Here is a 72,089-nt window from a genome sequence, read left to right as displayed (position 1 = left end):
CATATCCATATGTTTTCCTAATACTGAATATGTTACATAATAAATAATAATAATAAAGGCACCTATCACAAAATCTTATACTTTTTGCTTATCTTCCATACTTTCCATATCAACGAATATTCTTTTACAATATCATCTTTAGTGGTGGAATAGAGAAAGGTGCCATGGGTACAGAGGTATCATACAATATTTAAGCAACATCTACACTGAGCAAGCTGTTTTCAATAACCCAGAATTATACATAACTTGGCCGGGAGAGAGTGGAAGAAGGGAAGTGAGGAAAAACTGTTGTTGTTATATAAAATGAAAAAAATAATTAAAATTTAAATAAATAAATAGCATGGTCATAAACATCATCCTCTACATAATTGTCATTTTAGGATTAGTAGTTGCTTTATGGCAAATTACCAGACATAAAATACTGATTAAATGATGCACATGTTTTGAAAATGCCTTTGACGTGGAGAGGTGGGAATATTATCTGAGGAGATCCTCTTGGTAGGAGTGAGTGATATTTGAGATTTAGAAAAACTTGGGGGAAAATAATGACCAAAAAGATGTTACTGTTGTCTTGTTCTCTGCGGATAATGAGACAGCCAAAGGACTATTTGGTTTTGCGGTCAGGTGAGTCTGTCCATGATAGATGCACCACAAAGCTAAGGACTAACACATGCCCACTAGTGGCTGAAAGAACATAGGCATGCCAGGAATGTAGAGGGCACTTCAGTGCAATGGCAGTGTTCTGAGCCACCCAGGACATGAGGAATCCTTCCCTATGGGATCCCAACAGTAACTATCTTCCCAGTTCATCTTTCTTTCTCATTGATGAGTACAAGTTATTTAAGAGTCAAATACCACAAGCCTGGACAAACTCTCAAAAGCTGAGTAAACTCAATTGAACATATCTCTCTCTCTCTCTCTCTCTCTCTCTCTCTCTCTCTCTCTCTCTCTCTCTCTCTCTCACACACACACACACACACACACGTTACTCAGCATTTCAAAAAAGCCAGCGTGTGTGCCGCGTAAGAGAGCGTCAGTGACAAGTGAACACATAAAGAGCATTCTGATCTCGAGGACTGCATGTGAAGAGCTTACCCATGGGGAAAACCGGACAACCCCAAAACTCAAGTCTTCTGACATCCATAAGAGAATTGAGTCCACAGGACACACTCCTGTCCTGAGATCCGACAGAATCTCAACTTGTTGAAGCAGAGATCTCCATGGAAACTACTGCCGTGGAAACCATTGCCATGGTAGAGAAACCGCAACTAGGATGGGCACATTGCCGGAGACCCGGTGGCACAGGTTGGAGGCTGTCTGGAGACTCAGTAGGGGCAAAGGGCTTGTGAGTTGTACTTGCAGGAACACAACCTATTTCCATAATAAACATCAAGAGGAAATCTTGTGCTTTCAAGCCAGGGTACAGGAAAAGGAACCATTCTGGATGCATCCAAAGGTTCTGTTTTAGCAAGGGCTCCCTCAGAGGATACTACCAAAGCAGGGGTCAATGGACCTGTGTGAGGAGAACCCTCAGGTCATGATGTTCTGGAGTCCAAGTTGGAGAAAGAGATATGCAGCCCCAGCCTCCTCCAGCCTTCTGCTTTGAAAAAGAACCATCTAAACCAGATTTATAGCCATCCTGCCTCATTTGGAGGCTGGGGACTGAGAAGCATTTGTCAAGATCTCAGTCCAGAGGCCCAGTCTCTCTAAAAGGCAGTCTTATTCACAGAACTACCGATCCCTTCTTAATGCCACACTCCTAATTAAGACCTAAAGTGCCGATGTATGGCAGTGACGATAGCCCAGTACAGCATCTTCAGCTATAAAGAATAAAAAGCGTAAGGCGTGCCAAATGGTAAAGCGTGATTTGAAGAGACTGCAAGTATCAGAACCAGACAGGGCAGGGAGGGTGGACCTAGTAGACCAGGAATGTAAAACAACAAAAATTACTGTGCTAAGGACAATAATGGATAAAGCAGACAGCATACAGACATAGCTGCGCAATGCAGACAGGGAAATGGAAAACTCAGGGAAGAGCCAAGCACAAATTCCCAATTGAAAAAAGACAAAGAAAAAGAAATACTGTGACAGAAAGGGATAGTATTGCTAATGGACTTACTAGTCGACTGGGCAGAGCTGAGCAGCCTCTGAATTTGAGGACATCACTAGAAATTCCAATACTTAAAAGACAAAGAACACAAAGACTAAACAACTTAACAGGATATCTAAGGAATGTGGGAAGACTCTGAATGATGTAATACACACCTAATTGCGGTACTAAAGAAAAAGAGACTAGGGACCAAAAGTCATATTTGAAGCAACGATGACAGAGTTGCATCAGAGTTGCAAGATGATGCACCAAATATTACCAGATTTTACATCAAATACCATGACTTGGTACAGTGTCACTTGAAAATGGATTTGCTTATGGGAAATAAAGTATCAAGCTCTAGGACATAAATCTTGTAAACTTGGAGAACCCAACCCCCACCCAAACCTAACCAAGCTGCAAAGACAAGCGTATTCAGAGAATGAGGAGGAAAGCATCCACGCCTCACCTATAAGAACATAACAAAGGCAGGAGCCTATCAACACCTCCCTTCATGTACCCTAGAAGTGGAGGGAACAGTGGAGGGTTGTGAGTGAGAAGCAGCTCTAGCTGAGATTTCTGTATCATCCAAAATTATCTCTTAAGAAAGCAGCAAGAAATGAAGGCCTCATGAGCAAACAAACAATCAAAGACGTGTGCACCTGACTCAAGAAATATTCTATGAAGTTCTCTGGAAGCCAGGGACATAGTTCAGCTGGTGAAGTGTTGCCTTGTCTGCAAGAAGCCCTAGGTTCAGTCCCCACATCACCTGTGGGTATAGGTGCTGTATGACTGCATGAGCAGCATTTGGGAAGTGAAGGTAGGGGGGTCAGAAACTCAAGGTCATCTCCAGTAATGTCAACAAGCTGGAGGCTAGCCTGAGATCTCCCATACTGGGGGAGGTGTTGGGATAGAAGAAAAATAAATATGTTAGAAATGTATAGATATGGAAAGGAAGAGCATGAGCAAGGGTGAAGTGAGCACAAACCCAAAACTCATTTTCTATTTTACCCTTTACAAATTGATTTTACTATTTCTAATTGTTTTAACAGATAACTATTTGAAATTATAACAAATACATATTTGACTGTGTGTATGTCAAATATATATGCTTACGGCTACAGAACACATGCATAAGTGGAATGGACTAAAAATAATTGAAGGACAGAGGGAGGAATTAGTATCCCTTGGTTATTACAAGGTCATCAAATATCATGATGTGGTACAGTCTCATTTGAAAATGGACTTGCTTACTTAGAAATGTATTTTGTGCACTCCAGAGCACATATTTAAAGGGTATATGGATGGCATGCATAAAATGATATGCTAAGAAATGAGAGAAAATACATGTATGTAAAATGTTCAGTTAAACCAATACCGGGTGTGGTAGTGCACACTGGTAATTCCAGCTCTCAGGAGAAAGAGGGACCCAAGAGAAAGAGTATTGTGACGGCTTCTGCCTAGCATGATCTATGTGGCAAGTTCTAGGTCACTTTGAGGCTATGTTTCCAAAGGGGAGAAAAAAACAAAACCACTAACAATAAAAGCATTTTAAATCCACAATCAATGAAGTGAAAGTTAAAAGTAGGAACAAAATATGGGCAACCAGCCAAAAACAGTAATGAAGTTGGTAAATGCGGACTCAGGTTTGTCAACAGTGATTTGGGTTCTCAGTGTTCTGACCATACCCATTAAAATACTGGCAAGTGGAGGGGGAAGGAGCACACGCCGTGTAAGGAAATGGTGGTGGAGGGGGTAGAGGAAAAACCAGAGTGGAGTAAAATGGGGTGGGCTTGAGCAAAAACATGTTGTATGCATTCACGGGATTCTCAAATAAAACAAGACAACCTGTCACACTATATGTTGTCTACAAGAAACTCAGTTGCCATACTGAAAATATACGTAGATTATAGGAAATGAAAAGGAAACCACATGCCATGCTAGTTAACACTTTCAAAGGAAAGTGTGCACAGTTATATTCATTTCAGAATAATTGAAAGTGGGTGGGGGTGGGGTTATTCCCAACCTATGTAAGGATGCCACAAGGACGAAAGCTATAGGCTGATAGTTCTCAGAAGCAGAGGTGTAAAAATCCGCAAACTATTAGCAAAGCAAATGAGACGATGTGTGACGAGTTCTGCACCTTAGCAGAGTCTCAGAGAGGCTGTCTCAGCTGCCCAAGGTGGGGTCACTGTCCTCATCAGCAGCAGGCTAATCCTAGACTAAAGAGAAAAAGGATCACATGGTCATAAACACAAGAAATGTGTTTAATAAATTCACATCTTCAAGAAAATTGTCAGTAAACTGGGGGCTCAAGAGATGGCTCAGCAGTTAGGAGTACTGACCGCTCTTCCAGAAGACCCGAGTTTGATCCTAGCACCCACATGGTGGCTCATAACTATTGGTAACTCTAGTCCTACTGGATCCTACCCTCTCTTCTGGCTTCAATGGATACAAGGCACATAGGTGATAGACAGACATAACATGCAGGCAAAACACTCCTTCACATGATTGATATAACCTGCAAATAATTTTTAAAACAAAAATATTAAACACTGTTAATAACATCAGGAACTCCCTCATCTTGATAAACAGTATCAACCACAGATACATTGGAAAGGTAGTTATGGGAGTAACTTAAGGAGAGGAGTCAATGTATTAAAAATACATTGTAAGAAATCCTCAAAGAATAAAATGTTGTTAAAAAACACTACAGCAAACATCAAGTCAACAGTGAGAAACTAGAAGCTTCCCCACGCTGTCCACAAGCAAAGGCAAGAACTTTGCAGCTCCCTTTTCTTCTCGGCATTGTACTGGGGTTCTAGGGAATGCACTGGGACGAGCAAAGCAGTAGAGGTGACAGGGACCCGAAAAGAGAAACAGCAGTTCACAGATGACATAGATCCCACATGGAAAATTCAGGGCGTGGGGTACTGTAACTCAGTGGAGGTTTGTCTACATGCATAAGACTGCAGATTCCACCCCCAGGATAAGCTAATGAAACAAACTAAACAAACAAAAGAGAAGAAGGAGGAGTGAGGAGGAGATGCAAAGGAAGAGGGGAAGGGAAATGGGGGTGGAGTGGGAGGCAGGGAAGAGAAGGAAATGATAATTCCAGAAGGGGATTTTTCTGGAATGTTAATAACCCTAAAATATCCCCATTATTAATAATGAAATCCTATCAGTCCATCAAACATCTTCTAAAACTGGCGCTTCCTAATTGACACCAGCTAAATGAGCAAGGCAAGTCAACAACTGAGGTATTTCTTGGATGACCAGACAGAATTTGCTAAGTAACTTATTGTATTTAAGACTGCAGCTTGTGGTAGCTGAGACTGTGAGAAATGCCAAGGATAGGTTAGGTATTTGTGGTGGTTTGGATAAGAGTGGCCCCCATAGGCTCCTGTATTTGAATATTTAGTCACTAGGTAATGGAACTCTTTGGTAGGATTAGAAGGATTAGGAGGTGTATTTAACATGAGGGGCTGGCTTGTTGGGGTTTCTGACCTGCCGGGTACCCCACAGTTGCCAAGCCCCAAAGAAAGTCACATAGAGATCTCTATAAAGCTAATTGATCTATTAACTCAGGCTACTTATTAGCTCTTGTAGCTTATATTAACCCATTATTGTGATCTATGTTAGCCATGTGGCTCAGTACCTTTTTCAGTGGGGAAGATCACATCCTGCTGCTTCAGTGATCTGGGCAGGAGTGGGAGGAATCAACTTCCTCCTTCCCAGAATTCTCCTGTTCTCATTGCATCATTTCTACTTCCTGTCTGGTTTTCCCACCTATACTTCCTGCCTGGCCAATCAGCATTTATTTAAAACATGATTGACAGAATACAGACAATTCTCCCGCCCCAGGCGTGACTTTGTTGGAATAGGTGTGTACTTGTCAGAGGAAGTGTGTCTGTCACTGGGGGTTGGCTTTGAGATTTCAAAAAAAAAAAAACAAAAAAAACAAAAAAAAAAGCCATGCCTGGCCCAGGTTCCCCAATCAGGGTGTAACTCTGTTACTGCTTCAGCTCCACGCTTCCCGCCATGATGATAGCGGACTACATCTCTAGACTGTAAACAAGCCCGGATGAAATGGTTTCTTTAATAAGAGCTGCGTTGGTCATGGTCTCTTCACAGCATAGCAGCTAAGTATCATTAGCAATACCCTCAAGTGCAGCTTATCAGCTAAGGGAACAGTCACCGAGGCCGAAATAAACAACAGGCAGACTCAGTCCTAACGTTGGAGAAGCAGGGCTCCCATCCTGGGCACTCGATATCTGGGTCCTCGTGTTTAAGCCTTCGCAGCAACAGTGTAACCACAGCAGAAAGAGCTCAGCAACCTGCAACACTGGTCTGTCACACTGAGTAATGGTGTTTGTTTCAATGACCGTAAAGTGGTCCCGGTGCAAGATGTTACCGTGAATGGTGGGTTCTGGAAATGCCAACCTAGAAGAGCAGTTGTACGTAAGGCTTTGATGACGCCTGTGTGCACAAAAGAATGCCCATGCTCCTACCCTGAAGGACCTAAGCCCGCAAGCATGTTCAGCTCCTATAACTTCTGTTCACAAGACTCCCACTGTAAGTACTCAAATTACTTAGAAAAATGCAGAAACTCACAATATGATGAGCTGACTCATTTGAGTTGTTCTGAACACAAAGGAAAAGAGCATACAGTTGTTTTCTATGCTTTGTATTTTACATATAAACATGTGGCCAATTTTGAGTTTCTTTTTACCCTTCATTTCTCCTTTCCTGTATCCCAGCTTCCGTTTGCAGTCTTGGCAAGCCAAGTGCTCACTGTGTTGCCAAGGTTGGCCTTGAACCCGTGGCATTCCACCTACCTCAGTCTCCCAAATTCCAAGATTAGAGCCGTGAGGCAGCACAGCAGTTTAGGAAATTCTTTATTCTGGAAAAAGTGTAGCCAGCCCCTCCCAGTTCTTAGAAACAAGAGGATTGTTTTCCGATGCATAACCCTTCAGGTGGAGAAGGTCCGGTGGGTGAGGAGCAGGAACACAGGAAGACAACGGGAAAACCAGGTAGGGACATTACCTGGGGTGTTGGGGGAGGGCTGGCTGAGGTGGTGGTTCATGATTTTGTATATCCAAGTTCCTGAGTTCTAGTCCAGCCTTCCAGACCTGCCCAAACCCCTTTTGAGTTGACAAGGATGAATAATGTCAGATACTGACTTTTTTCCCGAGTTTTATAGAAATTCCTGCCTAACAATGGCACCCCCCTGAGCCCTTAACTATGCTGTGCGTGTTTCCACTTGATTGCGATGGCATTCTGGGTCGCTTCCCACCACTCTGGGTTACAGCTATTCACGGGACACCCGAGGAACTGTGAGGTGATGAAGTGTGGCACCTCCCATGATCCACGGCTTTTAAAATAGACAGCGTGACATAATGCAACAGCTACGACCCACGCTGTGCTGGAAAATATCTCTAGAGGAAAACTGGAGATTGCTGAAAGACAGCCAGTTTAGAATCTAGGCTGATGTGCCGGGGCAAGGAGAGCAAGGTAAAGGAAGCTTTCCGTACTTCCATCCTCCACCCCTATCCCAACATCCCCTGCTCCTGCCGCCATCCCTGGGAAACAGTTCTGAAGCCCTGCAGTGTTTTGTAAGGTTACACAGGAGAGAAACAATGCAAGACAAAACGTTAGGGTTTGCCAAAGATACTAGGGCCCCCAGGAAAGACAGCTTTCTCGACATTCATTTATCCTTCATTTCCAGAACCTTCCATGTCGATCTCAAATGTTTAAGGATGTCATCCCTTTTCAGGATGACAGGTAAGCTTCTTACGGGGTCCCACCAGCAACTTGGTTGTCCAGGTCCCACCAGCAACTTGGTTGTCCTGCTCATCCCCTCTCCTACCAGTAGGTGTCAGCACTAACCCTGTTCATTCATTGCAGCGTCTGCCAGAGCAAGCTGAATTCAGGTTATTTGCCCAACAGCTACAACGTAAGGACAAACAGTGTATCTAAAATGCTATTTCTAGGATATAGGCAATTAGACGAGTAACATAAAAATCAGACGAATCTCTTGGTAATTAAGAGACTGGATGAACTGCCCACATTTGGAGATGGTGAGATGCAAAGTTGAAACTTTGCTCACTTAGAGTAATTTTCTGTGTTTCTGAAGAAAATAAGTGCTTGTTGTTAGACATAAAAATTCTTATTTTACTAAATAAAACGTATATCTCAAGCCACGATAGCTTGTTTTGTATTTACATTGTTTTATTTATTTGTGTGTAGCTCAGAGAACAACTTGCTGAATAAAATTCCATTCCCTGGACAGGCCACAATCTATCTTTGGTTGCTTCCAAGTTCTGGATCATGAATAAAACTGCTATCCGCAGCCATGGGTAGGCGTAAATTTCCAAGTCCTTTGAGTAAACTCAAAAGCGTGATTGTTGTAAAGTGCGGGTGTGTTTGTTGGAAGCTGCCAAACTTTTAGTCCGCCCACAATGGATAAAAGGGCTGCTCTTATCTCTAGTGTCGAGTAATGGGTTTGTATTTGGCCATTCTCATAGAAGCGCTGTAGGATTGCACTGTTGATTTGATTTGCATTTCCTTAGTGGCAAATCACATAGCATCTCTGTTCATGTACTTGTTTTTCATCTGAATATCCTCTTGGGTGAACTGCTAAAGTCTGCCTACATTTTAATTGAGTTGTTCATTTTCTTATTCTTGACTTTCAAGAGTTCTTGGTGGAGTCATGTCAATAAGATAGATGTCTTTAGTGCCCACCTCCTCCCACAAAGACAGCTAAAGCAAATAATAAATTGTCACGTTCTGACAAACCAAATAAAAAACTGTGTCTGTGACCATCAGAGGACTGGACCCACCTTGGACACTGACAGGCCTCTGTAGTCCTCACAGGCAGTTAGCCCAGTAGAGAAAGCTGGCTGGAATCTAACAGACCCACTGTCCCCAAAGGAGGAGTCGGTAGGTGTGCCCTGCTTCTCGTGAACAGCGTGGTAACTCTGCTGTGGTATTGTGGAACCAGAACCACAGTTAATGAGCCCTCTTCTGGAGACAGGAGCCATGGCACACCTCGGCCTCTGCACCATGCCACCATGGAAACACCTCCACCTCGTGGCCCACCCTTCCCACCACCAAACCACTACTTCATCACATTGCTGGTGACTAAAATGCACAGTCGCCGCACCTGCCCCTCCTGGCCACTCTCAGTCCTCCCTCGCCTTAGATACAGCAGTGCCAAGCACCGAAAGTCTCCGGCTGTAACAGTGGACCCACTTGCTTTGTGTAACTCTGCCACAGTTCCTTTGCCTAAGCGAACACCCTATCGCTAAGCAACTAGGTATGAGTTGTTATGTATTCTTCATGACTTCATGAACTGACCCCCCTCGTCCTTGTTCAATGCTGGCTTCACACCTAACTTTTCTTATTCAGAATTTGCCTTGTCTGAAATTAATACAGAGGTGTAGAGGCACCTCCTAAAAATTTTGTCTCCACTTATTCTTTCTCTGACCCCCCCATCTATATCCAATGTATGGCTTATGTGCTTTTCTTTCTTCCTTTCTCTTTTTTTCCGTCTTTGTTTTTGAGACAGGATCTCTCTACATAGCCCTGGCTATGGCTGAGAGAGGTGCCTCTTCTGATCACCACTGGCTGTCCATACACCACTGTTGAGATGACAGTTATCTTCATTCCCATTGTCTATACAAGTCTGATGGCTTCCTATGGCTTTTATATCACAGTATTGGATGTGAACCAAATTCTGTTACTCTGGGTTATTACCACTTTACTTAGATGAAAATCAAAGCCTTAATTTTTTTTAAATGAGTATGAGTGTCTTACCTGGATGTGTGTCTGTGTACCACATGCATGCCTGGTGCCCACGGGGGTCAGGGGAGTCATGTGATTTCCTGGAATTGTATTTACAGATTTTTGTTAGCCATCATGTGGATGCTGTGAACCAAACCTGGGTTCTGTAATAGGGAACGGGCAGTGGGCCCCATCCCGCCACCTGGTTAGCTTATCCCGAAAATAATTACACAGAAACTGTATTCATTTAAACACTGCCTGGCCTATTAGCTCTAGCCTCTTACTAGCTAACTCTCACATCTTGATTAACCCATTTCTATTAATGTGTATCACCACTTCACTGTGGCTTACGGGCATGAGTCTAACCAGCGTCCATCTTGGGCAGGAGAAGCATGGCGTCTGCCACACTTCCCTTCTGTTCTGTCTACTCTGCTCACTGATGTGGGAGGGTCTTCTGTTTTAATAAAGAAACTGCCTTGGCCAGCCCTTAGGTGGGTGGAGTAGACAGAACAGGAAGAAGGAAGTGAGGTAGATGGCTCAGTCAGATGCCATGCCTCTCCTAAGTTAGTCAGACCGCCGTGCCTCTCCTCAGAGAGATGCCAGATGCCATGAAGCCAGCCACCAGGCCAGATGTGCTGAATCTTTCCCGGTAAGACACCACTCGTGGTGTTATACAGATTATTAGATATGGATTAGTCAAGATGTGAGTAAGAGGCTGAAATTAATGGGCCAGGCAGTGTTTAAAAGAAAACAATCTCTGTGTTGTTATTTTGGGGGCATAAGCTAGCCGGTGGCTGGGAACCTGGCGGCAGGAACGCAGCCCACAGCTCCTCACTACAGAATGGCACCCAACGTGGATAACTGAATCCACAGAAAGCTTGAGAAAGCTTGGGAAAGAATAGAGTAAAGCATGGCTTCTTGGTAGCAGCAATTTCTCGGGTCTGAACGTGTGTTTTTCCGTTTTCAGCCATAGCCAGAAAAAAGCTATGCTGTTTAAAAATGCCGGCTTTCTGGGCTGTCCTGCCAGTGCAAACTCTGACTCTTTGAGGCAGGAGGGCCGGCTACAGAGTGAGGACTTGAGTGTTGTCTGTGGACATACTTTTGCAGCTTGCTTGCTGGCAGGGACCATGAAACGCCATAGAGTTGTGGCCATAAACATGGCTACAGCCAGTGCCTCTGCCATGAGGCTGGAAAGCTAAGGAATGGGCTGGATCTAGCTGTCAAAGCCATGGCTTCAGTCTTACCGATATTGTTTGGTAAATTAAAGACTCATGTGGTCACAAAAAGAGAGATATACAGTAAAAGAAAGATTCAAAGTCGAAGAAAACATCAAAATGGTTTACAATGTGTTGAAAATATATGCAGGCTAAAGGTGAGAGTTCTTAAAATTAAAAAAAAAGGAAGTAGTTTGTTGTGGTGGTACACACCTCTAATCCCAACACTTGGGAGACAGAGATTGACCTCTGTGACTTCAAGGTATGGTAGCACACACCTTTAATCCGAATGCCTGGGAGGCAGAGACAGACAGATCTCTGTGAGTTCAAGGTGTTGTAACACACACCTTTAATCCCAGCACTTGGGAAGCAGAGTTCAAGGACATCTCTGAGAGTTCAGGGACAGCCTGGTCTAAAGAGTTATTCCAGGCCAAAGATATATAGAGAACCTGTCTCAAAAAAGTAAAAATCAATGAAATAGAGGTTAAAATATAGCTGCACAAAGATGGAAAATACACAGAAAATCTTGATACTGTATGCTATAATGCTCTCTTTGAATTGTTTGAATGCTGCGGAAGAAGCAACAGCAGCTAAAAGATATTTGTTTATAAATGCTGCTGAACTAATCCAAGATAGATATTTTGAAAATACCTTGACTTCAGAATTTGGATCTAAGGATATAATACTTTGGAAAAGAGATTCTTCTTTTGTTTTTACAGAAAATGAGACCGTATGGATTGCTTCTATCCCAATATGGTATGATAGACCACGACCTCCTGAAAGGTTGCTGTGAACACCTTCAGAAAACTACTTCACCCAACTGATGACTGATATGAACCTGGCACACAGGTTACACCATAAAAGATCTGATTAACAGCGTCCCCATTCAGCAGGAAACAGTATGGAGAGAAATAACTGTGCCCATGTTCCCAAAGATTGTTTATAAATGCTCAAATGCTCTTTTACATTTAAAGGGGGAGATGATATAGATATAAATAAGTTGGATTGTTGTGAATCTTGGTTAATTATATATATATATATGTATATATATATATATATATATATATACATATATATATATATATTTTGGTTTTTCGAGACAGGGTTTCTCTGTGGCTTTGGAGCCTGTCCTGGAACTAGCTCTTGTAGACCAGGCTGGTCTCGAACTCACAGAGATCCGCCTGCCTCTGCCTCCCGAGTGCTGGGATTAAAGGCGTGAGCCACCACCGCCCGGCTTGGTTAATGATATTAAGGTCAATCTTGTTATATGTATTTCTGATCTTGATTAAGGTACTGTGATTGTGTAGTTCTTTTAAAAATGTAATGTATAATTAAGAAATATAGGTTGTTAATGGATAATCATTGATAATAGTCAAGCTTGTAGTCATGTTAGTTAGATTTTCAAGATATATAGAGATATATTTCAGTTAGGCATTTCTAATATCTTTCAAAGACTACAGAATATGGCATTTAAATGTTGTAATAACTTAGAGCTTTTGATGACAATGAGACATGTCTGCTCCTGGCAACACCAATCTACTTCAAGAAGATGATGGGCATTGAAGAGGATCCTTATGGAGTTGGATAGCAGTTTGCACAAGAAACTGCTTTTGCCTGGACTGTTGCATAAACTGGACACAAAAAACCCACAGAGAGAGGACTGCTGAACTAGCCTAAAGGTGAGATGATTCTTTGGGATTCCTGATTCATGAAAGAGTCTGCAAGACATTCTGCAGGACACAGCAGATACTGACTGAACTGCCTTTGAAATTTCCTGCATCATGGAAATGTCTACTGGAAACTATGGGCCTGTAGGATGAAGATGGATGCCCCAGCGGTACAAAAGAACTTTGGGTGACTATCCAGGTAGCAAGATGTCTCTGTCATAGAGTTTTGAAAATAGATTACTTCTTGTTCACTTAGGTAATATTGTGTTCTTCTGGAGTCTTTGATGGAGTTGAAGAGTAGATAGATAGTTATAGTTTTCCTTAGTTATGATAAAAGAAAGTAGATATAAATATTGTAACTAATTCTTACTTGATAACTGTTTTGTTATATGTAATTTTGCTGTTAAAGTTAAAGCCTTCTTTGTTGTTTAAACAGAAAAAGGGGAAATGATGTGGGAGGGTCTTCTGTTTTAATAAAGAAACTGCCTTGGCCAGCCCTTAGGTGGGTGGAGTAGACAGAACAGGAAGAAGGAAGTGAGGTAGATGGCTCAGTCAGATGCCATGCCTCTCCTAAGTTAGTCAGACCGCCGTGCCTCTCCTCAGAGAGATGCCAGATGCCATGAAGCCAGCCACCAGGCCAGATGTGCTGAATCTTTCCCGGTAAGACACCACTCGTGGTGTTATACAGATTATTAGATATGGATTAGTCAAGATGTGAGTAAGAGGCTGAAATTAATGGGCCAGGCAGTGTTTAAAAGAATACAATTTGTGTGATGTTATTTCACGTGTAAAGCTAAGCATGCGGGAGCAGGGTGGCGGGAATCCGGCCCACAGCTCCTCACTACAGCTCACCTAAGGGCTGCCCTATCAAAAGGCCAAGGCAGCTTCTTTATTCAACCAATAAAGTCAACAGAATACAGAAGGACCTCCTACACTGGGGTTCTCTGGAAGAGCAGCTGGGACTTTAACCACAGCCATCTCTCCAGCCCCAAACAATACCTTTAACAGGAATGCTTGTAAAGTCTCCGCAAGGGCATGCTCTCTGGCTACAGGTTTTCTGTGCTGTGCCCATGCCTTCCCACTGGCACAGAGGGACTTTACCATGTATGGCATGTGTCTGCATTTCCTTCAGACTTCAGGAGACATTTAGCAGCCAGTTCTGGATCATAACAATCGACTCACCGCAGTGATTCTTACACTGTTACCATGGTGGTCTCAATGGCTCCCTGGCTCCCTGGGAAGGACCGCTGCTGCCCCACCCAGAACCTGACATCCTCTTGTCCTGGGAACTGGAGCCATCTTCCTTTTCCCTACCCTGTGGCCTCTACAGGAAAGCAAGCCACCTTGGCCCTTTCTCAGCTTCATCCCCTAATTCCCCTTAGCCCACAGCATCTCTTGCCTTCTGTATTTCTGTCTATTTCCAATGCTGTATCTTTTATTCTTGTTTTTCTGTTTGATCATTTCGTACAGGGTGCCACTATGCGGCCTCGAACCCATGATCCTCTTGCCCCAGCCTCTCAGGGAGTGAGTGCCTGGATTATAAGCATTAACCACCATGCTTGCCTTTGGTGCAGGGGTGGGGGTTTGCAAGTGTTAAAGTTAACTTTCTCTTTGAGAAAAAAAGGGAATAGTGGCACAGACCAAAATAGCAATTATAAAACAAATACACATATATATGTATAACATTTATATTCCAAATATTTTTCCTACCCACATATTCTAGGTTTCTATATCAAAGATGATAATCAGCTCATTATTTTTGTCTCCTTAGTGAACTTGTCAAATATCAGCTTAGAATAGTTATTAAATAAAATGAAGGTTTTTTTTTTTTTTTTTTCGAGACAGGGTTGCTCTGTGTAACAGTCCTAGCTGTCCTGGAACTCACTTTGTAGACCAGGTTGGCCTCGAACTCACTGAGATCTGCTTGTCTCTGCCTCCCAGGTGCTGGGATCAAAAGTGTGAAATGAAGTTTTCATAAAGTAAAAAGCAGCTTAGAAATCCAGTACATTTCCCCCTTTTCTTATGCACTCATTTTTTAAATTTATTTATTTATTTTGAGTGTCAGGTCCTTTTATTTCAGTTTTTCATTCAATTTCCAATTAGTTAATATGACTTCAAATTTGGGTCACAACACTGACAGCAGGTACTTGGAAAACTGCAATTTCTAAGATTAACCTGATATTGCTGTGAAATAAGTTTACTTATACAAGTTTTTGAAATCTTATTTTTTGTTGTTTTTTTCTTTTTTTAATTAAAAATTTCCACCTCTTCCTTTCCTCCCATTTCCCTCCCCCTCCCTCCCTCGCCCTCCCTCTCCAGTCCAAAGAGCGGTCAGGGTTCCCTGCCCTGTGGGAAGTTCAAGGTCCTCCCGGCTCCATCCAGGTCTAGGAAGGTGAGCATCCAAACAGACTAGGCTCCCACAAGGCTAGTCCATGCAGTAGGATCAAAACCCAGTGCCATTGTCCTTGGCTTCTCAGTCAGCCCTCATTGTCAGCCACGTGGAGGACCTTGTTTTCTTGGTGTCCTCCATCTCCTGTGGCTTTGCACTCTTTCTGCCTCTTCTGTGGAAACTATGTATTGCTTTACAGACCTGCGCTCCATCCATGTGGAGAGGCCATGCTAATCTTCTCTGTATTCTTCCAGTCTCAGCATATGTGCTGCCGAAGCGAGCACAGAAAAGACTCTCTAGATAAACATGATCAATGCACATATGACCTCACAGAACTGAGGGAGCGTGTGCAGGGTCTGCATCGCACGGGGTCCTAGAGCTGGAAAGAGTGGGCACATGCCCTCATCTCTAGTCTTGAAGCTATCTCCAGCTGATAACCACCTACAAATAAAAATTTAGTTTCCTCCTAGGGACTCTGTAGGCCCATATTTCGGTATGGCACAAGAGCCACAGGCCCGGCCTGAGGTGGTCACGTAGCTTTGCAGACAAGCTGTCTCAGCCTAACAACAGCCTGGATGTGCTGCTCCTATTTTCTTTTGTTATTAATGTAGATCACCTGAGGAGAGGTGTTGGCTGAAGCTGATCAGGATGTTTGGTACTCCTTCCTTTCTTAATCTGGAGGATGTCTTATAGAGATGCTAATTCATGGCCTACGTGACAGCTAGCATACTCACAAACAGGTAGATGAGGACATGACATAAGACCATTCACCTGGTTACCTAGGAGACAGCCTAATGTATTTTCCCGCTCAGTTGATGGGATGATATATAAACTGTTTGGAGAATAAACGAGGGATCTTGCCCTTCAAGGATGACCGTGTAAGCTGTGTCTGATTACTCCTCGTGACTCCGTTCCAGTCTAGTTAGGGAAAATAGTTATCTATGTTGGGACCCACACGGGCCTCGACAGGACTCCTCCTAGGGAAACAAACTGCTCTTAAGGGTAGGTTACATGCCCAGCATAGATGGTCAGTAGAAAATAAACTCAGTGGCATCTTTGAAGGTTCCTTACCTCATAAAATCATATCAGGACTCTTTCTTAACACAAAACAAAACAAAAATGTATCATTTTTATTTTTTTTTCTTATTTTATTTTACTTACCTATTTTTCCTTCTCTTTTTTACCCCACAGGTCCCTTGCTTATTATGGCTCCCAGTTTAGTGTTTTTATGGTATTCCTAAGTGCAAACGGGTGGGTCTGTGTTTCTTGTGCCTTCTCAGTTCTTTTCCTTCTGTTTGTTTGCTTTGTCTATTTCTGATGTGTTAGCTTTGTTTTTATCATATTATGGTTTATTATAATCCCACGGAAGCCTGCTTGTTTTCCAGTGAGAGACAGAAAGGGGATAGATGAGGATGGAAGAGAGGCCGGGAGGAACGGAGAGGAGTAGAGGGAAGGGAACTATAATCCGAATACAGTGTGTGAGAAAAAAATTCAGTAAAAGGAAAATGGCAAAAAATAATTATTAGGTGAGACTCAGAGTTTGCTGCCCACAGAATTTTAGGGTGATGCTGGCTCACCACAGCTGCATGACACTCTCCCCCGAGTGTCTCCACAGCCCTCCATTCCCATTCCATTTTGTCCAGACATCTAGCTAACACAGGACTCTGGAACCAGTCTTTCAAGGAGCTTCATATCATCTAACTTCGCAACCCACATCTCTGCCTCTGCACACCACAGTAGGCTGCATGTTGTTTTAAGCACCGACTTACTCTTGACTACTGTAGTGGTTTAAAAGAAAATGGCTCCCAAAGGGAGTGGCACTATTAGGAGGTGTAGTCTTGTTGGAGGAAGTGTGTCACTGTGGGGGCTGGCTTTGAGTTCTCCTCTGCTCAAGCTATACCCAGTGACACAGTCAACTTCCTGTTGGCTGTGGATCAAGATGTAGAACTCTCAGCTCCTTCACCATCACCGGGTCTGCTTGCACGGCACCATGTCCTGCCATGATGATAATGGGCTAAACCTCTGCACTGTAAGCTACTCGGTTCAATGTTTTCCTTTTTAGGAGTTTCCATGGTCACGGTATCTCTTCACAGCCATAGAAGCCCTAACTAAGATAACCACGTACATGGCATGGGAGTTATACCTGAAATGTCTTTCCCAATAAGTGCTTTCCTGTGATGACGTCGGCTGGTAACTCTTCACTAACCTGACCTCAGTCTATCCAATCACTAGTTAGTTAGTTTTTAAGCTAACTTTCAGAGTCTTTTAGTGATCTCACTCTGTTTGTCTTTGGACATTTTATTGCTTGTTTTGTAACTCCACCCACTGAAACAGTAGCACACCTATCAAACAAATCAAAAGTAAAAAAAAAAAAAAGCCATAAGCACACATTCAGTGTTCATTGTTAAACCTCGCAGCAAACTGGGTCAGAAATGCCACACCCCAGTAAAATTTTCACATGGTGGCTACTGTGACATAGCAAGAAATGATTTGGGTGTTTGTCCCCATGTGCTCTCCATATTCCTTTTCCGGAGCATAGCTCCCCACACATGAGTGTTTGGAAGTGAGAAGCATCTTTATGTACAGCAAAGAACTGACTGACAGTGAGGGTCCCAGATGATTAATAGGTGTGGTGGTTCAAATGGGGACCCCCCCATAGGCTGCTGGATCCCAGTTGGTGATGCTGTTTGGGGAGGCAGAAGAGGTGTGGCCTTGCTGGTGGACATATATCACTGGACACAGGCTCTTGGAGTTTAAAGACGCGTGCCATTTCGAGTTTCCTCCCTTTGCCTCGTGTTTGCTGTGCAGGATATGGCCTCTCAGCCTCTGCTCCAGGTGCCATGCCTGCCTGCTGCCAGGCTTCCCCGCCATGCTTGAAAGGAACTCCCGGAAGTCCAGATTAACCCTTCCTTTTACAAGGTGGCCTTGGTGGTGATGGTTTTATCACAGCGACGGAAAAGTAACTAAGCCACCAGGGAACCAACTATTGGTTAGAGATTTCCTGACCCGAAGGAGCTGAGGGTTGAGTGAATAACTATTGATCACCATCTGTGATTTGATTAAACTTTATTATGCATTGATGCCTCTACAAATACCCCAAGAGGACACGGAGACTTTGTGTCCGTTTCCTCATATCTTACCCCTGGCGTCTCTATCTGAATGCTATATCCCTTTGTAATAAATGGGTAGACGTAAGTAAACTGTTAAGTTCTGTGGGCCATTCTAGAAACTGTCTGAACCTGAAGCAGGGATCATGAGAAGCTCTAACATATAGCTGGTTGGTCAGAAGTTCTGAATCCCAAAATAGCAATTAGCATTTGAAATACGTAATAGCCTTGAACCCTTAAACTCTAGGATCTGACTCTAACTCCAGGTAGATAGTGCTGGAATCTAATTAAATTATATGACATGCTGTCGGAGGTGAGCCAAAGAATTGCCTCCTGTGTAGGGACACCACCCCTGCACCATATGGCCTCAGAAGGGATGTGCTAGGTGGCAAGGTGCCTGCGTGAGACAAGGAAAAGTTTCTTTCTTTCTACTACTACAGGTACTTGGCTTCTAGCAACCAGTTTGGGCTTAAACAACGAACTACTCTTACTATTATTTGGTGATTTCTTGATAGTCCCAGAAGGAATGAGACAAATACCACTTGGTATTAGGTAAATGAAGATAAGATGAATTCAAAGGAATTCATCTAGCAGTTCCTGTGGATGGCCAGGTCCTCTCTGAGTAGCTAGTGATTATGCTTGGTGTTGGTGGTTTCCACTTAGCACAGAGGATTTGCTCCCGGACCTGTTCAGCTAAGCTTAAGTTCACTTTCTCTGTTGTGCCTCGGGAACACGTGTGGCTAATTGCTTCTAGCTATTCTTAGGGTCCTGGGAGTCTGTCTTGACAAGATGCCTTTGCCATCACTCAGTTCACAGCTAATTGGGAGCCTTTCATTTATAGCCAATTATAACAGTTAATTAAGCTTCAATAACTTGATTTTTTTTCAAAACCTTTTTTATAGGATGAATAGGAAGTCAATTTAATAAAAGAAACAATGTCTTCTTTCTCTCCTATTAGCTACAGCTTCATTTTAGAAGAGACCCTGAAATATGAAGACTACTTATTCTCTTGTTTTGTGAAATGGCAAAGGGTTTTTCAAATTCTTTAAGTGATTCTATTCTGAGCCCTTTTAGGCTGTTCATTTAAATTTCACAAATATTCATCAAATCCCACTGTAGACTCCTAGCAGGGACTTCACTAAAAGTAGAGCATGCCGTTTCTGACATTGAGCTGATTAAGTCATGAAGCAGGAGATCATCTACATAATTATTATAGGGAACAGAATCTATTAATATATTTAAAATACAGCATCTACTGCAGGGGATGCAACGCTAAGGGAACAGTTACAGTTGGCTGGAAAGCGCGTAGGGTGGATTAGAGTCAGGGAGGAAGGCAGAAGAATGGGAAGACTTCTCACAGGAAGAGAGGAGTCTATGAGGTTGGAGAGGGCAGTTTAGGTAGACAGAACAATGCTGGCAAAGGAGTGGGGTGGGGTAGAGTAGACCCCTTGGGGGGCCTGGCTCAGCTAGGCATTGGACCATATGGAGGAAAATGACTGAGCCTGCCCCTTGGCTTCCGTCATGAGCACACATTGCGTTCATGCCAATCAGCATGTGCTTGACGCTCCAGTCTGGATGGAGCCACAGGGACCTTCTGCACAGCGATGTTATTGTCAGTGTGGTGCTCAGAGAAACTCTTGGGTGGCATTGCTTACAAGGATGGTTTCGGGTTGTCATCACGTGCAAGGACATTAGTGCAGCTGAGCAGGTGGCCGGCTATGGGCCAAATGAAGCCCTTCTAAGAGGTAAGAATGGTGTCTACATTTTAAATGGCTGAAATTTTCAAAAGAAGAATAATATTTTGTGACATTTAAAAATTGTATGATACTCAGCAGCACATGAAGCAAAGATTGAGCCACTGCTGTATGCCAAGCCCAATTTTAGGCTTGGGGGACATACAACAAGGATATCTGCTACTCCGGGCTGTGTTCACTCTTATGGAGAGGGATGTCTCTATTTTTTTTCTTATCTGCCTTGGTTTTTCTCCTATGCTGAGGGAAATTTTTGTTAGACTCAATTGTAATGATCTTGCATTGGAGTTAATATATGTTAAATCAAGTTGATCTTCCTCTGGCAAGACAGTCCCGTAACCCCTCCCTCCCCCTATCAGCTGGAGTTGAATGTGAACCAGCTAAGATTATTATTGACTTTAGGGAGGGAAACCAGGCAATCTTATCTCTGGTAACAACCGATCTAATCTGTCCAAATTTGTCTACAGACTTTAGTCATGGAAAATGTGGAGAATCTCTCCGAAGTACAGACTGCCAACAGCAGCTGCCTACTCTACAAATTCTAATGGGTTCTCTGTAAGGGAGCCCCAAACACACATTGTAAACACACAAGGTAAAAAGTCACATAAAGACATCTTTAAAGTCTTTGATAAAGTTTACAGAGAACCCTTTCTGCACAAAACTGCTTTCAGATGGACTCCAAATTATATTTACTTACTTTTCATTGATTTTAAGTGATCAAATAAAGTAATGTTATTCATGATATCATCTGCATGTATATAAGTAACACTGGTAGAAGTACTCCTTATTTTTAGTTTAGAGATATTTTCTATTATGTTTTCTTCCTTGATTTAAATATGAAGTATGTCCCCTTGGAGAAAAAATGGACATGAATCATGCAAGGTAGAAATGAACGATTGTCTGCCATCTTCCAATACAGTGCGACTCAGTGTGGTGATAAATTTAGACCATGGCTGTGATGCCTTTGGGAGGAGGCCTGGGACACTCTTGAGAGAGGTGTACACCACAGAGAGAGAAGGACTTGACGTGGGTGTGGATGATCTCACCCACATGGGGTGAGCAGAGTGAGGAGAGAAGAAAAGCTGAGTGTTGAAGGGAAGAAATCACACATTTCAGGTCAGAAAAGGGAGGAATTCCTAAATCAATGCCTGAGAAGGCACTGTGGGGTCAGAGGGAAGCTGAGAACTTGACATGCTGCTAAGGTCAGCAGGAGAGAATGCTGCAACGCAAGTCCCTGGTCTCAAGAGTCTGTTCTGAGATCTGACGTAGGGGAAACCTGAGAAGCATTTTCTCGATTAGCAATGAGGAATGAAGAGGTCACAATTCCAAACCAGGTTCCACTGGCATGCTCACGCAGCCAGAAGTGGTGAGCAGGAAGTAAGGAAGTGGATAGCCAGGACACGTGGTGTTAGGGAAAGCCGTGAGCTTCCCACGTACCTATTATGTCACAGAAGTGAGAGAGAAACTGGCGAGATGTCAAGTCTTGCCCTCATGAGAGCATAAGAAGGTGGTAGCAAGGCAAACTGAAGGCCCTGGGGTTTTCAGAGGAAGAAATGCAAGGATGATTTTTTTTAAAAAAAAAAACGCTAGAAAGTACCTACTTAGAGGTATAGCTGGGGTACTGTGTGCTTTGATCTGAATTTAGAAAAATTGGCAAGACTAGATAGCTAAAGCACTCAAGAAAGGAAATCTGGAAGTAGGAACGAGGAGGACACTTCCTGCCATGCCGTGCTTCCTTGTTATTTAAAGATCTTCTGGTCCATTTTTCCCCACCTTCCACCTCTGCGCCCCTCTCTGAGCTTCCTTTGGCAGCATGTTGGGCCAGAGTGTTGGGAGGTTCACCACCTTCTTGATTCATCGCAGCCACTACGAGGAGGTCCCAGAGAAGAATTTGCCTTTTTCGGTGGAAAACAAGTGGCAGTTACTGGCGATGATGACTGTGTACTTTGGATCTGGATTTTCTGCTCCTTTCCTCATTGTAAGGCACCAGCTTCTTAAAAAATGAGGATATTTAATTCATCCCTTTAACAGAATGAAATTTGTTTAGGAGATGTGATCTGAAAATTGGATTAAACTCTTGAACTCTTATTACTAAATAAAATTGTAAATAAACATGTGACATAAAAAAAAGAACTTCTGGTCCATCTTGTCTTCAGAGCCCTTCCCAGCAACAAAGTACAAACCCATCACTCACAAGTCTCTTCTTTACACAGCTGAACATCTGGAAATGCTTCCACTCAGGAACACCTAGCTCATTAAAATTCCTTTTGAGTCAGCTTTGTAAAGTCCTAGCATTTACTTCAAGCTGTACTAAGTTTCTGTCTTAGGGTTTCTATCGCTGTGAAGAAACACCATGGCCATAGCAACTCTTATGAAGGAAAACATTTAATTGGGGCTGGCTTATAGTTTCTGAGATTTAATCCATCATCATCATGGTGGGAAGCACGGCAGGAGACAGGTAGACATCATGTTAGAAAAGTAGCTGAAAGTTCTATATCTTGATCCACAGGCAGCAGGAAGTAGGCTGTGTCCCACACTGGGGGTAGCTTGAGCATATAAGACCTTAAAGCCTACCTCCATAGTAGCATGCTTCCTTCAACAAGACCACATCAACTCCAACAAGTACATGCTTCCTAATAGTGTCACTCCTCATAGGCCAAGCATTGAAACATGTAAGGCTGTTGGGGGCCATTCAAACCACCACTGCTGCATTTCTGCATAAATATCCACAGAGGCAGAGACATGGACAGGGAATATGGACTACTGCCAAGCCTAGATATGCAACATACACAAGATGGGTCTTTGGTTTTGTCCATAGGTGTACCTTGTTTTTTTTATATATTATTCAATTTCTAGCCTTTTAAACATTGCAGATATGTTTTGAAACCTATTGTCAATGTTAGTCCTCTCTGTTAAGTTTATTCATTCACAATAGGACCTTGAAGAGAACAAATTTTATTTTTGAAAATAATCTATGAAAATGTCAATAAAGAAAAAAAATGACATGGGCATGTGTATGTGTGTGTGTGTGTGTGTGTGTGTGTGTGTGTGTGTGTGTGATTCCTGGTTGCCCATCAGAGCATGGTTTTACTTACATACACGTAAAAAAGTACTCCATCCACTGGGTGAGGAGGCACATGCTTTTAATCCCAGCACTTGGGTATCAGAAGTAGGTATATCTCTGTGAGGCCCAATCTATAGAGAGAGCTTCAGGGCAACCAGGGCTATGTAAAGAAACCCTTTGTTGTTGGGTCACTCTTCTCTGTCTCTTCAGTCCCCCTGGACTGGTTTCTCTCTACCCACTGGGTCCTGCTCACTAGTTCCCACAGCTGCTTATGAAATAATCACTCTGAGGCTTATCAGTTACAATTATTTGGTCAATGTCTTAGGCTTCTTACTGGCTATCTCTAAGCATAAAATTAACTCATTTCTATAGCTTATAATTTACCATGAGGCTCGCGGCTTGTTACCTTACATCTTGCTTCTCTGGTGTCTGGCTACATGGTGACTCCCTGACTCTGCCTTCTCTTTCTCTCTGTATCTTTGTTTGGACTTCCCACCTAGCCTTACTCTACTGAGCCATTTACCAAAACAGCTTTATTCATCAACCAGTAAAAGCAACACATATGCAGAAGGACATCCCACACCAACCCTGTCTGTGTGATCTGTGACTTCTGAAGAAGCTTCCTGAATAGTTTATTTGGTCTGCTGTAACAGAATATCCCTGACTATGTAGATTACAAACAAGAAAAGTTTATTTCTCAAAGTTTTAGAGGCTGTGAAGTCCATGGTCAGGGTATGACATATTCAGTGTCTGGTGAGGGCTCACCTCTTAAATAAATATGTCTTCCCTGCCCTGCCTTGGTGGAAGGAGCACGCTGGCTCCCTGGCATCTCAAATAAGCCATTTACCTCTTTTACCTTCCAACTTCCTACTTGTCTAATGTCCCCACCATGAGGGTCATGATTTCAACATATAACCTTCAGAGCATACAAACAGTCTGCCATATTCTTCTTGTGACTCCCAAACTCCTGTCTTTGTCCCAGCATCCTCAAAAGTATTAAGCCATTCCAGCGTCAGCTCAAAGGTCGAAGTTCACAGTCTCTAATGTCACCTAAATTAGACGTGAGTGAGACAAAATGGAGGCCGGATTGGTTTTGCGCCAAAGCGCCTTTCAGTTATGAGCATGTGAAATCAGACACATTGCGTATTTCTAAAACACAGCAATGGAAAAGGCGGAGGACAGAAAGCTCCATTCCAAACAAGAGACACAGCAAAGAAGAAACAATGGGCTGGGTCTCCCAGAGACCAAACCTCACAGTTGAAGAATGATCTTCTTTAACTCTGTGTTCTGCCTTCCAGGCTCCCCGGGCCTGTGGTGCCGTCTTCCACCTGATCCGTGACCTCGGCAGCTGCCCTTCCATAGCAGCAGGGCCTGGCTCTCCTGGTGTAGCCCCACACCAGGGCTTCAGGTCATAGTCTAAGGGTTCCTTAGGAATGCGCTCATTCGCCATTGGTTTTTGTCTAGAATCTCTGGGGTGGTCTCATTCTTAAAGTTGCAATCATCCCAATAGCAGATTCTCTCTGGGCATTTATACTCAGGATTTAGGATGAGCAGCCCCATTATTTTCTGAACTGTCTTGGGGTCATTCTGTGTCTTGCTATGTCTTTGCATATGTTTGATGGATGATTAATATTGGAAGGTCACGTGACCATATAATCTCTTTCAAACAGGCTTTCTCCTTGCCCAGCTCTTCTGCTGCCCCATTAATAACAAGTCTGTTCTCAAATCTTTTTGTTTAACTTCTTAAATTCTGCTATCATGGAGGGGACCAAGGCATTCCTTCAGCACTTAGCCATTCCCTCAACCCAATATCCAGTTTAGTGGTTCAGAAATTCTACCTTCTATAAAAGGTTAGCACTTGAATATATTTCAACTAAGTTCTTCTTCACTTCTATCTGTGGCCTCCTTGTACCAATTTTAAAAATGTATTTATTTAATGTGTTTTGTCTGTTTGTTTACCATGTACATGCCTGATGTCCAAGGAGTTCCCTGATGTCCCCTGGAGCTGGAGTGACAGCTGGTTGACAGCTACCATGTGAGGGCTGAGACTTGAACCAGGTCCTCTGGGAGATCAGCCAGTGCTCTTGACTGCCGTGCCATCTCTCCAGCTCCTCCACACTTCTTTGAAAATTTTAAATGGTATTCTTTAAGAAGACAGATGGCTTCTCCATTGTCTCCCCCACTTTCTCTCCCTCTCCTCTCCTCTCCTCTCCTCTCCTCTCCTCTCCTCTCCTCTCCTCTCCTCTCCTCTCCTCTCCTCTCTTCTCCCTTCTCTCTTCTAAGCTTTGCCTACAATTGCCACAATTGTTTATTCAAGGCAGTGTAGAGTTTTCTAACATACATGGGGAACATTCTCAGGCTCCACCATTACCCAGTTCTACAGCCACGTCCATATTTTCAGGTATCTGTTACATCAGCACAATCTTGGTAGCAAATTTCTGTCTTAATCTGTGTGATTTGCTATAACAAAATAGACTGGGAGGTTTGTAAATAATATCGACCTATATCTCACAGGTCTAGAGGCTAGGAAGTCCAAGCTGGGAAAGGTGGCACCTGCTGGGGACATCTTTTTACTGTCCTCACACAAAAGCAGGCTGAGGGAGTCTGGGGCCCCTTGATCAAGACACCCTCATGACCTAATCACTTCTTAAAGTCCCCGCCTTCCTACTCTACTATCTTGGAAGTTTAGACTTTTGCATGAATTGGGGGAGGGGCAGACACACTCAGATGATGACAGCGATTTCAGTGAGGGGAACTGAGATCACAGGTCTCTTGCCATTTATCAGCCAGTCCCCAAAGAGGGGGAGGAACACACACACACACACACACACACACACACACACACAGAGAGAGAGAGAGAGAGAGAGAGAGAGAGAGAGAGAGAGAGAGAGAGAGAGAGATCTGACCGCATTAGCTCTGGAAGAGTAAGGATTCCAAATTGTTGATGTCACATTGCCAGCCCATTCAGATGAAGAACTCAGTCAGTTTTGCAGATGTTCAAACTCAAAATACCAAATATTCCCATCTGTGGCAATAGCCAGATATGATATTTTTTCAGTTTGTTCTTGAGTCCTTTGGCAGGACTGTGGCCCAGTCTGCCAAGTTTGTGGCCTCAAACCACAGTTTTTTTTATGAAGAGTTATCGGGCTGATCCTGGAAGGGGCTTTTCCAACCTAGAAATTTGTAGATCTGTTTCTCTCATGCTTCACACAGGAATGACTACTCCCGCTTTTATAACTTATTTAATTAGAATAGAGAAATAAAAAAGACTCGACAATATCAACAAACCCTCCCAAACTGCGACAGATTAAGCAAACTTGTACTCCGAAGAAGTCAACACGGCAGCGTCCACCCGCAGTGCTGCAGCTGACTGCCTGTAGGAGCTTCTCTTCCCACACCACCTCCATTCCCAGGGCACTCTGCCTCACCCTGGTGTGCACACAGCTTCCCTCCTTCCTGTGAACTCTCCTAGCCCTCCAGCTCACTCCCCTTCCTTCTCATCAATCCCTTGATACCTGGAGACTTCCCACCTGGGACCCTAAATGGCTACGCCTAACAGGGACTCAGGTAGGTGAAACACAGCCTGTCCTCTGTTTAAGTCTCGCCATTCTTTTCCTCAGCCCCATAACAACCAGTTTACAGGTGCCCCCATTCCCACCTTAAATCTGTTCACTTGAGACCTCAACTCTTGGTTTAGGTCCTGGGACCCCCCCTAAACTTTACATTCTTGTTTCTACAGATCATTCTTTGATTTACTGCAAACTGCTTGCAAGATGCTTTCTTCCCAGCACAACTCCAACTCCCTGGTGACACCACCTCCTGGTGTGGACGGGATCCCCTTAACTCCCTCAGCCTTTCCCCCCCACTCCTCTCTCCCAACCGCAGGCCTGCAGAGGCACTCTGTCTCTGGTTACCCAGAACCACCACACTATCCTAAGAAGAGGGCAGCTGAAATCCAGGGACAGAATACCCACCTACAAAGATGAGACCAGATACCAACAACCAGAATCATCTCAACCATTCCAGTCCCAGATGTCTAGACACCAGTGCAAGACACAAACATTAACAGCCAGGACAGCATGGCTCCACCAGAACCCAGCAACCCTACTAGACAGGCCCTGAGAAATGCGATACAGCTGAAGGCAGAAACAAAGACTTCAGAATAGCAGCTGTGGATATGGTCAAGGCTCTTAAAGAAGACACGAATAACCTCATACTGAGACCCAAAGCAAGTCTCAACAGTAACAAAAAGACCCTGCATCTTATGTGACTATAATAGATTGATGCTGGATATGAAGAACAGAAAATATACAAACTCATGGAAAGTGAACAACTCACTACTGAATGAAAAATGCACCAAGACAGAAATTAAGAAAGGAATTTAAAAAACCTTTTAGAATTGTATTAAAATAAAAACACAACATACCCAAACCTATGAGACACAATTAAAGTGGTTCTAAGAGGCAAGTTCATAGCACAAGTTGCCTACATTAAAAAAAAAAAAGATATATTAACAACTTAATGGCACACCTGAAAGCTCTAGAACAAAAGAGAAATAACACTCAAAATGAGTAAATGACAAAAAATAAATTCAAAACTGAAATCAATAATAAAATAAAGGCAGACAAAAAAAATCAATGAAATGAAGAGTTGGTTCTTCATTGAGAAAATTCATTGGTTCTTTTTGAAAAAATCAATAAGACTGATAAAAGTTTAGGCAATTTTACTTAAAGATGGAGATAGAAGATCCAAATAAGAAATTTAGAGGTGAAAAGAGGACAGGAATAGACACCAAAGAAATTCAGGAAATCATAAGGATCTACTTTAAAAATCTGTACTCTGCAAAACTGAGAAACCTAAAAAAAGGATAAATTTCTTGATATATATAACCTACCAAAGTTAAATCAAGATCAGATAAGCAACGTAAACAGACTATAAACTTTAGTAAAAGAAAAGCTGCAATTAAATGTGGCCCAGCCAAATAGCCCAGGGCCAGATGGATTCAGCTCAGAATTCGACCAGTTCTTCAAAGAGGAGCAAACACCAATACTCCTCAAATTATTCTGCAAAATGAAAACAGAATAAACATGCCTCATTCTTTTTAAAATGTTATAATTATCCTGATACCTAAACCACACAAAGCATCTATAAAAAATGGAAATTATAGTCTAGTATCCTTTATAAATATTTAAGCAAAAATTCTCAATAAAATGCTTACAAACCAAACCCAAGAGCACACCCAAGATTATTTATTATGATCAGGTTTGCTTTGTTCCATAGATGCAGGTATGGTTTCAACATACATAAATCAATAAATGTAATCCACCATATAAACAAATTGAAAGAAAAAAAATTACATAGTCATCTCATTAGATGCAGAAAATGCCCTTGACAAAATCCAACATTCCTTCATGATAAAAGTCCTGAAGAGATTAGTAATACCAGGGATATATCTCAACATAATAAAGACAATATACAACAATCCCACAGCCAACATCAATATCAATCTGAAGGAGAAACTCAAGGCATTTCCACGAAAATCAGGAACAAGATAATACCTATCCAATATAGTACTTGAAGTCTTAGTAGAGCAAATTGAAAACTGAAGGAGATCAAGGGAATACAAATATCTTGTTGTTGTTTTTGAGATAGGGTTTCTCTGTGTATCGCTGGCTGTCCTGGAACCACTCTGTAGATGTCACAGAGATCTACCTGATTCTGCCTCCCTGAATGCTGGGATTAAAAGCATGTGCCACCACTGCCCAGTTTGCTAATATCCTTATTTGCATATGTTATGATTTTTATATGAAATAAACCCTTAAAATTCTACCATGAAACTTCCCACAACTGATAAAAAGTTTCAGGAAATTAACAAGATACAAAATTGACAAATAAAAGTTGGGAGCCTTTTTGTATACAAATGGCACGAAGAGAGAAAGAAATTAGGGAAACAACACCTTTCACAATAGTTTCAAAGAATAAAATATTGTATCATATCACAATTCTTTTTTTTTTTTTTTTTTTGGTTTTTCGAGACAGGGTTTCCCTGTAGTTTCTAGAGCCTGTCCTGGAACTAGCTCTTGTAGACCAGGCTGGCCTCGAACTCAGAGATCCGCCTGCCTCTGCCTCCCGAGTGCTGAGCAAGCTTGTAAAAGACTGCATAATAAAAAACATTAAGACATTGGAGAAAGGAATTGAAAAAGCTATCAGAAGATGTAAAAATCTCACATGCTCTTGGATCAGTAGGATTAATATAGTGAAAACTGTCACCCTAGCAAAAGCAATCTGAAGATTCAACAAAATCCCCATCTAAAGTTCAACAGAATTCTTCACAGGAATTGAAAGAACAATTTTAAGCTTCATATGGAAACACAAAAATCCAGGATAGCTAAAACAATCCTGAATAATAAAAGGACTGCTAGAGGTCTCACCATCCCCAATTTTTTTTTTGAGGGTGCAATGAACTTTATTGATGGTATTCAAGAGAGTAGGGCTCCCTAAGCCCCTCCTGCTATTCTGGGGGTCTGGGATGGAAACTGTGAGGGAGATGCTCAGTGTGAAGGGTTGAGTTAGGACAGGGACTGCTCAGCAGCTGAGGGCCTCTCTCTTGCTGTGTCCTTGCTGGGATGGGTGGTCAGGGCAGGCAGGCTTCTTACTCCTTGGAGGCCATGTAGGCCATGAGGTCCACCACTCTGTTGCTGTAGCCAAATTCATTGTCGTACCAGGAAACGAGCTTCACAAAGTTGTCATTGAGAGCAATGCCAGCCCCAGCATCGAAGGTGGAGGAGTGGGAGTCACTGTTAAAGTCACAGGAGACAACCTGGTCCTCAGTGTAGCCTAGGTTGCCCTTTAGTGGGCCCTCAGATGCCTGCTTCACCACCTTCTTGATGTCATCATACTTGGCGGCTTTCTCCAGGCGGCATGTCAGATCCACGACAGACACATTGGGGGTAGGAACACGGAAGGCCATGCCCGTGAGCTTCCCGTTCAGCTCTGGGATGACTTTGCCCACAGCCTTGGCAGAGCCAGTGGATGCAGGGATGATGTTCTGGGCAGCACCACGGCCGTCTCGCAACAGCTTCCCAGAGGGGCCATCCACAGTCTTCTGGGTGGCCGTGATGGCATGGACTGCGGTCATGAGCCCTTCCACGATGCCAAAGTTGTCATGGATGACCTTGGCCAAGGGGGCCAAGCAGTTGGTGGTGCAGGAAGCATTGCTGACAATCTTGAGGGAATTGTCATACTTGTCATGGTTCACACCCATCACAAACATGGGGGCATCCGCAGAAGGGGCTGAGATGATGACCCTTTTGGACCCATCCTTCAAGTGGGCCCCAGCCTTCTCCATGGTGGTGAAGACACCGGTCGACTCCACAACATACTTGGCGCCGACATCACCCCATTTGATGTTGGCGGGATCTCGCTCCTGGAAGATGGTGATGGCCTTCCCGTTGATGACGAGCTTCCCGTTCTCAGCCTTGACTGTGCCTTTGAACTTACCGTGGGTGGAGTCATACTGGAACATGTAGACCATGTAGTTGAGGTCGATGAAAGGGTCATTGATGGCAACAATGTCCACTTTGCCAGAAGTGAAGGCAGCCCTGGTAACCAGGAGCCCAATACGGCCAAATCCGTTCACTCCGACCTTCACCATCGTGTCTCTGGAACGAGGCTGGCACTGCACGAAAAGAAGCGGCTGTCTCTAGAACAGGGAGGAGCAGAGAGCACCATCCCCAATTTTAAGTTGTACTGCAGAGCTATAGTAATAAAAACAGCATGGTTTTGACATAAAAACAGGCATATTGATCAAGGAAATAAAACTGAAGATCCAGATGTAAATCCACACAACTATGGACACCTGATTTTTTTTTTTAATAAAGAAGCCAGAAATACACTGGAAAAAAGACAGCATCTCAAAAAACAATGGTGCTGGATTGACATTGGATGACAGCATATAGAAGAATTCTAATAGATTCATATTTATTACCCTGCATAAAACTCAATTCCACATGGGTCAAGAACCTCAACATAAAACCAGATACAATACAATACAATACAATACAATACAATACAATGAACCTAACAGAAGAGAAATTAGAAAATAACCTTGAACTCACTGACACAGAAAAGACTTTCTGAACAAAACACCGACAGCACAGACACTAAGAACAATAAGTGGGACCTCATGAAACTGAAAACAGATGGGCTACAAAATGGGCAAATATCTTTACCAATTACATATCTGGTAGAAGGTTAATATCTTAAATACATTACTGGGACCAGCCAACTTGTCTAACAAAACAACAGATAGAATCAGGATGGCTTCCAGTGAATACTGTAACAGCCTCGAGTTCATTTCTTATAACTCTTATATGCCCAAAGCAAAAGGGGAGGGCAAAAGACTTCTTTACCAATGTTACAAGGAACAAACATGTAATTACCTCCTTAATACTCAAAACATCTAGTAACCACACCATTAGTCAAACATCCTGTTATTTGGCCTTGAGGACCTAAGCATCTAGTAGCCACACCTTTGGTCAAACATCGTCTTATTTGATCTTGACAAACTTGAACTCTTTGACCTTAAGTCAAGATGGAAATAGTCACTGTGGGCTCCCACAATACATAAAGAACTGGACATCAAGAAACAACCCGATTAAAAAACAGGTACAGAACTAAACAGAGAGTTCCCAAAAGATGACACACAAATGCCTGAGAATCACTTAAAGAAATGTTTAACATCCTTAGTCATCAAGGAAATTTGAATCAAAACTACTTTGAGATTTTATCTTACACCAGTCAAAACAACCAAGATCAATAAAACAAATGATTATTCATGCTGACAAGGATTTGGAGTAAGGGGAACACTCTTATCAGTTGTTGGGAGTGCAAACTTGTATATCCACTATGGAAATTAGTGTGGTGGTTTCTCAGGAAGCTGGTAACATATTTAGCTCAAGCGCCAGCTATACCACTCATGGGCATGTACCTAAAGGCTACATTATTACATCCTATTACAGTGACACTTGCATATCCATGTTCATTGCCGCTCTATTCAGAGCAGCCAGAAACTGGAAACAGCCTAGATGTCCCTCAACAGAAGAATGAATAATGAAAACATGTTATACTTATACTTACACACTGGAATATTATTCAGTTGTTTAAAAAATCATGAAATCAAAATTTAAAAAAAAACAAAATTATAATAAATTATTGGAACTTTAAAAAAATTATCCTGACTCAAAATGACAAATATGGTATGTATTTGCTTATATATGGGTGTTAGCTTTTAAGTTTTCAATAATCACACTATGACCTATATAATCACAGAGGTTAGGTGTAGAGTCAGGGACTACGGGAGGGGATGAAGAAAGGAATGGGAAGTAGAATATGTAACTATGGAGAGACAGTGTGAGACTGGAATGGAAGGATTAAATAGAGAAGGGGAGAGAAGAAGTGGGTAAGGGAGAGAGTACAAGGAGGGCCAGCTAACACTAAGGTCATATGGAGACCTAATACAGTAGAAACTATTTAAAACATGTTCATATATGAAAGAATATCAGTGGAGTCATCTAATAAAGGGTGAGACAAAACCCCAATTAGATATCTTTTGCTACAAAGAAAAACCTCCAATGCCAGGAATAGGTACATCTAATTGAGTTGTTGGCTAAAGGAGCCCAATGAAAATACCCAAACAACTCAGACTATTGACAAGGCTATTGGTTGCTCTCTTCAAGCTGATGGAAAGGCCCTGTTGATGAAGACAACACTTATGTGTATCATTGAACAAGGATTTGAGCTGGTGATTAAAGTAGTAATTCTCAGCCTGTGGGCTGTGACCCCTTTGAGGGTTGAACTATCCTTCCACAGGGGTCACATATCAGATATTTTGTATATCAGATATTTAAATTATGATTCACAACAGTACCAATGTTACAGTTATGAAGTAGCAACAAAAATAATTTTATGGTTGGGGGTCACCACAACACAAGGAACCATATTAAAGGATCACAGTATTAGGAAGGTTGAGAACCAGTGATCTAAAGCCTTCACCCCTTTGCCTAGTGTTTGTTCATGGTACTTGAATGTACTCTCCACTTCCAGAGGAGAAAGGTAACCACCAGCTCAACTATAAACCCTGCAATCTACATTGGTGGACAACCTGTATGATATGCTGGTTCAATAGTGGCCCAAATGTTATGGGAGTAACCAACCAGTATTTGATTGGATTTAAGGTCTGTAACATGAGATAGAACCCATGCCTGACACTGCTCCAGGGGCCAAGAACCTGAAACTAGATAGGCATGGACCTAAGGGAAACCCAGATACTGTTACCCCACTAAGGGAATATAGAAATAAAACGACTCCTAAAGACATTCTGCTATTCCCGTAGATCAGTGCTGCATATCACTTAGTCATTTTTGGAGAAGCTTCCTCCTGCAGTGGGTGGGATTAGCATAGAGACCCACAGCTGGACAATGTACAGAGAGTGAGAGATCTTGGAATACTCAGTCTTAAATAGGATGTCTTCATCGAACCCCTCCCTGCAGGGCTCAGGGAACTGACGACTCACATACGAACTTACAAAGACTGACAGCGTGCACAGGGCCTGGATAGGTCCAAGCCAGACAGGGTCCTTGTGGTGAGAGTGGAGAGTGGACAGGAACTCCTATCACTAATTAAGAAGCTATCTCAAACTGACATCTATTTACAAAGGAAAAGTTTGTTTCCTGGGCATACAAACCAAACTTGAGGGCAGACCCCATGTCCAGCAGTAGATGACCAACACAAGACCAACCTAGTGGTATTTTTGGAGGGTATTTATTTATTTATTTATTTAATTTTATAAAGCTGTCTTTGGGACATTTTTTTAATTACAAATCTTTTGCTTGTATATTATGGCTTCTAATTTTGTAGTTTTAATGTATTTTGTTTTGTCTTTGGTGTGTGTTTTTTGTGTTTCTCATTTTTTTTCTTTTAGTTAATTAATTTTTTTGCCTGTTGATTTTACAAAGAGAGAGAGAGAAAGCAGGAGTGGAGTTGGGTGGGTAGGGATGTGGGGGTTGTGGAGTTGGAGATGTGGGAAGGTGAGGAGTTGGGTAGATGGGTAGGTGGGGAGGTGAGGAGGTGGGGAGGTGAGGTAAGGAGGTGAGGAGGTGGGGAGGTGTGGAGGTGAGGAGTTGGGTAGGTGGGTAGATGGGTAGGTGGGGAGGTGAGGAGGTGAGGAGGTGGGGAGGTGTGGAGGTGAGGAGTTGGGTAGGTGGGTAGATGGGTAGGTGGGGAGGTGAGGAGGTGGGAGTCTGACAGGTGAGGAGGTTGAGGATCGGTAGGGAGTTGGGGACGTTAAGGAGGTGGGCGAGGTGGGCGAGCATGGGAGAGGTGAGGAGTTGGGTGGGTGGGGAGGTGGCGAGGAGATGAGGGAGGGGAACCTGTAATCAGAATTTATTGCATGAAAAAAATATTAAGAAAAAACCAAAATTCTACACAAGGAGAATGTAGGAGACAGAGTCTCTGTAGTTGTTAAACCCACTCCTCTTCCTGGTGCAGGAAGAGAGGCCTCTGAAGGCCAGACTCAGGTCATCAAAGTGTAAGCAAAGGATGCATAAGTAACGAATGAGCAAACAAAGCCAGTTTTCTTCTAGTTTTCGTTATGGATATGTAAATTCAATTTTGTGTATATTAAAGTAGCAGGAATCATTTTTGCATTGCCAAAGAAGCCATGTGTTATACCTTTGAGGAAGTAATTGTGAAGATTGCCTGTTCTTTTTAATTCCCTTGACCCTTAATACAATAAAACTTAAATAGATTGGCCACCAAATATATTTGTCAAACTGAACAGCTTAGAAAATGTGACTTTTTCTCAAATTATTTTCTGGGGTAAAGGATTTCTATGACCACATTTTTAAAAAAATTCTTTTTAAAACTGACGCAAATCATTCAATTATCATGTTATGTAACAAGTAAATTTTTTACTACTCTACTTTTAAAAAAATCAAATCCTTCCTCTTAAAAAAATAACTTAAAGCCGGGCGGTGGTGGCGCACGCCTTTAATCCCAGCACTTGGGAGGCAGAGGCAGGCGGATCTCTGAGTTCGAGACCAGCCTGGACTACAAGAGCTAGTTCCAAGACAGGCTCTAGAAACTACAGGGAAACCCTGTCTCGAAAAAAAAAAAATAACTTAAATCAACAAAAAGAAATTAAAATACTCTGTGAAAAAAAAATGGTTTAATACTTCCCTCAAGGGAAATTTCTTAAGAAATAAGAGCTGTGAATTAAACTTTCTCATATCAACATATTAAGTTTTAATAATATGACTCCTCTAAACTCGGGTCTATTTCAGGAACTATCTGAGGGAGCCAACCATCTTGGTCTTCAAATGACTGCCACTTGGATTCATCCCATTCACAGCCGACTCCTGTATCCTGTGTAACCTGACCCCAGCTTTCCATTTAGAATTGGGAATTCCTTTAATCCAACCCAGACTCATGTTACCTTCATATGGCACTGCCCAGCCTGTGCCCAGCCTCTTCTCTCTCACTGAGAACCATGCTGCCCTCCACCTCCCCCTACTCCCACCTCTCGACAATGTTCTCCTATTGCATCTTTGTTACAGAGAAGGCCAGGCAAAGAGTGAACACTTCCTTATTCATCCTTGGGAAAGAACTAGAGGGTCCTTATAGTCAGGTCACCATCTATTCTACCAAAGGAAATGTTTTATGTCACTATGATTAATTTGACAATTAGATCACTTATTGCTGAATCTATGGCACCCAGGGGCCTACCTTATCAATGGAAAGTGTTCAAATTTCCCCTGACAATTATAAACGTTCCTCCTGAAAATTAGATTCTAAACTTAGGGAGCACAAATCTAAAGCTGTCTTTTCTACCTAAAACAATCTTTGGGACTTTCCAGATAACCTCTGAAAAAAATTACAAATGCTGTTTAATAGGTTTCCTGCCACCCCCGTAAGTTTCTCAGCTGAAGCAGTAAGCCAGATCAAGCTGAACTGAAGGAGTATTAAAAAAAGGTTTATTGAGCAAAGCAACTCCTGGGTGGGTTCTCTCATCCAGAGACAGAGCCCAGAGAAGCTGTGCACCCACATTAAAGCAGGGAGATTTTGTAGATTGCAGGTGAGGGGTGATGCTGTGTTGCCACAAGCTAGGTTTGTGCCCAAGTATGATCAAAAGCTGACCACTTAGGTGGCTTAGGTGGGGACTTGGGTGGTAATGACATTAGGGGCAGAAGTTGCAGTAGTGGCCAAGAATGTGAAATTGGGCTTTCTGGATTCTGTTCTTTGTTATGAGACTCTCTGAGCTGGTGGGGTTTGGAGAGAGAGAGAGGTGTGTGTGGGAGGGAATGGGGCTTTCTGGACTGTTCCCCTACTTGTGATCACAGTAGCTGCTCCAGCTGCCTGGCAATATGCCTTCTCTCTGTCATCATAAACTCTAACCATCTGGAAAAGCCCAATTACATTCTTTCTAAGTTGTCTTGGTCGTGGGGTCTGATCACGATAGAAAAGCAGGAGAGGGCAAGAGTAATGAGAATGTATTATATACCGGCATTAAATGAAAATTATTTAAAGTATAAGGTGGAGAGCAATAAAGGAAGAAAGCACATGCCATAAACCTTTGGTTCCCATATGTGCACACATAGGCTCACACACGTACACATGCATGTATACCACATACATGCATGTATACTACATACATGTATGTATACCACATACACAAATACACAAACAAAACTTCTGAGAAGCAACTTCCCTATGCTTTTCCAAAGCCTGTAGTATGTTTCTTTTCATGATTTGATAGTATTAGGTAACTGTAGATGGAAGTTTGTGTCCCACTGGGTCCCACAACCTTTCAGTCCCAAATAAACACACTAAGGCTTATATTAATTATAAACTGGTTGACCTATTAGCTCAAGCTTATTATTAACTAGCTCTTACAACTTAAATTAACCCATAATTCTTGTCTATGTTTAGCCATGTGGCTTGGTACCTTTCTCAGTAAGGCATTCTCATCTTGCTTCCCCTGTGACTGGATGGTGACTGCCTCTCTGTCTTTCTTCTTCCCAGAATTCTCTCAGTCTGGCTGCCCTGCCTATGCTTCCTGCCTGGCTACTGGCCAATTAGCATTTTACTAGACTAATATGAATGACAGATCTTTACAGTGTACAAGAGCATTATCCCACAACAGGTAACCACAATATCAGCAGTCACAGCCCCCATTATTTAAATCTTCCTTTAATTTGCTGTAACTTGTTCCTGTCCGAGTTATATTAGAGATGCCTGTCAAATCTTGTAAATACTTTACTCTAATCTTTGTAAATCTCTTTATTTGATATTTTTGGCTTATAAATTAGGATTACTTTACAGCACATCTCAAAATTTCCTCTCCATACAAGTTATGCCCCTCCATTTGTATAAAGCAGATAAGATATTCTTTGACAATAGGCTTAAATTCTATCCTTATAGGATTTTTTGTTATCAAAAGTTTAATGACTGGTACTTCTATATAGCAATAACCTAATTAGAAAGACCTATCTCACAGGTCCTGCCTGCAGCTAAGAGGGAGGGACTTTAGGAGGAATGAACGACACTCAGAAACCTTGGGGGCATCTTAGAACGTAGCTTGCTCCACTTCTTTGTCTCTATCAACAATGAAGTCAGTGAATTTTGAAAAAAATACAAAAACAAAACTTTATAATGCAATTGCAAAATTCGATTTTATTTATTCGGTTCTTTTTTTTAACCTCATACTTGGAGGTTGGAAGCATCAGAGCAGGATGATGGTCTGTCCATTCGGTGCCACCTCAGCCTAATTCTCCTCTTCTTCATCCCTTACTGTTGCTTCGCTCTGGGGTTCCACCCTAATCGCTCCTCTCCTCCTGGATGCCATCATCAATCCTCACTGCTCCAACTGCCATCTGGTGGCTAATACTTCTCCAATTTGCAGTCCTAGACCAGAAACTTCTCCTATTTGAACATTATTATTCTATTTTTCCTTTAAAAGAAACCAAACCAGCTGTCAAAATGTCACTACTTAGGTTTATGTGCCAGAGATTGGAACAGCATCAACTTCCTGTGATAATACTAATTTGTCTCTTTTGCACTCTTGTTGATGATTTGATTAATAAAGTTGTTTGAGTTTTTATTTCTATTAAGTCAAGGCCTGAACAAATGGGATAATTCTCATATGAAAGCCATGTGGTTTAATGAAGTAGATCCTCAAGATCTTGAAGGACTGCGAATGTGTCATCTGTAGTGGTCAGCAAAAGCTTAGTGGTCAGTAGACTGAGGAGTATTTGTGCCCCTCTTATTAAGACAGGGCAGGGTCTACCTAGTGGTAGTCAAAGTCTGAAATAAAATGCACAGGGCAGAGATAGGATGCTTTTTAAAATTATGATTTCTGGCTGTGATAGATTGCGTGGAGATAGGTCTTGCATTTGCACAGAGACCAAGAACCACACCAAGGCAGGCCTGGCGCCCTGCCCAGGTAAGGGAGTGCATGTGGACTCTGCAGCCCCACCCAGCTCTCTCCTTCCTTCACATTACATTTCTTTATTCATTATCTAATTTCAGTTTAGTGGACCAGCTTTGTCCTGCCTTCTCCTTCTCTCTTATTTTCTTCCTAATAGGCTTCCTAAAGGACTTAGACTGGGGGACTCTCACTGTCTCTGCTTCTCCAGTGCCAGGATAGTTTTCATGAGTGGATGTACTTCTTCACCTCTTTCTCTTTTCATCTACCTTTAGCTGGAGCTGCCTGACATCACATCTTCATCTTTATTGTCCTCATCTTCTATTTATTTCCCCTTTCTCTTTTTTCTGTTATTTGATGATTGCCAAACTTCCTCTATGCAGCCTTTCCATCCCCACCCTTGGTAACTAATATCCTGATACACACTGTCCTACCTTTGTCCTTTTATTCCCCCACCACCAAAATTATCGAACTTGTCAAGTAAATCCTTTAGAATTGACTATTACTGCATTCTAATGAAAGGCACATCCATCTGTGTGGCTGTGTTTGTAATTAGTGTTCTACTATTTGATTATAACTGGGTGTGGAGCCTTCTGCTCAAAGCACATGGGTCATGGGCTCAGGTATGCAGCCACACCCCAAGTCCCATGGGTCGAAAGAACTTCTTGACTCTACTACATTCTAATCCCACTTGAACACTATAGATACTTCCATTAAAGCAAGACAGTAATTAAAGGAAAATCCAACCAAGGCTGTAATCCCAGATGCACAAGTCCCAATATAGAAACACATGAGACACAAACACTCAGCAGTGTGACTCTTCTGGAAATTAATTGTTCCATAGCAGTGGACTCCAAAGAGGAAATCCTAGACAAGTAATTTTAACAAATTATTATAAGAGCGTTTGATGAAATAAAAGGAGACACGAGTAAAATCTTGAGTGAATTAAAAAAAACACTCACACAAACAACTGAATAAAAGAAAGTCAGGGCAGATTATAAAAGAGGAATTTAACACAGGTAGAAATGCTGAAAAATCAAATTGAAATTTTGGAAATGGAAAGATCAATAAGTAAAAAGAAACAGACAAACAATAAACCTAGGTGGAAAGTCTTGCCATTAGCACTGATAAAATGGAGTATTTAATATCAGGGCTTTAATAAAAAGTGGATAAATTAGAGCCCTCAGGCAATGAATAGGTGACATAAGAGAAAAGCACAAACAGAAACTATGGGAGCCATGCTCACAACTGGAAGTCATGGGCCTAGACCAGGGAGAAGCACAAGCTAAATGTATAGAAAATATGTTAATAAAATCACAGCAGAAAATTCCCCAGGCCTAGGGGAAGTGATGGTCATCCAGTCTCAGAAGCATTTAGAACATCAAAGAGACAGAACGGAAAATGATCTCCTAATGTCACATTATAGTTAAAATGTCAAGCATATAAAATAAAGGAGAAATACTGAAAATTCCAAGAGAGGAGCATCAAATCATGTGAAAGATAAAAAGCATCAGAGTAGCAGCAGGAAAGGTAGAGGCATGGAATGGTATATTTAAAGCGCTGAAAGATTGTAACTATCAATGCAGATTATTGTACCCAACAAAGCTATCCTTTGTAACTGAAGAAGAAAGAAAAACTTTCAGTGAGAATCATAAACCAAAGTAATTCATGACCACTAAGTCAGCACTGTGGAAGACATCTAAAGGAATTCTATACACAGAAAGGAATGATAAACATATCCTTGAGGATACATGAGTGAATAAATTACATCAGAATAGTAAATAAGTAACTGATTAGGAAAGTATTTAATATCCATAAGGCAAGAATCAACATAGCTCTCAGTAATAACTCTGAATGTGAATTGTCTCAATTCCATTCCAAACACAAGGATTAGCAACTTATATTTAAAATAGGATCCATGTATTTGTTACCTACAAGAATCCTAACTGATAAACACTTAGGGTAAAAAGATGGAAAAGATAATCCAAGAAAAAGGAACTAGAAAGCTAGAAGGTGTGGAAATACTAATATTTAATAAAATGGATTTTAAGCCAAGATTAATCAGAAGAGATTTTTGAAATTCATTCATGTTAAGTAAAGGAGTGACCCATGAAGAGAACATTTCAACGATAAATGCATATGCACCGAATGTTGGTATGTATAACTTCATAACACGAACACTACTGTATGGAGAGGCACCAAATGACCTCAGTACTGTAAAAGCACATAACTCCAACAGCCTATGTTCATCAAAATAATGATCATGCAGAAAAAAATAAGGTAACAACCCCAAAGTTAAATGACATTCTAGATCAAATGGACTCAAGATCACCTACAGAATGTTCCACCCCAACACTGCAGAATGCATATTCTTCTTGGGAGCTCTGGGAACTTTTTATACATTAGGTCATGCTTTTGATTTCAAAAAGTCTTAACAAATGCAAAACCTGAAACTATTTCTTGTATTCTGTCTAATCACAAGGGAATAAAACTGGAAACCAACAAGAGAATTTGCACTAACTGGTGTACATTGAACACCACACCATTGAAAGAAGAATGGCCATCAAACACACCAGCAGGGAAATACGAAATGCCAGGAATAGAATGAGATGAAAACACAGTTTTTAAGGACATGTGGGAGACCATGAAAGTTGATCTATGGGGTAAGTACATAACTATAAATGCCTACATTCAACAGAACAACACAGAGAGATCTTAAATAACTTCATGATACAGCTCAAGGTTGTAGATAAAAAAGAAGTAAAACCTAAAACACAATAAAACAGTGCACAGAAAAATAATAAAGAACAGACAGAAATTAATAACCTTGAAGTGAGAAGAATAAAAAAATAATGAAATCAAGAATTAGGTTTTTGAAAAGGTAAGATTGACAAACTCTCAACCAAACTGACACACACACAGAGAGAGAGAGAGAGAGAGAGAGAGAGAGAGAGGGGGGGGGGAGAGGAATTAATAAAATTAGGCATCAATAAAACTCAAAGGATTTTTAGGAAATGCTTTGAAAAGCTTATGTTGCAAAAATTGGAAATACAGAAAAACTTCTAGAAACATATTCATTCATTCATTTACGCCCCGGCAATGCTTAAGCATGCATGGGCATCCCGTTTATGGCGGTTCTCCAGTTGTTCCTATCCTGGGCAGTTCTAGATGCTTGTGTTTTTGTCATACCCAAGATTCTACAGTCTTCCTTTATGCTGTCTATCCAGTGGGTTTTTTTTTTGTGTGTGTGTGTGTGTGCCTTCCTCTTTGCCTTATCCTGTGTGCTCCTCCAAGCAATACTATCTTCGGGTATCTGCTGTCTTCCATTCTCATAATATGGCTGAAGTATCTCAAGCGCTATTGTCGTATCCTGTAGTTTACGTTCTTCTGTAGATGGAGATGTTTCTTAATGTCATCGTTGTGCAGTCTATCTTTTCATGTGACGCTTAGAATCCTCCTGAGACATGGCCATCTCAAACACATTGAGTCGCTGTTCTGCTGAAAGTCCGAATGAGCTGCAGGCCGTGGTAAATAGAGTGGTGGAAGTCAGTGAAAGCCTTGGTGTGAGAGGAAACATCGCGAAGACTGAGATGCTACACTTGGGAAGGGAGCATAAGGATTTTACCACTGTAATAAAGAATCAGAACCTCAAGCTAACAGTCAACTTTGTCTATCTGGGAGGAAACCTCAGTTCAGAGGAGGGATCTATTTCAGACGTCAAGAGGCGGATAGGGATAACTAGGGCCGCATTTCAGGTACTAGGAAAGGTTTGTTCAGCAAGAGACATAACTACAACAACAAAATCACAAGTATATGAGACACTTGTATTGAACTGTCTTCTTTATAACTCTGAAACCGGGACATTGAAACGCTCCTCAGAACAGTGGCTCTAGACACATATAAACTACCAAAATTAAGCCAAGAGGGATAAAATCTTAAGTAAATATATAACAAGCAATAAGACTGAAGCAAAACCAAACAAACAAAAATAAACCTCAGACTTGGGTGGGTTCACTGAATTCTGTCAGTTTTATCAATTCTTTACCGAACCAACACCAACACTCCTCCAATTATCCCACAAATAGAAAGGACAGGAATGTTAGCAAACTCATTTTATAAAGCTAGTATGATCTCAATACTAAAAATGGAAAAGTTCACAACAGAAAAAAAGAAAATTATAGGCCAAACTCCTTAATGAAATTCATACATAAATTATCAATAAAATATTTACAAACTCAATTTACCTTTACACCCAAAGGATCATTCAGCAAGACCAAATGGATTTCACTCCAGTCATGTAAGCCTGGTTCAACATATATATCATTATACTTTGTCTACTCTTATTCTACATAGTCCTTGATGTCTTAAATAAAGCAACTAGACAATAAAAAGAAATAGACAAATAGGAAGTGGGGAATTCAATCCATCCATTTGCAGATAATATCCTCAACATAAGAAATCCTGGCCCCTCCACTTAGCCCTGTGATGGCTCATCCCAGTTGTCAACTTGACTACATGTGGAATCAACTAAAGCCCAAGAAGCTGAGTACACCTGTGAGGGGTTCACTTGACTGGATCAGTCAAACCTTCTGATAGAAGCCCACAGAAAAGAACGGGAAGAAGCTTTTGTCTGCTTGCACAAACTCTCACTGGCAAGCTCATCCATCCCATTGCTAGGTATTCCTCCCCTGGTACTGGAACTATCTACTTCAGGACTCCAGCAAGACTGAAACCCAGCAGCTTTCTGGGAGTCCCCTGTGACCACAGCACCAAGTTGGAGTCTCTGAGACATCCAGAGACATATGTGCACCTATTAGATTCTTGACATTTCTATGAGGACACAGATATTGTTGGCTTGCCTGGATCATGGCCTGTAAGCCACTCTAATAAGTCTTTTGTATATATATTTCTGCTCTTTAGATAATTACAAACATGCAGAAAAAGAAATCAGGGAAATAAACATATTTACAATAGCTACAAAATATCTAAGAATAAACCTAGCCAAATAAACAAAAAAATTAAATCACCAATGAAAGACATTTATAATGATACCAGAAGATAGAAAAGACCCACCTGAACAAAAAGTAATGTTGGGGGTCCAAAACGTTTGATAGCAAGTTATGTTACAGTGCTATAAAAATGACATGACACTGGCACAACACATATACACATGAGAGAAAGAGGCAGAGAGACAGACAAATAGAGACACAGAGACAGACAGAGACACAGAGAGGGGAAAAGGAGGGACAGACAGACAGACAGACAGATGAAGACACAGAGAAGGGAGAGGGAGGAAAAGAGAGAGAGAGTGGGAGGAGGAGGAAGAGAAGACAATTAAACCCATGCAGCTAAAGCCAACAAAATTTTGATAAAAGTCTCAAAAACATATATTGTGGGAAGACAGCCTCTTCCCCAAATGGTGCTGGGAGAGAATCCACAGGTAGAAGAATACATGTGGATCCTTTCACCTTACAGAAAAAGGATCAATTCAGCATTGACCAAAGGCATTACTGTATTGAGAATGGAAACTTCCAACCTTCTATACACAAAACATAAGGTCTAGATGTGGGCAAGGACTTTCTGGAAAGGACTTCACTACCTCAGGAAATTGTATCAAGAATAGAAAAGTAGGGAGGCACGTGATGAAAAGTTTTCTGTTCAGCAAAGGGAACATTCGACAGGCAAAGACTGCTTGCAGAATGTGAGAAAATCTAGCTCTACACCAGGGGGTTCAGGTCAGAGCTTCAAAAATTAAATACCAACAAATAAAACAATGCAATCCATGAATGTTCTAGCAAAATAAACAGGTGCTTCTCAAAAGATGAAGTAAAATGGCTGATGAACAAAAGAGAAAACGTTCAATACCCTTAATCCTCAGAAATGAAAGTTTGAAGTCAGAATGGCTGCCAGAAAGGAACCAGCAAACGCTGGCAAGGATGTGAGGAGAAGAGAACCTTGACTCTGCAAATTGGAGCAGCCACTGTGGAACTCAGCAGGGACTTTCCTCAGAAAACTGAGAGGAGAATTATCACAGAGCCCAGCTCTGCCACATCTGGGTATCAACCTGAAGGACTCTAACACCATGTACCACAGAGATGCTCTCTAAGTCCTGTCCACGACAGCCTGGTTATAGACTCACTCTCCATGTCTACTAACACATGACTAGGTAAAGACAATGTCTGAGTATGTATAAACGACTTCCATCATCCATAAGGAAGAATAAAATGATGTCTATTTATTTATTTGGAAAATGGCAAAATGAACTTACTGTATTGAATGAAGCAGGTTACAGGCAGGGAGAGAAATAACATATTTTGTCTTATTGTGGATCGCAGACTTTATATAAACATATAAAGTCACCTTATATAGGGTATGAGAGCGGAAAGGAAGCTGCTATTGAAAGAAGGAAAAATATGCCAAATAAAAGAGTGAAAAGGAAAAAAAGTTGAGACTGATTGCCGAGGGTGCATGGAGCATGGAGAGAAAATTAAGACATCAAGAACAGGGATGTTAGAGAATGGGAAAGAGGAGGAGGCGGCGGTGACTGGTGATGGTGGCCTTTAATCCCGGCACTCGGGAGGCCCAGGCAGGACGATCTCTGTGAGTTCGAGGCCAGCCTGGTCTACAGGACAGCCAAGGCTACACAGTGAAACCATGCTTCAAACAAACAAACAAACAAACAAAAACAAAAACAAAAATAATAAGTAAAATAAATGAGGAGTAGGAGCAGAGGAAGTAGCTGTTATTATTGCGTGCTGATGACAGAGTGAGTTGAGGGCAGAACAGGGCAGACTCTAGCTTCAGCCATCAGACAGACTAAGCAAGTCTCCACCCCACCCCTTCGCACTGTTGAGAACCTCAATGATGAGGCAAAAGACACCATAATGAGCCCCTCTGAGAGGAGCTGGAAGGAAAGCTCTCAGTCCTCACAGGGTACATCAGGTACAGTTCTGTACGGCTGTATCGGGCACCACATATTAAGAAGGAAATAGCATTTTAAATAATCAGCAATGGCTGAAAATACTCTCAGCACACAGAAAGCTTGCAAGGCAGGTGCCACCTCCCGAAGCTAAAACACATTCAGCTCCTCAGAGCACCTCAATAAAGGGTCTACGAGAGGGACTAAACCCTCATAAAGCTAGCTGGGTTCTATTCTGAGTGGAAATTATTGTAGCAGGGACTCGGGAAATGAGGTGTACTCACAAAGAGAGTTCTCACCATTTGAGTGGCATTTTGAAGAAGTGGTATTATATTGCTCTCCTAAAGCCTGATCGGAGTAGTGTGCTCTCCCTCCCAAAAAAAAACATGAGACAGCTTCTGAGCCTGTAAACATTAGCTTTAGCCCTAGGATGACAGCAAAGGTCTGATGCTTACTGAGCATGCTCTATCTGGGGAATTACTCCAAGCATTCATGAGTAATATTGCATTTAATACTAAAAAGCAACTAGTGTTGATATTATTCCCATGACTGATATAGAAATTGAGACACAGAGAGACTAAACAATATGTTTGAATTGATTCAGTTTCTTCCGGATGAGAGCTTGGGTTTGAACTTGGGGCCACAGCCACACTTATTCTTAGCTGAGTTCTACAGTCACAGTGGCCAAGACTGTTCTATCCAATCACTGCTTAGAGACATTTTTGTTGTTAGTGTTCATATTCGGATGAACAATGACAGCTACGCATGCCCGATAGTCAACCAGCCCTGTTCAAGAATCTCATTTATGAGTGCCAGCGTGTGGGGCGTGGGTGTGCTTGCACACACATGTAACGTTTGGTCCTGAGTCAATAGCCATAAAGTATAACTTGTGTTTCAAGCCCAAGTCTTGCCAAATTCCCTGCATCTGTAATAACAAGGCCTGGATGCCTTGCTAGGCCTCCAGGCCCTCTCCTCCCACCCTCTCCAACCTCTAACCACATAAGTTGATGTCTCTGTTCCAACGTCCCATTCCTAGATGCTTACCACGTTCAAGCTTTCATCACTTCTCCATGGAGACAAGAAAAGACCTCTGTGCTATTCTTCTCATTTCTCCGTATCTGCTCTGCACTGACTCTCGGCCCATCTTTCCAAAATACAATACTGATCATCACATTAAAACATTATTCTTGGAACTGGAGAGATAGCTCAGTGGGTAACAGTGCTTGCTGCTCAAATATGAGGATCCCAGCACCATGTAAAAAGCCAGGTGTGGCTGAGAACCTGTAACCCCAGTGCTATGTGGGGTAGAGGTACAAGGGTCATTTGGGATCACTGGTGGCCAGTCTAACCCCAGGTTCAGTGAGGGACCCTGTCTCAAAAGAACAAGGTAGAGAGACTGGGACACTGACACACTCCTCTGCTCTCTGCATGTGTTCACAGGTCACGCACCTGTACACTTACATATACATACATTGTGCACACGTGCACACACACACGCATCAAATAAAAATAAATAGATTCCTGCATTGGCTCCTACATTTTCTCACAAAGCTTAATGATGTTCTCGTTGGATGGTGTCCCTGCATCCTGATTTCTCCTTGTGCAACTTTGGTCCTGTTCGCCATAAACACCCAATATCCCACCCGATTTGGAACATTCTCAGCTACTGCCCACGGTTCCCACTGCTGAGCCCTCGATCAAACTGGTACACGAGTTGCTTGGCTCTGCTTTAGCTCTTTGGTTGGTCAGTACGGACTATCTGTCCCCTCCAAACAAAATTTGTGTTAAATTTAATTGTTCATGTGACAATTAAATGTGTGTGTGGATCAGGCCTCCTCCATGTGTAAATGGTAATAAAGGGTTTAGGACACCCAGGATTCATTCCTTCTCCCTTCTCTTCCCCTCTTTCCCTCTTTTCTCTCGATGTGCTGATGTAGAGTAACGGCTCCTGCTTCTGCCAGGTGCTGATGTCTCAATCTTCTCAGCCTCCGGAGCTGAGAGGAAATTAATTTCTGTCCTCTGTAATTCATCCATTTGGGCATTCTTTTCCAGCAGCTTGGAACGGATTCAGACAGTGGCCAACATGTGGTGCAGATTTGTTCAGTGCCGGTCATCCCTTCCAACACTCCACGTGACACGGCCAGCTTTTCCCCCATCTCCCAGAAGATCGCTGCCTCCTCTTGAATGCTTTCCTGGGCCTCTTACCGGGTGGAATACCCTAACTTTGCACTTTTGATTTCTCGGGGCCCTTAGCACACAGCGCTTAGCACACAACAGGCGCCCCACAGATGCTGTGGGGAAAACTTACAGCAAACTCAGTACAAACCTTTCCCCACAGCTGCCCCGCCACCACGTAGCACGTTTACCTTCTGACTCACTGTGACCCCCTTTCTCCTGTTTTACTCCGCATCCTTGTCTACTGTTCCCCACCGTGTACAACCTGATGCTGGAAGGTCTTGGTTTACACGCGCAAAACGCCTTTGGGACCTGCTGGAGTGAAGAGATGGGAAAGAAATCTGTATCTGCTGGTGAGTTCAGAACCCTAAAGGCATACACGTAAAAGAACAAAGATCCCTTAGTTCTCTCTCCTATGCCAGGTCCCCAACAAGTCCACAGTCTACTGGGGGGGGGGGGTTGGATATGATCTGCACAAGTAGCTAGGTCCCCAGTGTGGTGGTGGTGGTGGTGGGGTGTGGAGGCTTTTAGCGGTGGAGCCCAATGTCCAGCGAGGCTTGCTGTTTAAGCCAGGACCCCAGAGGAGAATGAATAGGCCATGACGCTGCATTCTTTTAAGTGGATTCACGCCTTCTCTCCCGTTGTTAAAAAGCAAAACAAAACTGAGCCCTCTCTGATATCTCGTCTTCTGTGTTTGCATGGGTGTCCCTTGTGCATTTAAGTCCCCCCACGCCCCACCCCCTTCTCTGTCATGTACTGCAACCAGGGAAGACCCCACCAGACACACCACCACGCTGTTTGGAATTCTCAGGCATCAAAACCATGAGCCAAACACCAAACCGTATAAATGATCCGGCATCAGGGCTTTTATCAGCAGCATAGATTCATGTTGGGCAAGCTACACTGTGAAGTTCCATGGGTAGAGGATTTGGGGCAAGTATTAATAACAATAACATTGTAAGCTGCTATGGAATAATCCTTCTGTACACTGAGAAGATGTCTGTACAAACACTGCTTTTTCAGAGCTATGATCCCTTAATGGATTAAAAGTAGCTTCTCCAGATTAATACCTGCCGCTTCCGAGTCTTCCCTGCTCTGTTCATTTTCAACCAAGCTCATTTTGCGTCTTGTTTTTGCTGCTCTTCTTCATGGTAGGGGCTTTGCATAGGTCTTAGATTGCTAATGGCTGTCCATCTTACTGGGTTATATTTCATATATCATGTAATTTACCCGCTTAATGTGTCCACATCTCTAGTTTGGAGTTGTAATAACAGAGTTGTTCAAATCACTTTTATAATAAGCCTGAAATACTTTTAATAATTCATTCACTTGCAGCACTTTATCCCTTTTAATTGTTCGATAATATTTCATTGACTGGACCTACCACATTTTTGTTTATTCATTCATTAATTTACAGATAATTGAATTGGTTCTGCTTTTTGACTACTGTGGAAACAGCTGTTATGCAAATTCATGTACGAATATTTATGTAGGAATATTTTTTCATCTTTTTTTGACATGCAATAGGAGCAGGATTGCTAGAGCTTAACTCTCTATATAACTTTCTAAGGAACTACAAGGGTTTTTTTCAAAATTCTTAAAGGTATTCTCTATTCACCTACATTTTTAGCCATTCTGGTCCTTGCCAATAGTGCTCACCTGCTGTGGCCATCAGAGGGAGGCAGTAAGTGCTGTTTATTGTAGTTTTTCTACACTATGAATTTCTACAATATGAAAATGAGAATTTCTTTAGTGACGAAGGATGCTGGCCATTCTTTCGTGTGCTAATTGACAATATCTAATATCTTAGTTCTCGTTGAAGAAGCACCTCTGCATACAATATTTTTATCACTTTTTAATCGGGCTATTAATTTTTTATTACTAAATTGCAAATGTTTTTATTATGCTTTAAATGCAAGTTCTTAATCAGAATATATGATTACAGGCTTCCTCTCTCATTCTGTGGGTTGTTCTTTCAACCTCTTGACCTTTTGACAAGTGTACTCTGTAGCTCTAATGATGTCTAATTTGGTGTGTATGTGTGTGTTCATGTGTGCATGTGCTTTCTGTATCATATTCAGGAAAAATTTCTCCTAACTTGAAGTTGCAAATATTGACTCCTATGTATTTTTCTGTGAGCTTTATCATGATATTTCAGTGTATTTGAGTTTCTCCATGTGCAGCATAGAGACAGAACTTGGCGTCATCTTGTTCTAGTGAATATTCAGTTGTCCCGTTTGTTGAAAAGACTTCCTTCCTCCTATGGAGGTGCTGTGTGCAGTGGAGATGAGGATGAGTAACTGGCAGGCTTTATTCTTGGGTACCAACAGTGAGCTAACCTTTCCTCTGAACTCCATAGAAAGGTCATGTTCTATAAGTCACTGTTGTCAACCCCGAAGCTTCGCTCCCTGTACCTGCTGCTTCCTGGTCCATATCGTCTCTCAGTTTTGTCAAACAATTAGCGTAAAGTCATGTAAGGGGAAGTGGACATGGGTGGATAGGGAAAGACCTCCATCCATCCATGTGGGTCGGAGATCTGTAGGAATTCAACCATCATGAACACAGACTTCCTTCCAGTTTGCCCCAGAATTAAATTTTTGCCATATCCACACGTTGGTGCCTCCAAGTTCTGGAACTTTTCATGGAGCTAGGGGACTCATTCCTTACCAGTGCTTCCGGCAGTGGGCACTCCATCTTAGCTGCCCCACCTGGCTAACCACTGCTCATACTTCTAGTCTCATCATCAAAGATGCCTGGAAAGGCTCATTTGCTATGGTAGATATTTTTTTCTGGTTTTGCTCATTTCTTATTTTAATGGATTTAGGAACGATAGCGGTACTATGTAGGCCACGTTTAGGAGTATGTTTCTCTTCAGTTCTAACTGTGCACAGCTTCAAGGGGACTTCGTTCCACACCGATGATGGTTCTTGGTGAAAGGAAGTTATGTACTGACAAATACACATCCACAGTTAAGGGTGGAGAATAATATAAAACAATTTTGATGAATCAGAGCCTAACAATCAGCATTTGCCTCCCTGATGACAGGCATCAAGCATCTGTTTTCCCATTAATTATCAAGCTTGGTGATAAATAAATGTTTGGCAAATGAGTAGTAAGATTAATAAGCAGCTGTATAGTATTGTCTGAGGTTTCTTGTCCTGCCAGTTCCTGCAATTGTTAAGTCCCAAAGAAATCACACAGAAGTCTACGTTAGTTATAAACTGATTGGCCCATTACCTCAGGCTTCTTATTAACTCTTGTAACTTATATTAGCCCATTATTCTTGTCTATGCTAGCCACATGGCTCGGTACCTTATTTGGCAAGGCAGTCACATCTTGCTTCTTCTGAGTCTGGGTCAGGACTGCGTCCTCTTCCCAGAATTCTCCTGTTCTCATAGATCCACCTTTACTTCCTGTCTGGTTGTCCCACCTATACTTACTGGCCAGTCAGCATTTATTTAAAATATAAGTGACAAAATACAGAACATTGTCCCACACCAGTGTAGCATGACTGCAATACACAAATTCCTTCAGTACTCCAGTGCCTATTTAATTCTTTTTATGTCCTGACTCGGGAGAGATAGATAAAATACTGCATTTCTTTCATTTCTTGCAACCATTGCACTGAAGCTAAACTTGTATGTTACTCATACACACGTCACCACAGGTTAATTAGATGTAAGAATCTACTCCCAGTTCAAAGAACTCTGACTTCAAAGCAAAGCTGAACTCATTTTTAAATCAATCATCTCGAATTCTGCCTGCCACCAACAGAAAAAGACAAAGTATTATCGTTCACCAGCTTTGGGCTAAAATTGAGTTTATTCAATCTCACCCATCTTGGTGATTATGCAAGATAAATACGTTTGCAAAGGATATTGGTATGTTGCATCGATGTTACTTAGCTTTTTAGAAAGTTTTCTTTTCTTTTATGTGCATGAGTATTTGCCTGTATGTTTATCTGTGTACCACATGCATGCCTAGTGCCCAAGGAGGCCAGAAGAGGGCATCAGATCTCCTGAAACTGGAGTTCTAGTCAGTTTTAAGTCTCCTTGAGGGGCTGGGAACTGAACCCAGTCCTCTGCAAGAATAGCAAGTGTTCCAGCAAATAAATCATCTCTCCATCCCCCAGATTATTATTTTCAAGTCTGTTGCAATATGTGAGATGATGAGAGCATGTCTTTTGAATACACTCTGGTCTCATTTGGTCATAAAAATTTGGAACAATACTTAGACAGATGTTGCCTAGAGATGATTATGACAACTTTGATGTTCCGATAAGAAGCCACCAAGACACCATGATGAGTCAAATAAGTTGCTCATGATTGAGGGAGCAGAAGAGAAAAAGGCCAAGGACATCATCACAGTGTCATGGCACTGTTTCCTGTGGTTCTGCTTAACACATATATACATGGACTCATGATTTGACACACACACCAGTAAAATCTGGAAATAGAAAATGCAAAGTAGGAGATACTGGTTGTTTGACTTCTCAGAATCCTTAGTTTGCTGAAAAAGCCTCCTGTGACATTTAGATTCATCCCGTGTGAATGGTTAAGTTGGCCTCAGCCACCAGTCAGTATCTTGGATTGTTGCCTGGCGATTTCTCAAGATTGTTGGAAGGTGTTGTGGCCTGTCTTTTCAAGAATAGTTGAGACATGATCAAAAAGAGAACATGCTTCCACTCTTCCAAAAGAAAAAAAGTCAATCTGAAGTATTTCTTTCCAAAGGGAGAGAAAATTATTTGACCTGAACTGAGCTCAGCTTAGTAATTACAGGCATTTTGTTTGGTGTCAGCTTAAATCACCTTCTAGCTGGTAACACCTATTCATTTTCTCTGTTAGCATCTACTAGGTATGTTTCAAAAGTAGATGGCCATGGTTTTTAAAGTTCTGAGATAATCAGAGTATTTGAAAGGTCATTCATAATACTGTCATTGTATAAATATTTTATTCATAGAGCCAAATACTGAGGTGGAGTTTGTAGCCCACTCTCAACCACTGCTGCCTCACCAGAGGCAGAGTGCTGAGCAAACCAACTGTGGATGCTTGAGAAGAATTTCTAAATGCGTATATTTTCTCTTTAAAAGAAAACAAACCTGGGGCTGGAGAGATGGCTCAGCCATTAAGAGCACTGCCTGCTCTTCCAAAGGTCCTGAGTTCAATTCCCAGCAACCACATGGTGGTTCACAACCATCTGTAATGGGGCCTGGTACCCTCTTCTGGCCTGCAGGCATACACACAGACAGAATATTGTATACATAATAAATAAATTAATTAATTAAAAAAAGAACTCACATTCCTTTAAAAAATTGTTTTGGGGGTGTGTAGCACACACCACAGCTTGTGTGTGGAGGTCAATGCACAACTTTGAAGAGTTGGTCCTCTCTTGCCAGCCCCTACTTCCTTTAATATACAATTCTAGGATTTTACAAGCATTCACCTAATTTTTAAAAAGTCTTTCTTAGAACCAGCAATAACTTTTCTCTATTTGATAGTTTCTGTTCTTATTTCTCAATTATTTAATTCTTCTGTTTATCATCTTTCTTTTAGTTAGGTGCTGGATATTTTGAATGCATCCTCCTGTCCTCTATCATGTGTGTGTGTGTGTGTGTGTGTGTGTGTGTGTGAGAGAGAGAGAGAGAGAGAGAGAGAGAGAGAGAGAGAGAGAGAGAGCGCAAGAGCAGGTGTGAATTTGCCACAGTGACTGCTGTAGACAGTCACAGATTTCTTGGTCCTTGACTTACATTGTGTTTTATACTGGGCCTCTGGAGATTCCCTGTCTCCCCCTCCCATGCTATCATAGGAACACTAGGATTTAGGGTTATAGACGGAGCCATCACATCCAGCTTTACTTGGTTTCTGGGGATCTGAACTCCGGTCCTCAATCTTGCATGGCCATCCTCCCAGTTTACTGATCTCCTACGCTTTAACTAGAAGAAGTAGAATACTAATTCTGAGGGAACTCTCTTGGGTCAGATTCCCTGGGTTTGAACCACAGCTTAGCTGTCGTCAGATATACCATGTCGGCATGTCAGGAAACCTTTGCCATATACATATTGCTAGTCCGTTTTTGGTTGGTGGATCGGCAACAGGACTGCATGGCAGCTTCAGTTGCACATACTCATAAACTCAGCCACTCACGAGGCTGGGGCTGAGAATGGAGAGAGCTCAGAGTGTGAGATGAGCTCCGGCATCTTGAGGCTCCATAGTAAGAAAGTATGAATGGAAGTAAGGTCTATGCTACATGCTCGCAATAGCCCAGTCATGCTCCGTTATCCGTATTTCCTTCATTACAGGGTCTTTTCATATTGTCCCATGATTTAATCCTATAATTATTTTGCCTGGTTGCCCACTTCATGTTCAGCCAACTCATTAATTATTATGTGGGACATTATATCCAGCTACAAATCTTTTCTAATTTATTCTGTGTTTCCTGGGTTCCTCTCAGAAAATATTTAAAGACCTATTTTAGAGAAACATTTATTTTTGCCATTTACCACATTTAAAAGCAAAAACAACAAACAAACAAACACAGTTCCCTATGGAGAATGAATTTAGTCCCCCCCCACCTCTGTGTATGTGTTTGTGTGTAATAATATGACTGTGTGCACATGTTCATGTAGGCGGACATGTACACGGTGCACGCAGTATGGAGGCTAGGGCTCCACATGTGGTGTGCTCCTCTAACACTCTTCATGTTTGTTTTTAGAGACAGGGTCTCTCACTGAATTCAAAACTTACGCATTTGGCTGGGATGGGCAGCCATTAGACTTCATAGATCTGCCTGTCTCCCAAAGAGCTGGGATTACAGGTGTCTGCCTCCATGCCTGGCTTTTTCTATAATTTCTGATGATCCAAATTCAGGTCCACCAGCTTGTGTGGCATGCACTTTGCCAGCCGAGCCTCTTCTCTAGCCCACAAGTTCAGCTTTATTCTCATGATTGACACGAGCAATCTGTACCCCTCGCTTTATCTTCTTTCTCTAACTATATTCCAGAAGGTTTGGGTCATGCTGATCCAAGTATTTGGCATCTTTGGTGCAACCTCTGAGGTAGAGGATGGTAATTCTGTTCTTTTCAACATTTTGTTTTCTGTTATCTGCAGAGCGGCCAGACATGGGGTAGAGTATCATGGTGTCTTGGATGCTCTCCAGGCACAAATATCATTTTTCAGACCATAAAAGGAGCCTCGGAGCTTTTGGCAACCAGGATGGTGCTGACTCAACTCAGAAGGGCTAACTTTACACTGACGGGCACAGCAGAGAAAAGAAAACACAAAACAGCAAAGGGGCCACCACAGACCACAGTTCTCGTGCACGCTGTGCCAAAACGAAGAATTCTGCAGTGCTTTTGTGTCCACGCATGCCGTGCTGGTCATGTCTGCCGTTATCCCTTTCTTAGACTATCCACTCCACACTGCCGATGGGAAAGCAGATGCTTAATACCTTGCAGCACTTCAGAATCTCAAACCCAGGTCTATCACATATCAACATTCAGGTGCAATCCTCTCTGTGTCATAGTAACTCTTTAGAAGTCAGAGGTTGGTAAGAAACTTCATATCCCATAGAAATGATCAACAAAGAGAAATCCTCAAGATCTGCTAATCTTCCTTTAGCAAAATGCATTACAGTTCTCTATACTTCACCAACTGATTTGCAGGCAGAGCAAACCAGTAGATTTTTCCCGTTTCCCTCGGTACTTCCAGTAGTTGCATAGCCAAATCAGACTCAGTGACTTTTTTTGTCTGCTTCACCCCGTTCTACACATAGAGCAACAATGCTTTCTTGCCTGTGGTTGGTCCTAAACACATGTTTGCGTGCCCTCCCTGAGCTTACTGCTTCTTTGAATGTTGACAGCCATATCTCAAGTCGTAGCTAGGGCTCGAAGAAGGCCCAGAAACCAAACACTGTTCCCACATTCCAGAACTCTCACTGGAGCATGATGGGAAAAGCAAAGCGGCCCTCAACAGGCTACTCCTGTTGTTGGTTCTGGATCAAGAGAGTCTCATGCATGAGGAAACTGCTCACGAGCGGCTGGGACTGCTCTCGTCCTAGGTCTCAGGCTCTGGAAAGCCACGCGCTCGGCTTTCTTGTCTGAATTCCTTCTCAGATCACAAAGTTGGCTGGTGTGTGAGCACACAGTAGGTCCTGCACCCAGTGCCAGCTGCGGTTTTTCTCTTTGCGCGCTCTCTGATCGCTCGGGTGGTTAATTAGCGCAGCGCTGCTTTGTGGGAGCTAATTGATTTGGCCCCCTGAGCTTGCAGGTGAGGTCCTGTCCTCCATCAAAGCTAATCAACATTTACCCACAGAGGCCAGGCCTGAACTTTTCCTTGGCCACATCCTGTTTTTAACTGAAGTACACTTGCAGGGGGAGGGTCCCTCGGGGCTCCCTCTAATCCAGTCATCCTCAAACTCCCGCATGTGTGAGAGTCATCTGGTGTGCTTGTTAAGACACAGGCGGCTGGTGCTCCACCCCGAGGACTTTCATTTCACTCGTTCTAGGATGGAGTCCAAGGTGGACGTTCCCGGCATTCATCCCTTTGGTGCCTAAACAAAGCATGGCAGTCTTCAAAGCCTCGGCTTGGCCAGCGAAGACACTAAGGCTTTGTGAGACAAGCAGAGAAATACCTAAGCGCCCTCGTTTCCCCTTTGAACTGAATAAAAATGCGGGAAGGTTCTAATGAGCCTCTCATTTAGTGATTCCCAAAGACTCCTAGGCAAGCGTCAGCATCACCGGGGGACCCAGGAGGGATGCAGCTCTCAGGCCCACCTAGGCGCCATTAGAATGCTGCCAATAGAGCCCCACAGGCCCCAATAATAAAAGCGTGAATCACTGCCTCAGGCCCCTGCTCACGTGACAGTGACCCACCCCAGCTGAACTTGAGGGGATCACCATAGATCCTCACTAGCAGTAAGAGTAGAGCAGAGGCGGAGTCTGTGTCTCTACCTTACCCAGTGTGTGTAGGTGTGAGTCACAGCACCAGTCAGGTCCCCGCGCTAGAAGGGTCCTTCAAGGTGTCCTGCACAATGACACCCATCTCTCTTCTCCACAGGGCCCCTTCTCATTCCCACCAGTGTCACCTACTAATCTGCTTTCTGCTTCTAAAACTTAGTCATCTGAGAAATGTCCCATGAGGGATGGGAGCTGGATGGATCAGTGGGTGAAGTACTTGCTGCACAAGCATAGGACCTAAGGGTAAATTTTCTGGCAACCCACGTAAAGCCTGTGTGTATAACTGGCATGGGGTGTATGCAGCGGCATGTGTGTGTAACTAACATGGAGTGTGTGTAACTGCATGAATGTGTAACTAGCATGAGGTGTGTGCAATGGCATGTGTTTGTAAGTAGCATGGGGTGTGTGCAATGGCATGTGTTTGTAAGTAGCATGGGGTATGTGCAGTGGCATGTGTTTGTAAGTAGCATGGGGTATGTTCAGTGGCATGTGTTTGTAAGTAGCATGGGGTATGTGCAGTGGCATGTGTTTGTAAGTAGCATGGGGTGTGTGCAGTGGCATGTGTTTATAAGTAGCATGGGGTGTGTGCAGTGGCATGTGTTTGTAAGTAGCATGGGGTGTGTGCAGTGGCATGTGTTTGTAAGTAGCATGGGGCTGGGGGTGGGAGTGAGATGTGGACAGGTGGGCAGCAAACTTCCACTTCTGATTTGCATCCCCAGTCCTTTAGTCCATATTTATAATTTCATCCTTTTGTTGATGTTTTTGGTCTAAGTTTTAAAATTTCTTTTTAAGTCCTCGACACTAATGCCGAGGACGTGGGTTTTGCGACCTTGCCACTAATGCGGTGGACCTGGGATTTGTGACCTCGACACTAATGCCGTGGATCTGGGGTGTGCGACCGAGTCTGTAGCTTTTTGTCACTTTCATGCCTTTCACAGAATAAAAGGTTTTCATTTGGATGACACTCAGTTTATTGCGATTTCTTTTTTGTAGGAAAATGGCACATAGTGACTCAAACAGAAGCATGGCACAGGATGATTGACAGGGATCACTTACGCCTTTCCATGGTAGCCTGTAAAATACAAGTCAAGCCCACTTGCTTCCCTTTATAAAACATCTTAGTGGCAGCCAGGCGGTGGTGCCTCTCGGGAGGCAGACGCAGGCGGATCTGTGTGTTCAAGGCCAGCTTGGTCTACAGAGTAAGTTCCAGAACAGGCTCCAAAGCTACAGAGAAACCCTGTCTTGAAAAACAAAACAAAACAAAAAACAAACAAACAAACAAACAAAAAAAAAAAACGAAGGAAGATGAGGCTTCCCTTTGCTTCCAGCCTCCTGGTGGCCTTAACGTGAAGTTTAGGCTTTGCACTATTGGATGTACCATGCCACCCTTCACTGCTTTCCCTCAAAAGGGACAATTCTGAATTTCTGGAAAGTCACAGTCTGGTAAGGCCGAGTCATCTTTAGTGTCCTTCCCTCTCCATAAACCCTGTCAGGCTTTACCGCATCTCCATGATTCCCTTTCCATGGACTGCCCAAAGCTGACTTCTCTGAGTCTGAAGCGCCCTGTGGCAGGATGAGCGCCCCTCCTTTCCTACCCCTTCCTCCCCACTCCTTGAATGAAAAGTCTGCTTCTTTCCTTCTGTCTTCCCACTGCCTTTCAAAATGCCGACTGCACAGGCAGCCCACCCCTGTTCCCTGGCTTCTGATCTACAGCCCCCTCGCAGCACCACCCAGCAAGGAGAGGAAACAGAACCAAACAGAAATGTTAACTCACAAATTAACGTCACTCACGGGGCCTCTGATCAGCTTCCACAAGATTTTGCAGCTACAGAGCATCCTTTATTATCCAGCCCTGTGTGGTTGGTCTTCGGGCAAAATGTTTTATAATTAGCTCATCAATTGTTCCTCTAACTCCTTAGTGAGAAATGTTTATCCTGTCTTAAGGATGAGGGAACCGAGCCCAAATAGGTTAGAAACTCCATCCAAAATTACCATCCAATCATTAGTCCTCACCAGGAAGCCTCTCTGGCTTTGGCCCTGTAAATGGCACTGAGAGCATCATCCAACAGCACAGTGTTCCATGTCGGACCATGAATAACAATTGAATAATGATCATTTGAAATGTCTATTCAATGCAAGAACTGAACAAATGTGTTCTTGCATCAGAACCAAGTTTAAATAGGCAGGCAGGCTCCTGAGTCCTGCACGACGCAAGCCTACTGGCGAGTCTCTGACAGACAGAACAGACTTCCCTGGTTCCTACAGCATCTCTAACACTGTAAGCAGACAAAACTCGTCACAAACATGGCTGCTTGTCTCCTCTTTCTCCCTTATTTGATCTGGGTCACACACATACACACACACACACACACACACACACACACACACACAAGTTCGTCTCATTGCTTCTTGCTTTTTGGAGCTTAATCACCAAGGTCCCAGTTGCCACCCAATGGAATGGCACTGAAACCTACCATGGTAAGTGCTGAGGCCATGTAAAGGTGTGTGCCACCACTGTCTGACCTCTAATGGCTTAGCATTGCCCTTCTGATCTTTAGGCAAACTTTATTTATTAAAACATAAATAAAGCTGGGCGGTGGTGGCACATGCTTTTACTCCCAGCACTTAGGAGGCAGAGGCAGGCAGATCTCTGTGAGTTCGAGACCAGCCTGGTCTACAAAAGCTAGTTCCAGGTCAGGCTCCAAAGCTACAGAGTAACCCTTTTTCAATCAATCAATAAATAAAACATAAATAAAATATCACTATAATTTCCATTTTTGTCTAAAATTAAAAAGAAGGCTATAACTAATATAAGAAAAACTATATACAGTAAGTATAATAACTATACAATATATACAGGCAGTAAGTATATCAATAATATCTGGTGCATTTGCATTTGACAAATTCAGAGAAAATACTCTATCTTATCTTGGTGAGTTCAGAGTCTTGTGCTTTCTATTATAATTTTTACTTATTTTAAATTTATTATTCATTATTATTTTACTTATTTCAGTTTATTATTACTTTCCATTATTATTACTTATTATTTTAAAATTATTTGATGGAGGACTCTCATTGGCTAATAAAGAAACTGCCTGGCCCATTTGATTGGCCAGCCCTTAGGTGGGCGGAGTAGACAGAACGGGAAGAAGGAAGTGAGGTAGATGGCTCAGTTAGATGCCACACCTCTCCTAAGTTAGGCAGACCCCCGGGCCTCTCCTCAGAGAGATACGAGATGCAATGAAGCCAGCCGCCAGGCCAGACATGCTGAAACTTTCCTGGTAAGACACCGCTCGTGGTGTTACATACATTATTAGATATGGGTTAGTCAAGATGTAAATAAGAGGCTGAAAATAATGGGCCAGGCAGTATTTAAAATAATACAGTTTCCCTGTAATTATTTCGGGTGTAAAGCTAACCATGCAGGAGTCGGGCGGGATGAAAAGCATGCCTACCCGCAGCTCCTCACTACAATTATTTATTATTATTTTTCTTATTATTTTACTTATTTCAATTTATTATTATTACTTTCTATCATAATTTGTTTTCTCTGTCAGGTAAACAAGGAAAACTATAACTGTCTTGTCTTCAACTTCCTCAGAGACTCAAGAAGGAAATATTAACCACGTAAGCAGGAAGTAAAAGCAAGCAACTTCCAAAAAAATGTGAGTAATGACAGAAACAGCTGGCTGCCCAGACAGACACCCAAGTTCCTCTGCAATGTTGGGGCATCCATCTTCTGCTGACAGGCCTAGCATATGCGACAGACTTTTCTGTGAAGCAGGATATTCTGAAGGTCTGTCCCTTCTTGTCTTGACAATGTTTGGCAGTCACTTTCTTTTGTGTTCTGCTTGTCCAATTAGGACAGCAGATTGTCAGCAGTCGAGGCAAGGGCATTTTTCACACCCGGGGGCTTACTTTTGCCACAAAGAAAGTAAACTCCATGTGGAGTTTCTTGGATGTTTATTATCGCCCCTGAAGTAGATTGCTACGGTTAAGGCATCTGGGAGCGATGCAGATACAGTGGAGCCAGCAGAGGCGCCAGCACGAAGAGGCAGTGGGCAGTGGCTTCAGTGCATGGGGTTTCCATTAGTGGTAAAATGAGATACCACGATGGCCCACACCTTCCTGCCCAAGAACAACTGGCAGATGGGAAAAGTGCTGAGTACCTACTTTGAACCACCAGAGAACGGCCCTGCATGGCCACACCAACCTCCGATATCCCTCAAATCCGAGGCCTAGTACAGTCCAGATGTGGTATTTCTACAGGAACTTATTCCTCTATATTGTGCCTACATAAGAAAGAGATCAAGTAGTTACAAAATTATTACAGGTAAAGAAGAAGGAGATTTCACAGCTATACTGTTGAAGAAAGGAAGAGAGAAATTTAAAAGTCAAGAGATTGTTCCATTTCCAAACACTAAATGGTGAGAAAGCTTCTGTGTGTGAAAGTGAGTGTGGCGGGAAATGAATTTTGCCTTATGAAATCCCGTTTGGAGAGCACCAGAGACCGTTCTGCGGAGCGAATAAGCCAATTAAAAATGGTTTTTCAGAAAATGTAGTAGGCTTGGGTTCCACTACTGTTTCATTTGCAGGAGATGCAAATTTAAGAGGTTAAGAAGTTATCAAATGTGGCGGTTTACCTGACGATATTTTTGATGCTTGGGAATTTTCAGGAAAACCTAAATATCACAATATAGATGGGATACGAAAATAAACAATAATCTCATGATTCCTGCTGCTTGTAAGCATTGCTTTGAGCGAATACTTTTCAGAGCAGCAGAGGGCCACTTTAGTTCCCAAAGTTTAGCCCTGACGTCAGGTTGGAAAAACCGGACTGTGGTAGATTTCCTAGTGAACATGCTGCACTGGTGGGCCACAGCCTCGCGGCAGTACACAGAGGAGCAGAAATGGGTTGATGTAATAGTTAGCGCTAGCCAGTAAGAAGCCTAAGACAGTGGCCAGACAGTCGTAACTGATAATAATCCTCAGCGTGGTTGTTTCATGAGGGGCTGTGGGAACTAGCAGGGCCTAGTGAGCAGACAGAAACTGGTCCAGTGAGACCCGGCAAAATGGAGCAAAAGCCTTCCATCTACAGCCATGTTTCTCTGGGTTGTTCCCAGCAGGAGGTGTGACACTAAGCATGATGAAAATGTGTACGTAGTTTCTGTGAAGGGAAGAAGGGAGGCCGGAAGAAAGAAGGAAGGCAGAAAGGAAAGAGATGGGAGGAAGGAAGAAGGGTCTGCCTTCAGTCTTTGACTTACAAGCTCCCTTGCTCTAGGATTTAAATGCTCCACCCCAACTTCTTGCCTCTCATTGTTCCCTACGATTCTGACCATTCTTCCAGCCAGCCCCAGTTTCTTCTAAAACCTAGAGAATCTTTCTAGTAAAATCCTCACACATTTGGCATCTGTTTCTCTTGGGGCTCACTAGCACGCAAACCTAATATTAAATTCTCCCCACCAGGCTCTGACTCACTCTGACTGATTCCAGGAACTCTCCCCACACTAATCCTATAATTATACTGTGTGGTCAACATTAGGAAGAGAAAGAGCAAGATACTCAATGAACAAATGCAACTCTGTGGCATTAAGGACTGTCACCCACAAGGAAGCACATTTGGTAACTTAAAGATCAGCAAATACTACTATCTGCAGGTCTTCGCTCCTCCTTCAGCTCCTCCAAAACTAATTCCGAATTCTGGTCTCACCCCAAGTTCTGCAGCAGAACACTTGCAGCTTTCCTTCCCCACTTGTCTCCTTCTAAAGTGGACCCCACAAGCGTCCCCTCCTACCAGCCCTCCAGGCACTCATTGCTTTACCCCAGATCCAGCAGGCACTCCCTAGTAACCCATAGGCCACTATGACCAGAGAAGCACTAGGCTAATAGCAGATCTTGCCTTACTGCTCCTCTCTCCAAATCTACCCTCCTAGTCTGAGCCTCAGTCTGCAGCAGGCCACCTGCTGAGGCCTCCCTTCCCCCTGGCCCCATCTCTAGTGGATCACACAGATCTTCCCCTTCTAACTTCTGTCTTCTCCACTTACTGCTTCATCCCAGCCCCCAACTCCAGCAGGCTACCAGGCAGCTGGGAACCTGCAGTCCCCTCAAACCAGGTAAGGAGGCAGGCTAATTGCAGATCTTTGCTTCTCCCTCTGCTCTCTAAATCCAATCCCCCAGTCTCATCCTCAGCTCTGTAGCCTGCCTCTGTGTGACCTCTCCTCACTCTCTGCTCCCCATCCCTAAGGTACTAAACAGATCCTGGGGGAACATCCTGCTTTCCTCTCTCCTGCAGACCTCCTCTGCACCCCGGCCCATCCCTATTCCTAAGTGTCAGCTCCCAATACCTAGAAACACATTTTACCTAGAACCTAGTGGTCACGCCTATCAAGATCCCAAAAGAACTTTCTACAGGACAACACACAATCACCACACTCTCCTAAGAACCAGAAAGGACAACAGAAACCAAGGAACAAAACACCCACCCAACAAAGACAAGACCAGAAATCAACACCTAGATTTACAGTCTTCCCAAACGCAGATGCCTACGTGCCAGCATAAAAACACAATCAACTGTAGGCAGGAAAATATGTCCCCACTAGAGCCCAGCAACTCTACCACGGCAAACCTTGAGAATTGCAACATAGCTGAAGCACAAGACAAAGACCTTGAAATAGCCTTTATTAATATGATAGAAGTCTCTAAAGAGGAAAAGAATAAATATCTTACAGAATCTGTGAAAATACAAACAGCTGAAGGAAATGAATAAAATAGTTCAAGACCTAAAAGCAGAAATGGAGTCAAAGAAGAAAAACTAAACTGAGGAAAATCTAAAATGAAAACTTTGGAAACCTGAGCATGAACCACAGAGGCAGCCTCCCCAACAGAATACAAGAGATGGAGGAGAAAGCCTCAGGAATTGAGGACACAATTAGAGAAGGGAACACCTCTGACCCCTTCCCCCAATGTTAAATATAAAGTCTCTGGGCACAAAACATTCAGGAAATCAGGGACACTATGAAAAGACCAAATCTAAGAATAATAAGCATAGAGGAAGAAGAAGAAACCCAGCTCAAAGGCACTGAAAACAATTCAACAAAATCATAGAAGAAAATTTCTGTAACCTAAAGAAGGAGTGTCCATCAAAGTACAAGAAGCACACAGAACACCAAATAGACCGAATCAGAAAAGCAAGTCCCTGCTCCACATGATAATTAAAACACTAAACGTGCAGAACAAAGAATAAATATTAAAAACCACAAGGGAAAAAGACACAGTAACATAGAAAAGCAGACCTATTAGAATAACTCCTGACTTCTCAGTAGAGACTCTAAAAGGCAAAAGGGTCTGGAAGACGTGCTGCAGACTCTTAAGAGACCACAGATGTTAGCCCGGATTGCTATTCCCAGCAAAACATTGAATCACAATAGATGGGGAAAACAAGACGGTCCATAATAAAACCAAACTTGAGTCATATCTACCTACAAATCCAGCCCACAGAAGACAAGCTCCAATCTAAAAAGGTTAATTATATGCAAGAAAACACAGGAAATAAACAATCTTAGACCAGCAAAGTCAAAAGAAGGGACTCTCTCTCTCCGTCCATCCCTCACCCCTCCTCTCTCTCTCTCTCTCTCTCTCTCTCTCTCTCTCTCTCTCTCTCTCTCTCTCACACACACACACACACACACACACACATTCATACAAACAAAACAAAAATAAAAACAAAAATGCCAGAAGCAACAATCATTGGTCAGTGATGTTTCTCAACATCAGCGGTCTCAGTGTCCCAATGAAAAGACACAGGCTAACAGATGGAATGCAAAAACAGGCCCCATCTGCTGTTTTTTGAATCAAGAAACTGTTACAACCAAAAAGAAACCTAAACATCAAAGATAGGCATCGTCTCAGGGGAAAAGGATAGAAAAAGATATTCCAGGCAAGTGGACCTAAGGAGCAAGCTGGTGTAGCCATTTTAACATCTGACAAAACAGACTTCAAACAAAAGCTAATAAGAAGAGAGGTTAGGACACTCCATACTCATAAAAAAAGGTCCACCAAGAGAACAGACATTGCAATTCTTAACATCTATGAACCAATCACAAAGACACCCAGTTTCATGAAAGAAACACACTACAGCTCAATTGCATAGCCACTCTTACACATTGATAATGGGAGACTTCTATTCCTGACTCACACTGATAGACAGGTCATCCACACAAAACAAAACATAAAAACACTGACTCTAACTGACACTATAAACCAAATGGACCTAACAGATATACAGGGCATTTCACTCAAGCACAAAAGAATGTACCTTCTCTTCACCTCACAGAACTTTTCCAAAACTGACCACACATTTGGACACAAAGCAAATTTAAACTGATACAGAAATTGAAAAAAAAAAAAAAACCCAGCCGGGCGGTGGTGGCGCACGCCTTTAATCCCAGCACTCGGGAGGCAGAGGCAGGCGGATCTCTGAGTTCGAGGCCAGCCTGGTCTACAAGAGCTAGCTCCAGGACAGGCTCTAGAAACTACAGGGAAACCCTGTCTCGAAAAACCAAAAAAGAAAAAAAAAAAAACCAGCATACTATCTGACCACAATGGATAAAGCTGGATTTCAGACAGAAGCAACAAAAAGCTTACAAACTCATAGATACCGAACAACTCACAACTGAATAAAAAAATGGGCCAAAACAAAATTTAAAGACTTTCTAGAATTGAATGAAAATGAAAATACTCACAGGACCCAGTGCAGGCAGTTCTAAGAGGTGAATTCATAGCACTAAGTACCTATATGGAAAAATTGGGGCAATCTCATACTAGTCACAACAGCACACCTGAAAGCTCTAGAACAAAGGGAAGAAATCACACCCAAAAAAGTATATGGCAAGAAATAATCAAACTTGGGGACGAAATCAATAAAGTAGAAACAAATAAACAAACAAACTATTCAGATCTCAAGATCCAGCTGCACCACTTTGGGCATATACCTAAAAGGTGCTTCCTCCTACCACACAGATGATTGCTAACCATGTTCACTGCTGCTCTATTCATAACAGTCAGATACTGGAAACAATCTAGATGTTCCTCAACAGAAAATGGATGAAGAGAATGTAATACATTTACATAATGGAGTATTACTCTGCCTTTAAAAAAACATGAAATCATTAAACTTGCAGGCAAATGGCTGGAACTAGAAAAATCTTCCTGACTGAGACATTTCAGACACTGAAAGACAAATAGGACATGTATTCGCTTAAGTGTGGATATTACTTGTTAAGTCAATGATAACCAAGTTACAATCCGTAAATCACAGAGGGTAGATATAGAGTAAGGGGCTAGATGGAAGGGATTTCTTCATAAGGAGGGAAAATAGATAGTTATGGATGGATGGGGGCAGGAGGAGGGAGTAGACGTGGAGGATCAAATGGGGAGGGGGTGGAAAGAGGGGTATGAGGGAGGGAATATGGGAAGGGACAGCAAAAATTAAGAGCCATTTGAAGGGTACAAGGGCCTCTATGACCACCAAGATTAGCAGTGTATCAACCCACGAGATAAGAATGTAGTTCTGTTCAATCACTCAGTAGCTGGTGTGGGCTCAAACTTTGAAACTTTATTTTTATTTTTAGTTATATATAAGCGCAGCACAATTTGGTGAAAAGCTTCCTAGTCATAAATAACCCAATTTCGCCTATACAACAAAGCTTAGCTGTGACTACCTCGAAATTCTTATAAAGTATAAGTGACATCTTCCATAAAGACAGAGTCTACAGATTAACTGAGAAAACAGGCCCAAGATAAGGGTCTGGAGGATGCTCCTCTGTGGCCTCAGTCCCACAGATAGCACAAAGGTCACCAGGTTAGTAACCATCTCCACTCCCAGCCCTCTGGGCAGAAAACAGGTTATACATCGCTCCCTTTGAAGAGACAGTCCTGTGTGTTTAACTTTTCTGGTTTCTCTAGTGCTAATCTGTGGACACAAGACCCCAAGAGCCTCTTATAGAGGGAAACCTAATACAGTAGAAGCTTCCTGAAATATACCCATATATGACAGGCACTGTAAATGAAATCACCAAATAACGGGGGAGAGAGAACCCAAACTGGCCATCTCTTGTCATCAAATGCAGTTCCCAGTACCATACTGGGTTACATTTAATTTGAGTTGCTGGATAAAGGGGTCCCACGTGAATCCCAAAACAACCCAGGCTGTTCCTAAGACTGTAGGTTGCTCTTTACAAACTGACGTCAAAGCCCCATACTGAAGACAACACTAGCTGGTGTCTACATAGACCCTTCACCCCTAACTGTTGGTGTCTTTGGTAGAGAAAGGTATTCTGCATGCTACCAAAATAGAAACATAAACACCAACACAGCCACAAGCCTTTGAATCTACAATAATGTTCTATCTGCAAAATAGGCTAGGCCAATGATGGCATAAACTTGGGGGAGTAGCCAGCCAATGTCTGATTTGACATAAGACCCACTCCACAAGATAGACCCCATAACCCACAATCCTGGGTGACCAGGAACCCGAGACAGCCCAGGGACCTAGGTAAAGAACAAACAGGCTGCTCAAAAACAATGTAGCAATAAAATGACTCCGAATGTTATTGTGCTATATTCACAGATTATTGCCTCACTCATCTCTTATCAGAGAAGCTTTCTCCTGAGCATATAGGAACAAATACAGAGATCCACAGCCAGATACTGTGCAGGGACTCAGCCTTAAGTGGGATCTCTTCACCAAATTTCTCCTCTCAGGGTTCAGGGAACCCTGCTGAAGAGAAGGCAGAAGGAGTGTAAGAGCCAGAGGGTAGAGGACACCAAGAAAACAAGGCCTCTAAATCAACATGACCAAAGCTCATGTGAACTCACAGAGGCTGAGGCAGCATGCACAGGGTCCGCACAGGTCTGCACCGGGTCCTTCCTTTGCCTATATTATTGCTTCCAGTTTAGTATCTTTATGAGATTCCCGAGGGTTCTAACAAGTAGTTCTCTGCGTCTTTATCTGTTCCTTGTGCATTCTCTTGGGTTCTTTTCCTTCTGTTTGCTTCTTTTGTTCAACTCCAATATGTTAGTTTTTGTATTATTTTATTTATTATTATCCCTTAGAAACCTGTTCATTTTCTAATTAGAGGCAGAAAGGGAGAGTGGATCTGCATGGGAAGGAGGTGGGAGGAACTTGGAGGAGAAGAGGGAGAAAGATCATAATCATGATATATTATGTAAGAAAAGAATCTCTTTTCAATGAAAAGAAAATAGAAAAGAAAAAATATCCTCCCAAAGTAACAAATACCTCATTTGTTAACTCTATAAATGTTAATGGAGTGCTACCTGCTTGCCCAACACCATGCTCTGTGTTGTAATTTAATGCAATGGAGACCAAGACAAATCCTTCCCCATCCTCTAGTGACTTAGATTCTAGTGGGGGAGAGAAATGTTGGCAGCAAATATTCTGATTTATTTGAAGGTGCATAGGGTAGGAGGCAGGTAGGGGGAAGAGGAGATCAGTAAGGGAGCAAGGAGAGGGTGGGGACACAAAGCTCCAGCCACGTGACTGGCTGGGGCTGAAGAAGAGTGGAGATGTGAGCACACATGGTGCTGGGGCACAGACGACAACATCCGTGAGGTTTTGTAGTGCCTCAGTGTCTTTGATGCTTACACTGAAGGAGGGGGAAGTCAGTGAAGCATTAATATTAATTAATGAAGTCCAATCTAGTTGTGGTAGAAAAGCTATGTCAGGCAAAATTCCAAGGATTATCCCCAGTACTCCTGTCTTGTACTTACTCCGTCCAAGGCTGATCTGGGCACTCCTATGGAGGGACTCTGCAGATGGGATTAGAGTTACCAATTAAGAGACAATGAAATAGATTGCCCTAGATTATATAGATGAGCCAGTTCTAATCACTTGTGTCCTTGGAGGAGTGGAGCCCTCTGTCTGGAGAGAGAGAAGGACCTGAGGAAGGTAGAGGAACGACGAAGCTAAAGAGGAAAGCAAAGAGAAGTGAGGTATCCGAAGGCTTAGACCTGATCTTCTTTGGGGATACTGAAGGACCCAAGGAGCCAAGAAACAGGTGTTTACTTTAAGTGTTGACAACTGCCCCCCCAGCAAGTGGTCAGGAGGGAATTAGGGCCTTATGCTCGTACGAAACTGAATTCAGTCAGCAACTTGGGTTATCTTAGGAATGAATCCATCTGCAGTTTCGATAAAGGAACACAGTCCTTTCAGCACTGACTCCATGAGACCTTGAGCAGCACCCATGGCAGAGGGGATCACTATGGAAACAAGACAGTTTCCAGATGCTGAGCTGGTGATGACCTTTAAAAGTAGCAACAGAAAGCTGATGCAGGAGTCAGGGCATCAGCTGAGAAATTAGGACAAAAATCTACCAAGAGATAGTGGCATGGGCCTGGCAAAGGTATGGAAACATACAATGTGATTGACTCCTGTGTTGACTTTGGAGGCAGAGACAGGAGGATGTGGGTCTGAGAGATGGGAAGGATGGAGCTTTCTTCTGGGAGTCATCTGTGGAAGGAACGGTTTGCAAAGATGGGTATGAAGAGGTTTGCCAGAAGCAAATTATATAGAGGTTTCTGAATCAAAAATTTTAAACTTTATCATAAAGGAAAATTACTTAATTCTGTCAAGTAGACAAATGTGAGAGGCAGGATGGCACGTCTTAGCACTGTTGTCTGTTCTTTATTGTATGTTTCCTTGGCCAGTTATCAGCCATCTACTGCCAGCTGATAGGAAGCAGCATGGTTTCTTTTCCACTTGTCAAGCCCACACGAAGACAAAACAGTAAAACTAAACAGAGTCAAAGGAAGAAATAGAATTAAAATAATTTGCAAACAATGGTTTTCTTCACAAAACTCTAAAAGTAGGTGCCATAAAATTGAATGAAATGAACAAGAATACTTAGCAAACCTGTTGGAAACTAAATCAGATAAATATCAGAACGCACGCCACAATAGTTGAAAAGCAAAATCAGAGATAGTACCTAAAACACTGCAAAGGAAATACCTAATAATGAACAGAATGGAAAATAGGCAAGCTCATTATAGATAAATGCTATTGAGGGAAATTTAATTATATGTAAAGATAGAACATAATTGATTAGAAAATGCAATCTTTTTTAGAGTTCAATCTTTGTAATTTAATTCAATGATTCTAGTCATGTCCCTGCAGACTTTTCTAGTTTCTGAAAATTGGCAGGCTGGTGATAAATTTTATATATTCAGGAAGCCAAGAAATAACCAAGATATTATTTTTAAAAAATTGACAGATACCAAAGTAAACATGCTTTATACAGGCTGTGTGTGGCAAAGCATGCCACTGAGGCCAAACATCCTGAGGATGGAGCACCCACGGTGGGGAATCAGATAAGGTATTCTTCCCCATGTGGTGTGTGGTGCTTCGCCCTCTTGCTATGGTGGTAGTTCCATGAGCCTTGCTATGGGTAGTGAGACATGTAAGGAATGCTTATGTGCATAGATCTTCTATATGGTATGGAGTGATGCTTCCTTATGGAATGGGGTCCAGTTGTGACCATGGTGACACCATGACAACAGTTAGTGCAAAATGAATCCAAACCATAGCTTCCATAGTCTTATAGTTCCAACACCGTTCAAGATGCAAGGTCTCTTCTAGAATGCAAGGCAACCATTTAACAGTGAGGCTTTTTCAAATTAACAGATGAAAAGCCAAATCAGGTGCTTCCGGTGCACAGTGACGTAGAGGAAACACGCCGGCCCCAAAGAAGAGGAGGGGAAACTCAGCAGAGAAATATCAACACATAGTGACGCAGAGGAAACACACCATTCCCAAAGGAGAGGAGAGGAAACTCAACAGAGAGATATCAGATCAAAACCAAGAGCGCACCTGAACAGGGTGTAAGTCCTGGTCTCTGGCCTCGATCTTTGGAGGCCCCGCCCCTGTGCCCGCCAAACGTTGGCCCCTCCCCCAAGGAGGGAAGAGGCAGCCCGCCAAAACCCTGACCACTCCCCCAGTCTATTTAAACTGCTCCCTGGAAAGTCCCTGTGTGGTCTCCGCCCCCTCCCCCCCACCCCGGCCCCATATTCTTTAATTTGGCTCCTTGTCGTTTGGCTTGATTGGGATTTTTTTTGTGTCGGCAGAGAGCTCACGTTAGGAAAATTCCTAACATGGGGCACACACCACACTGCACAGCTCCCATAACCAGGGCCCATGGGATCACCTGGACACTGTGCTGGTTCATCTTCATGGTCAGCTTGACTACATTTAGATGTAATCGGAGATACCCTCTGGGTATAGCTTGGAGGGTGCCCAGAGAGGTTTAATTAAGGGGGAAGACTTAACCTGTGCCTCAGGTGTCGTCTATTCCTGTGATAAAACACCAGGACCAAAAGCAACTTGGAGAGTTGTTTTGGGTTACACTTCCACACCTCAGTCCATTGCTAAAGGAAAGCAGGGTAGGAACCTGGAGGCAGGAACTGATGCAGAGGCCATGGGGAATGTTGCTTACTGATTTGTCCCCCAAGGCTTTCTCATCTTGCTTTCTTAGACAGTCTAGAACTGTCTTCCTCCAGGTGGCCCCTCCCACAGTGGACTGGACCCTCCCACAAATAAGAAAATGCATCACAGTCTTGCCCACAGGCCAGTCTTTTGGGGGCATTTTCTCAATTGAGGTTTCCTCTCCCCAGATGACTCTAGCTTATGTCAAATTGACATAAAACGAGACAGACAACACAGCCTGAGTAGGGATGGCACTATCCGGAAACTGGAGTCTGTTGTATCCGTCCCTGTGAGACTGAAACCTTCCATCCCATAGGGAAGATCCTTAAGCAGGAAGGTAAACAACAACAACAAAATAGCTTCAGGAAGTCTCTGAAACTGACCAGATACAATAGGCCCCTCCGTCCCACAGTATACAAGCCAAGTTACAGCTTCTGAGACCAGACCAGCTGCCTGGAAGAAGCACAGGCCATCTAAGCTGTGTAGAAGTTTAATACCAGAGTCACTTGGAAAGGACACCCTGCTGAGCTGCCTGCATGCTGTGTAGTGTGCTCCAGGTACCCAGCTTTGAGAGCTGTCACCCATGTTGGGATGGGCTTTGCTGATGCAGCTGCCTGTGAGTCATTTCTGCTCCTGTAAGTAACTCTTACTCATATTCCTGTAAGTAGCCCCTTGATGAACTAGAGTTCATCAAGTTGGATTTTGGTGGAACCCATACTTTGGTCTGTCATGGACTTCTTATCTAGGACGAATAGACATCAGTAGTGTCTCCCTTAGAAAAGTTCTGTCGGACAACAGAGCCTCATACTGAATAAAGAGAGATCAGGAAGCCAGCTGAGCACCAACGTACATCTCTTACTGCCACCTGAGTGCAGCTTTGGCATGGCCGGCTGCCTTATGTACCCACCACCATGGCTTCACTGCCATGAGTGACTGTACATTCACACCGTCAATCAATGTAGATACTTTTCTTAAGTTGCTTTCATCTTAAAATGAATCTC

General features: G+C 42.7%; 2 protein-coding genes, 1 non-coding gene and 1 pseudogene across 4 annotated transcripts; 2 read left to right on the top strand and 2 right to left on the bottom strand.

The window, feature by feature from the left end:
- Positions 1-15,321: 15,321 nt before the first annotated feature.
- Positions 15,322-15,428, bottom strand: LOC119824168. The gene has a single exon (XR_005287088.1). It is a non-coding gene; the product is annotated as a U6 spliceosomal RNA (small nuclear RNA).
- Positions 15,429-21,815: 6,387 nt separating this feature from the next.
- On the top strand, positions 21,816-22,007 carry LOC119824069 (cytochrome c oxidase subunit 7C, mitochondrial-like). The gene has a single exon (XM_038344300.1). The coding sequence runs from the start codon at positions 21,816-21,818 to the stop codon at positions 22,005-22,007; it is 192 nt and encodes a 63-aa protein (XP_038200228.1).
- Positions 22,008-29,718: 7,711 nt separating this feature from the next.
- On the bottom strand, positions 29,719-30,746 carry LOC119823565 (glyceraldehyde-3-phosphate dehydrogenase-like). Of its 2 annotated transcripts, XM_038343642.2 has the most exons (2): positions 30,598-30,743; positions 29,719-30,543 (listed from the first exon to the last, which is right to left on the bottom strand). In XM_038343642.2, the coding sequence occupies exons 1-2, from the start codon at positions 30,718-30,720 to the stop codon at positions 29,719-29,721; spliced, it is 948 nt and encodes a 315-aa protein (XP_038199570.1). In that variant the 5' UTR covers positions 30,721-30,743. The 2 variants fall into 2 exon arrangements, with proteins under 2 accessions (XP_038199570.1, XP_038199569.1); XM_038343641.2 differs by having other exon boundaries at positions 29,719-30,746.
- A 28,305-nt stretch (positions 30,747-59,051) lies between these two features.
- Positions 59,052-61,513, top strand: LOC119822730 (annotated as a pseudogene).
- Positions 61,514-72,089: the final 10,576 nt, after the last annotated feature.

The sequence above is a fragment of the Arvicola amphibius genome, chromosome 9, assembly GCF_903992535.2.
Source record: "Arvicola amphibius chromosome 9, mArvAmp1.2, whole genome shotgun sequence".
Taxonomy (NCBI): domain Eukaryota; kingdom Metazoa; phylum Chordata; class Mammalia; order Rodentia; family Cricetidae; genus Arvicola; species Arvicola amphibius.
This window is presented reverse-complemented; position numbering and strand designations above follow the sequence as displayed.

What these genes read in the sequence shown, in the direction of transcription:
- LOC119824069 (XM_038344300.1), top strand. Translation starts at nt 21,816, where the DNA reads ATGTTGGGCCAGAGTGTTGGGAGGTTCACCACCTTCTTGATTCATCGC.
- LOC119823565 (XM_038343641.2), bottom strand. Translation starts at nt 30,720, where the DNA reads ATGGTGAAGGTCGGAGTGAACGGATTTGGCCGTATTGGGCTCCTGGTT.